We start from the raw sequence: 72089 nt of genomic DNA, 5'->3' as shown, positions 1-72089 counted from the left end.
CCGCTTTCGGATTCTTAATATAGACGTGAATATGCGTATTTTGATACCTCACTCGAAAAAAAGGCCCAAATTTCGGTGGGTACCATAAACTGCACAATTACCTAAGTAAGTAAAATTTGTTTCTGTTTCCAGGGTGAACTTAACTTTGTCGTGGTACTTGTTGAATGTATCTAGAATAGTGTATAGGTCTTTTCTTTTCACTATGGCGAAGATGTCGTCAACGTATTTCACCATGAACTTTATACCTAAGTTAAGCCTCACAGCAGGCGAGGCGATAAAAAATTAAAGTTGCAGTGAACTGTCCGTTCACCGAATTAAATTAAACACGAGAAATATGTTAACGTTATAAAATTTATTCTCTGCTCTTGCACGATCCAAATTGAACTAACTCGAACAAAGTAATTTACTTAGCAGCTAAGTTCTTGTGTTAAAGTAATTATGCTATGCTAACCAATTATTGTATAAAAAATAGTTTAGTTAACTAAAACTAGATTATGCTGTTCAATCACAATTTCTGCAACTACACCAATTGTTGTCCCAATTAACTTCCGCTTATTCTGCGCGTGTGCTGCGTCAGCAAAACTTCAACACGCAACATAGCGCGGTCACATGCTCAGCAACGTGAGTAAATGGGTCAACCGCTGGATACTGCTGTTATAACCCCTCCCCCTTTAAAGATCTGCGTCCCGCATATCGAAGCATGAAAAATGTGAAGTGGATATATTTTGTATAGAGTCGATCTGGTTACTTGGCCTAATGTTGATTCTGACTGGCTTGACTGGTGCGCTATCGTCCAGGTTACGGATTTAATGGGCAGAAAGGTGGAATATCTAGCTTCCTAGTGTACCATTTCCATAGCATGGTGACGATGAGGGCTATTGCGAATATCGAGTCAGCTTCCGTGACTAACGAGAAGTTAGTTTTCCCGTTTACGTACCCTAGATATCTAACGTTTTCCATCGTGATATCATGAGCGTACTCCAGATTGATCTTTGTAGTGTGGTTTTTGACGTTTGCTAGTACGGCTGGCAAGGCTTGAGCTGTGATTGCTTCGTTGCCGGAGAACACTTGGTTGCCAATTTTTATTGTTTCGTTACTTAACTGGATAACGTAGGTGCCATTTATATTGCTAGTATCGTTATTACTTTCCACTACACCTTGGTAGTTTGTGATAAAAATTGTGTTATCGTTTATCAATTCGATTATCGTTCCATTGCGCCTGATGAATTGGCAGATAGCGTCACCTCCTTTCAGCAACCGAGGTAGGCAGGTATTCTCTTCCAATTTGCTCAAGGACTCTGATTCACATACCGTAGATGAACTGATTGTCAAGCAATTTTCCTTGAGTCCATATGTTTCTCTCTGGTTGACGAGCATTTTATCGAATGGAAGGTCCAGTAGTTTGCCTTCGTAGATACCGGCGCGAGTAATTAAAAGGTTATACTTCTTCTCTGTTACTTTGGGTATTGATAGAACGTATAGGAGCATAGTCCCATTTGTATATATTGATGGTTTTCCATATTCAATTGCCTCAATTATATTTTGGTAAGGTAGTGTTTCTATTTCTGACAGGATCTGCTTAACTTCATCCATGTCGATTAGGTTAGTGTTAATAATTCCACGTTTAGCTAGTTGACATGCCCGTACTACTTCATTGACCTCTTCTCGGACGAGCACGATGTTATGAAGGGCGCTGTGTTCGAATTGTTCTGCCTCAGCTTGCTTCATTACCGAATTGGTGCGGCTTACAATTTCATTAATTTTTTTGGAAATTTCTAAAATTGCCGTGAATATATCTTTGTTTACTTTGTATTGGTGATTATTGTTTTCTATGATTTCACCCTGGCTCGCAGAGCCTATCCAGTCAATAGATCGGGAGGGTCTGATTCTTTTCGTGTTCCCCGTCAGCTCTTCGAGGCGCTGCATAGTTTGGTTGATATAGACTTGTGCTAGGAGCTGGTCGTCAGTTCGTTTTAGTAGTTGGTAAGCCCGTTTTTCCATCTTCGATATGATAGTAGCGTACTGCTGGAGGTTGACAGCATGTATAAGTTTGAAGGATCCGCTCTGGATACTAACGATTGGTGCCTTATAGTGGAAAATGTGGAGGCCGTTGATGGCCGACGCCAACAGTGGGAGTCTGCAATTGGAAAGACCATACCTACCATTATTGGTGTTAGGTGGTTAGTGGTTGTTGGAAGTTATTTATGTGATTGTGAGGTTAGTAGATTAGTGGGAGTGAAAAAATTGTTAGAAAAGGGACGTTTTTTCATTAAATTTTTTTTTTTTTGCTTGTACATATTGTAACGAATTTACTTGCAAATCCTCTTATTTGCAATCCTCTGCTAAGTTCGAATTACTAAGCTGTTGAATAAATAACTCCAATATTGAATAATGGAAAAATGGCCTTTATTAAAGTACCTCGCAATAACACTTATACTTTGCTACTCGCTGGCTTAATAACCAAACTGATTGATAACTCAAATTAAACTCTACTATTGGCCGCCAGATCGCGTGCTTAATCAATAACTGATTGATTGCTCAACTCAAACTGAATTACTTCTTACTCGCCTGCCCCGCTTTTATAGTTTACGCTGCATACTTCTAGGCTCTTCGATTTCCAGAAGTTACTAGTTAGTTCGGCTACAAAATCGCCAGCCACAACTACGTGCACAAATTATTGCTCTCTCTTGTGACAACTCAAATAAGATATATGCATGTGTTTGTGCATTGCCGCTCCGCTGCTCGTATACGTACATATGTGTAGACGCAATTATTTATTCGTTTATGTAGATACATAATGATTGAATTATTGATGTGCATTCACGTCACTGGTTAGCATCGGCTTAGAGACGATAGCATCGCTCAGTGCTGCTAACATTCGTTACAATATCATTTGGGTTTCTTGTATATTTGTTTTTTGTTGGTTTTGTTTTTGCGCTACATGGTAGTATCTGATAATTTCAATGTTCTACTATTTAAGTTTGTATTTTTTTGGTTTTTTTTTGTTGTAGCAGGTAATAACGGAATTCAGAAATAAATTTCTTTGGTGATTTTTTTGTTTTTTGTCCTTCTTTTGTTTTTTTATGTGCATTGCCGCGTTTCTTTAAATTTTTTATGTGCAATTTATGGATTTTTTTACCACTAAGTGTGGTTACTGTGACTTTGTTGTCTTTGGCAACTATTTCTTTTTTGAAAGATGGTTTCTGTTTTCCCTTAATCTGTTTATCCTTCACGTATATGACATCGTTTTCGTCATAACGCTCCGGTAGCGATCTTTTCCTGTTATCCGTTCGATCTGTGCAATTTGCTTTTGGGTTAGCAGTGTTTTCAGATATTTATTTATTTTCCTACTTTTGTCTAGGAGTTCCTGGTAATTAGAGGCTTTTGAGCGATTGAAAAATATCTCACTTGGCTTTCGGTATGTTACCGAGTGAATGGTATTGTTATAGCGATCTACTGCTATATTTACCAGCTCTTTTGTCTTGAAAGTGGGATTGTCTAATTTTAAACAAATAAATATTTCGATAAGTGTGGAATGGAGCCTTTCTACTTGGCCATTCACCTCACTACTCTGGGATGGCGTACGATAAAGGCTGATTCCTAACGATTCGAGTAAATTTTGTATTATCGGGCTTATCAATCCTCGTTCATTGTAGGTAACAAAAATTGTAGGGGTCGTAAAATAGTGTAGTAGATTTACCACTTTCTCTTTAAGGTGCAGAGTGGATTTGTTTCTAATGTGGAAAAGTTTAGCAAATTTTGAGAATTTGTCTATGCAGCTTAAAACTTTTCCCCTTGAATTTCGAATATGTCTATGTGAATGATTTCACAAGGACGTGATGGGATTGGTGTCCTTTGTAGTTCTGGCGTATTTGGGTGCCTATCATACTTGCTAAGTTTACATGTTTCGCACGATGAAACACATGTTCTAATCTTATTGCTCATTCCCGGAAAGTAGTATCGCTCTAGGATTTGCTTTCTATTCTCAGTGGGGTTTCGATGCGCTTTTCTATGCTCCTCCCATATGACTTCAAGGACTCTATCTGGGTTTCGTAGGTCTTCTACAAGAATTTGAGCTACCCGTATTTTATAGTGTAAAAAGTTTTCTAAATATACCTTCTGGAGCAACCCTAAGTGACTTTCTGGCATTTTGATGCCGTTGATTACATTCGGTCTAAGCTTTTCCTTAAGCACATTAACGAGTTCTTGTTCGCCTATACCCTCTATTCCTACATAGTGTCGCAGGTAACCAGGATGAGGTTCCTCGCATATTTCTAACCTACCCCCAAACAGAATTTGATTCCTGAACACGTTCAGAGGTACCTCGACGAATGGAATTAAATCTGAGTTATCCCGATCTGCGCTATGAACGGTGTCGCAAGTTGAGCTGCCGTCGTTTGCCGAGTACGACGTTGAGTCCATGGTTACGTTTTCGCTGGCATATTCGGATTCGGACGTCGTTGTTAGTTGATTTACCTGAGTTTTTAGCCGAGAGAGAGCGTCAGCTACGACGTTCGATTTTCCTGGCTTATAGATGAGTTCTTAATTATACTCCTCTATTCTAGATTTCCATCGCTTGAGCTTGGCGTTATAATTACGGTTGCTTAAAGAGAAGCTTAGCGGTTGATGAACGGTAAAAATTCGAATCTTCTTTGTCTAAGGCCCAGACGATGGCTAGCATTTCTTTTTCATTCGTTGCGTACCCCTCCTCTGTGGTGGTCAAGCTTCGTGACATAAACGCTATAGGCTTGTCTTTGCCATCATGGTCTTGTGAGAGCATCGCACCGATCGCAAAATCGGACGCATCAGTCGTTAGATTGAAGGCCTTCTCAAAGTTGGGGAATGTCAGGACTTCCGCGGTCGTCAGTATTTCCTTAAGATTACTGAATGCCTTTTGTGCTTCTTCATCCATTATTATTGCTACTTTTCTTGATTGTGTTGCTCTTACTTGTGCGTGTTCGCCCCATGTTAGGTTGGTTAGTGGTTTGGCGATTTTTGCATAATCGCGGATGAATTTCCTGTAGTAGGAAGTTAATACTAAAAAACTTTTGAGTTCTTTTAAATTGGAGGGAGGGAGCATGTTTCTTATTGAGACTACTTTTTTTGGGTCTGGTAGTATACCCTCGGATGTCACAATATGTCCCAGAAACTCCACGCTTGTTCTTAAGAATTGTGTTTTTTTCTAAGTTGACTTAAAACCAGCTGTTAAGAGTCTAGCAAGAATTGTTTTGATATCTTTTAAATGAGTGGCCTCATCTTTGCTAAAGATGATGATATCATCAATGTATACGAAGCAAATGCGGCCTATAAATTCTTTGAGCACGTCGTCTATCATGCGTTGGAAGATAGAGAGGGTGCATTTTTGAGGCCGAAAGGGAGTCGCAAAAATTCGTATTTTCCATTCATGGTGGAAAATGCGGTTTTTGAAATGTCGCTCTCCTTCATAGGAATTTGGTGGAACCCGGAGGTTAAGTCTAAGGTAGTAAAGTATTTTGCATTTCCCAGGCTTGCGATGGTGCCATTAATGTCTGGTATAGGGTATGTGTCAGGAATGGTTACGGCATTTAGACGTTTAAAATCTATAACCATTCTGTATTTTTTCTCACCATCAGGCTGCGATTTCTTTGGCACAATCCATATGGGCGAGTTGTAGGGGCTTTTCGAAGGACGAGTGATGCCTTCTGATAGTAGATCCTTAATTTGTTTTTCTACTTCGCTACGCATGTTGACTGGGTAGGGGTAGTTTTTAGTGTAGATGGGGTTTTCCGTTTCGGTTATTATCTCTGCCCGGACGTTGGTTTCGATCTCCATTCTACGATCGACTGGACCGAACACGTTTTCATATTTGTTGAGTATCTTTCTCAGTCCTTTCCTAATAGAGTCAGAAATACTGGGGTCAAAGGGAATGTCTACGTTGATACTATTGACTTCTTGTACCTTTTGTCGCTTAAGGGGCAGACAAATATCTGGTTTTAGTATGAGAAGATTTAATTCCCTATCTAACACTGCTTTATTCTCTGTTAGTGTATCGTCACCTATGATACCATCGAAGGATTTGAGTCCTGGAAGAACAAAGAATGTGGTATGTAGATCTTTACCAACGAATTTAATAAAATTTCCGCACACTTTTCTGTCTATTCTTATTTCTCCCCCGCAGAGAATACATGGAAAGGCTTCTCCACCGGTATGGTATTTTGAGCTATGCGCTCGCTAATATAGTTCTTGTTTGCCCCCGTATCCACTAAAAGCTTGAGTGTTCCCTGACCTTGCGTGGTGTATTCTAAATACGGTACGCCGGACACGAGGCCCCTACCGTAAAATTTACCTGGTCCCCGGTGGGTTGTTCCTTATTGCTTTCTATAGTGCCTTCTACGCCCTCCTCTTAATCTATTGGCACCAATTGGAACAATTTTTGTTGTTTGTTTGCTGAAAACCCTGAAGAACTAGGTCCCCTTTTTAGACTATCGTTTCTTCGGAAATTGGAGCTATTGGATTGCCGGCTTTGGGAAGATTGATCAGCATCCATTCTTGTGACGCCTGAGGGCTGTTGTTGTTGCGCTAGCTCTGCGAATATTGATTACTAACGCGAGATTGTCCTGACCCTGGGTGGTATGGGTTTGGTCCTAACTGGCTTGGGACTCTATTTATAAGACTTTTGTTTGTTGGGGCTGTGTACCTATATCTAGATTGGTACTGAGGTGGGTAATCCCTGTTGCCTTGCTGCAAATGACGCGATTGATATACATCAGTGAACATTCTGTTATTTCTGTTGAATGTTTGTGGGCTCTATAAATGGCATTTCTGATATCCACGTTCATAAATGCGAGGCATGATGAGTATGCCTCTGGTAAGGATTTTGGTTTCTGTATGAGGAGCAGCGTCGGCAAGTCCCCATTTAGACCTCTTATAAAGACGTCGAGTGCCCTTCTTCGGTGCGTCTCCGCCAAAGCCTTAACTGTTTCCTTATGCTCGTATTTTTCCGTATTGATAGTATTTATCATTAGGGATAATTGCTTGTTAATTTGAGCGTAAATTCGGAGACTTCTTGGCGTCCTTGAGTCATGTGGGTTAGTTGTTGATCAAGCGTTTCAATGTCTCTGGCATCGGCATAGTGCAGGGAAAGGATTTCCTTAATACTTTTCCAATCAGCATCCAGGATATTGTGGGATACCAGTGCAGCGTCTGCTGCCCCCCTAATCTTATACCTAATATGCCTTAATATGGCCCTATAGATCGGCTTGTGCCGAACAACCTGATAATCCCTAACGATTTGTTCTGCGCTGTGGATCCAAGAGGAATAGTGTTCTCGTGATCCGTCAAATATTTGGAGTTCCTTGACAGAATCTGGGAGTTTTGAAATTTCGTTCAGTTCGCCCTCAGTCCGAGGGCTTACGAGTGGCTCCTCTACTGGTTGTGGGTCGGTGTCTGCAGATTGTCTGCGCACATCCTCTAGCTGTTCTTCTAGTCTTACCAGATTTTGGCTGAGTCCCTGTATGGACTCTACATTGCTCTTTGTTTCGACACTTTTTAGGGCGTTCCTCGAAGCGGTTTAGTTGCGAGAGAATGGCGTTTACTGCGCCATTCATTTCCAAAAGGAATTTTTGCATTTCCTCAGTGTTCATGTTTCTAAGAACTGTATGTTAATTTGGTGATAACCCATAAAAACAAAAAGGAACGGGATTTCACCTGCTTTGGACTATAAGGGTCGATTCAAGGAATGGAATAAAAGAAGGCGAGATGTGTGATATTGGCACAAGTTCAATATGTAATTCAATTGAGTTCATATATTAATATTAACACGTAAAATTTCTTATATTTTATCTTAGAGTTCAGTATGAGAGTTTTGACTTTACGTTAATTTCACTTTTAACTTAAGTATACTTGAAAGTTATTTAAATGAACAGGTCAAAATGGAATTATGTAACTTTGAACAATGAATTTATTTGAACGCACTACAACTATCGGTGGCACAAACACTGCGACGATCGGAATACTTTGGTGCCGATACAGTTTACCTGCGTTGATTGATGAAAGTTGTAGAAACAAAAGAGAGTGAATTTAGGAGCGCTTTTGTAGCATTTCCAACACTGTTGGAAGTTCGAAATAAAACAGGGATGCTTCGCTATGGAATGACACGCAGGGATGCGTGATGGGCTTTGGGATCGCAGGGTTGTGTTTCCTTTAAGTGACGTAAGACACTTAAACATGGCGCCCCCGTTGCACTGGTGCAAGGGATGCTCTCAGTTTCTCGAGTGCACGAATGGCCATATCGAGTTGCTTGTGCTGTTCTTTGAGTCGCTTCACCTGTTTGCGGGTTCCTCTACTTTCGGGTTCTCTTTCTCCGAACTCTCGTTTGTGTAATAGGGTATGGCGCAGTTCATTACATACCTTGCAAGTTTCTGGACTTGAGCATTGCCTTGTGTTGTCGTGCGAGCGAGCCAAACAATTTGGGCAGTGTTTGGACTGCCGCACTATCTCCTTACGCTCGTTGACCGTCATTGTCCGGAACTCCTTACAAAACCGAAGAGGATGGTATCTGAGGCAGACCGTACATTTGTGAATGGCTGGATCTCGGGTGCCTTCTGTTGGTGGCCACAACCTGTAAATGTATGAATAAATAAGAAATTCTTTGCAAACTTTATACTAATATATGTGATTGTGATCATTAAATATCCGGTGTAGAGTTGGCCTGTGGGGTATCAGATGCAATAGGGAGTGGATAGAGCTTAACAATCGGTCGTGTGCAAATTCCATTTTGTGTCTTGACATCCGCCACTCGCACACGATTATCCGATCCATGATACACCTTCTCTACACGTCCTAATCTCCATTCGTTGGGGGGTGTTAGCTCGTTTTTAATGACGACGAAGTCGCCAATGGAAAGGTGTGTTTTAGGTAGCTTCCATTTGTATCTCTGATGTAGCTCTTTGAGATACTCTTCTTTCCTGCGCAGGCTGAACTGTTGATGTAAGACTTTGAGTTTTTCCCATCTATTCTGAAGGGATAGATTGTCGAATCGGGGTTCTGGTATACCTAGGAGTCGCCCTCCACGCAAAAAATGTCCCGGAGTTAATGCTAGTCATTCCTGGGGGTTATCGGACATGGGAGAGAGAGGTCGGGAGTTCAGGACTGCTTCGATTCGAGCAAGCAGAGTGGCTAATTCTTCAAAGATAAGGGTATGGCTTCCAACTGTCCGTTTGAAATGATTTTTAAAACTCTTTACGGCTGCCTCCCACAGGCCTCCCATGTGGGGGCAATAGGTGGCAAGAAATGCCATTCAAATCCATGCAGGCTATACTTCGCACGTATGTCATCAGAGGTATCTTTCAAAAATTTACGGAAATCTTGTTGAAAAGCGTGATTGGCGCCAACAACGTTCTTTCCATTGTCTGAGAAGACTTGCTGTGGGAGTCCTCGTCTACCAACGAAACGAGCGAATGCTGCCTGAAATGCTTTGGTTGACAAGTCTGAACAGGGCTCAAGGTGAATAGCTTTGGTGGAGAAGCAGCTGAAAACGCAGACATATCCCTTAAGTAGTGGGGACTTCCGGAGCGTTGAAGATTTAATATCCAGTGGGACTGCAAAATCTAAACCTGTGTAGGTGAATGGTAGGGAGAAAGTAGCACGCTCAGGTGGTAGAGCTGCCATAATTTGGGAACGGGTGTTTTGTTTAAAAATGGTGCAGGTTTTGCAGCAACGTATACAATTTCTTACTTTAGATTTCAATCTAGGAATGTAATATTCTTGCCTTGTTATTCGAATCATCAGTTGGTGTTCAGCGTGCATGAGGAGGTTATGTAGGAAGTCAAGAAAAAGATAGCATAATCTCGACGATTCCGGAATTATGACTGGGTATCTCTCATTGTATGGTAGGTCGGCGTTGGCCAAGCGGCCGTCAACACGAAGAAGTCCATTTTCGTCTAGTAGGGGGTTTAACGTTAAAAGAGAGCTCTTTTTGGAAATTGGTTGCCTGTGGGTTAATTGGGAAAATTCTTTTGGGTAATGTCTTTCTTATGCAAGTTTAATAAGGCGTGTTTTGACCCAGTGAATTTCCTTTTGTGTGATAAAGACGGACTCGTAACGGGTAGGAGCAGTGGACTGTATTGGTCTGAATCGGTGGACAAATCTGAACATGTACGCTATCACACGTAAGGCTTTGAACAATGAAGAGAAGCGATCTAATATGTCGGGCTGGTTGTCTAAAATGTGAAGAGCTTCCACTTTACGTTCCTCGTGAGGGGGGACATTTTGGCGAAGTGATAATGGCCAATGGTCGGGGGGTTTTAGTAACCACTCTGGTCCGTGCCACCAAAGTGTTCTTAATATTAGGTCTTGTGGCCTGCAACCTCGGGTTCCTAGATCTGCAGGGTTATGGTTAGTGGCTACCTGTCTCCATTTGACATTTCCTATATTTTTTATGATTCCTGATGTGCGGTTTGCTACATACACCTTCCAAGTACATGGCGGTTTTTCCAGCCACGAGAGGACGAATGAAGAATCGGACCACAGGAAATTGGCTGCGGGTTTGAGGGATAGTTGGCTGATAACATTCTTGATGCATTTAGATAATAAGACCGCACCACACAATTCAAATCGCGGAAGGCTTACTGTTTGCAGTGGCGCCACCTTTGTCTTTGAAAACAGTAGATGTGATGAAACTGTCGTATTTGATTGGGATCGTATGTACACTGATGCACAATAGGCCTTTCTGAGGCCTCACAAAACCCGTGTATTTGAATAATTCGATTGGGGGAAAACTCCGTCCATCTGGGAATTTGAATTTGTTCAATGCTAGGTAAATCTGATATAAATTGTTGCCACCTTTGAAACGATACAGGTTTGACACACTCGTCCCATTCAGTACCCTCTAGCCATATCTGTTGTAATAATATTTTTGCCTGGATGAGGATAGGCGCTAGCCATCCTGGGGGTCAAATAGTTTCGAGACTGAAGATAAAATGTGTCTTTTTGTGGCACCGGAAGGGGGTTCCAGAGATTCTATCGAATATGAGAAAGAATCGGCCAATGCGTTTCATTGGATGCCCAGCGTTTTGGTAGAACTTGAGCAATAGAACTTCAAAAAATCGGAGTCTAACAGATGTTCGGCGGGAATGTGGCTTAGAAGTTGCGGATGGTTTGCCGTTATTTTCCTAAGTGGGAACCCGGCTGAAAGCAAACATTGAGGAAGTTCAGTTTGAGCTTTTAAGCATGATGAGATATCGTGTCCTCCCGATAATACATCGTCGACATATGTTTCTTTCTTCAAAATCTTTCCAGCTAAAGGATGGGAATCTTTTGTATCGTTTGCCAATTGATGCAAATTGCGAATGGCCAAATACGGCGCGCAATTGTCACAGTCTTTAGAGCGAAGTCCGAGAATTGGCTATCGTTATTTCTACGAAACACAATACGTTGGTAGGGCTGATCATCTTCCTGAAGAAGAATTTGTCGGTACAACTTTTGTATGTCCCCATTAAAAACATACTGGTACAAGCGCCAATTCAATATTACAAATAGAAGATCTGTTTGTAAGGTAGGACCGATATGGAGTATATCATTGAGTGAAATACCAGACGCCGTTGCTTTAGAAGCATTAAAAACGACGCGAAGTTTTGTGGATTTACTTTCTGGTTTGAGAACCGAGTGATGCGGGAGATAATACGATAGATATGTTCCATTTTTCTGTATTTCATCAGGAGTGATTTTAATCATATGATCCAGAACTAAGTACTCTTCTAGTACACTATTGTATTCTTCCTTTAGATTGGGATTTCTTCTCAGCGTATGTTCTATTCTGATTGCTTGTGGCAAAGCTTGGGTACGAGAAGGTCCTAAAGTCATATTTGATGGAAATCCGGATTTAAATGGTAACCGAACTACATATCGACCATCGCTGCGCCTAACAGTGGTATCTTGGTAAAATTTTTCGCAAAATGCATCTTCTTCGGAGGGCACGTGGGCTTCGGGGAGTTCCTCGAGTTCCCAGAAGCGCTTCAGCTGGGAGTTGAGGTTTTCATTGGATACTTCCACAGCGTGTGTGTGGACAGTGGTGCAGCGCGTGGATTGGATGGGTCCACTCAAAAACCACCCAAAAATGGCGTTTTGAGCGAGGAGACTTCCTAGTATTTGATGCTTAACTCCTGGAGTATGGATTTGGGGTATTAGGTCGCTTCCGATCACCATATCGATCGGACCAGGAGTGAAGAGGTGTGGATCGGCGAGATCTAGGTCTTTTAGTTCTAGAAGACTGTGTTCTGGTAGGGAGGTTGTTGGTAAGAAGCTGGTCAACTTGTGAAGTACTATCGCTTTTGTATTAATTCTGGTGTGACATCTCTTGGAGACGAGGGTAAATTGGCAGACTCTATCGGCGTTTTCTACAATAATTCCTCCCATTCCGGTGACTGAAAAATCCGCGCGATAAGTAGGGAGGTTTAAACATTTTTAGACCTTTTCTGATATGAAGGTTTTCTGCGAGCCTTGGTCAATTAAGGCTCTTAAGGTGAAAAGTGTGCTCAAATGCTCGATTTTCACACGGGCGGTGGGAAGTAGCGTCTTCTCGTGGTTCGCGGAGAAGTTCGCTTGGATGTAAGAGTCCCCGTTAGCAGATGTGGTTGGTGATTCCTCATACTGGTCTTCGGTTAGGTTGAAGATCGGGTGCCGAGAGGGATTTGATGATGCGGTAGATTGGATGTGTAACAGGGGTGTTGATTTTGTTTCTGGATTTTTGACGGTTGGCTTGCCACCCGCTCTGGTTGTTGAACTAGGATGAAGCATGGAGTGATGAGATTGTCTACAATGCAGACATCGGAACAAACTTTTACAGTGAGTGAGTGTGTGATTATACGCAAAGCAATTGGTACAATACCCATTTTTCTTGGCGAACTCGATACGGTCAGGGACTGTCAGGCTTCGCAATTCGGGACAGGACCTTAAAGTGTGATTGTTATTGCAAAGTTTGCAGGTGACAGCAAACTGTTCTTGGGAATGATAAGATTGTATCCTGGGTGGAGTTTTCGCAGGGAGAGAATGGCGCGATTTAGAGGCCTTGTAGTTATTTAATCGTTCCACCACTTCGTAACGACTAGTAAGGAATGCGTCCATTTGGGCCCAGTCGGGGAGTTCTTTCCTAGACTTCAGGGACTGTTCCCAGAGAGAAAGGGTTTCTTCAGGGAGTTTTGTGGAGCATAGATAAATTAAGATAGGATCCCATTCGGCGACCGAAACTCCTTGAAATTGTAGGCACGAAAGGCAGTCATTGATTGTACTATGAAACTGTTGAATACCCTCACTATTTTCTGTCGTGACAGGGGCAATGTTGAAAAGGGTCTTCAATTGGTTGTCGATTAATATTCGTTTATTTTCAAAGCGGGCTCTAAGTGCCTCCCAGGCAAGAGAAAAATTTTCGTCGCAGAGACTGTACTGTTTAACATTTGTTCCTGCCTTTCCCCTGGTTTTATTCCGTAAATGAAACAGTTTTTGTGCGGGAGTTAGCTTTGGGTGAATAAGATATACCGCTGTGAACATTTCGCGGAAGCTTGGCCATTCCTCATAACTGCCATAAAAAACTTGGGTATCGCATGGTGGAACTTTGATGCAGGGAGTAGAGTTATCTACCAAAGAAGTGGACGGTCTAGTGGTGACATTTTTATCGGAACTGCTTCCATGGAAAAGCTTTAACTGATCAAGCATTTGAGATTTGCATATATAGAAGCTGTCAGTACACACTTGGAATTTGTTGGTGGCTTCTTCCTTAAAGTCGGTGGGCACTTCATTCTCGTCGGTAAGACAAAGATGTTTGTAACATCTCCCAACGCGTATCTAAATCCGGAAGTTTAACTTCCAGCAATGTATCGGTATTTTCCTCGGGGTCTTCTTTTTCATAACGGGAACAGAAGTTCATTAAATCATTCGAACCGAATATGAACTCTGCCGTGGTGACTGAACCAGTAGCCATGGTTATCGGGAGTGAAAACTTTGAAGACTAAAACGGTTATTAAATTCCGGGCTGACGTGTGTAGTTTACTATAACTGGTGAGGGATGTATAACCATGGAATGTGATTTCGAAAGATTATTTGGATAATAAGTTTTTGATTGTAGACCCCCCTAATGAGAACTTGATTTTATCACCTTGTATAATGTTCGGATTGGTGATTTGGTGAAAACACCGAGTCAACTCAAAACGATGTTTCGATGCTAGCGTAAGCAGCGGATAAGCCTTTAAAATGCCCAGCAGAGATTTTGTCATGTATGTATGTTTTTGATATATTTTTTAAGGTATTTATTTTTATGTATACAGGTCTAGTTATGTATAACTATTAGAGAGTGTAAATTATTGTCACCACGGACTGTGCCAATATGATGTTAATATGGTGACATTAAATTGTCCAAGCCTTAAAGTACCGATGTTTGTACTATATCAATTCTCTGCCACGCTTGCTTTTGTAACTGATGCAAACCAGCGCTGTTTGCTTGAACTATTTTATGTCGATTAAAATGTGTGTTTTAGATGTGTATTGGGTTATGTATGCATCTGCAGAAAGGGGATTATTTACTTTTTGACTGAAAATGTACTTTATGTAGGTACGGTGAAGTATGCATAAGGAAATATAAAACTTTTTCCCGTTAGTTGCATTCGTTTTTGGTAGTAATGTCCAAAGGCGATATGTGCATATCAAATGTAAACCACTATGAAGAACCTCAAGAAATAGCAGAGAAGTGGGTGGCCGACGCAAGCGACAACAATGAAAAATATGATGACGAAAGGAATTCGTTCACAAGTTCACGAGTGAAACAACCATGCACATTTGAAACTGGACTTCTAATTTCCATGCAATTGAAGAAGTAAAGAGAGGGACAAGTAGTAAGTAGCCGGCGTAAGCGGCAATAAAGAAGAATTGAAGAATAAATATGACTGGAAAACGGGTGTTTTACCGCTTAGCTGTAGAAACACTGAACCACTAGAAATGTGTATTTATCTACATGTGTATGTATGAATGTATATACGTGCATACGCTATACGTTGGAAGAGAACGACTGCTTCCAATTTTTTCTCACTGCTGACCACTTTTATGGGAATAGCGGATCGTATGCATATATGTACATGTACATATATATGGCGTTAATTCCGTTAGAGTAACGGTTTGAAAGAAATTTTATGTGGAAAATAACTGACTTACTTGATGCTTTTGAGACTACTCATTTTTTTCGGTGATCGGAATCCGCAAGAGTTTACTATGTGGCGGTTATAGGTGACTCCACCGCCTGTATGAAGTGGCAAATCTAAGATTTGGTAGCCAAAGGTGTCAGTACCGGTCGGCCCTTTTTCGTATTAGGCTCCCTCGTTGGGAAGCGGCAGCTCACTGTGCAAATTTTATTTTTTTTATTATCGCGACACTCCCGACTATAACTTTTTTACTTTTCGACGCTTTTCACTATTACTTACTTTATTTTTAGTTCTTTAAGAAATGTTTTCTTTTTGTGTTTTTGCACTTACGCTTCACTGCCACAGCTGCCGTTCAGTTTGACGATGAAAAATTTATGAGATGCTGCTTCTTGTTTTTCTTGCATGTACCATAAAATGCAAAGCAGTGTTGCCTTGCGCGTTGATTTTCGAAGTTGAACTACTCGCGTTGCCAATATCACTTTTTTATTAGGTGCGTTTCGGTGCCGTCAAATCCGCCTCGAAGGACCATGTTAATTTTGGTGATAACCAATAAGGACAAAAGGGAACGGGGATTTCACCTGCTTTGGACTATAAGGGTCGATCCAAGGAATGAAATAAAAGGAGGCGAGATGTGTGATATTGGCATAAGTTCAATATTTAATTCAATTGAGTTCGTATATTAATATTAACACGTAAAATTTCTTATATTTTATATTAGAGTTCAGTATGAGAGTTTTTACTTTACGTTAATTTCACATTTAACTTAAGTATACTTGAAAGTTATTTAAATGAACAAGTCAAAATGCAATTATGTAACTTTGAACAATGATTTTAATTGAACGCACTACAACTATCGGTGGCACAAACACTGCGACGATCGGAATGCTTTGGTGCTGATACAGTTTACCTGCGTTGATTAATGAAAGTTGTAGAAACAAAAGAGAGTGAATTCAGGAGCGCGCGGCGCTTTTATAGCATTTCCAACACTGTTGGAAGTTCGAAATAAAACAGGGATGCTTCGCTATGGAACGACACGCAGGGATGCGTGATGACTTTGGGATCGCAGGGTTGCGTTTCCTTTAAGTGACGTAAGTCATTTAAACATACAGAAAAGAAAAAAAGGTGTTAACAGTTGCGCTATCTACTCACAAATAGCAAAATTTCATTCGGCCGCTGTTGGTGTTTTGGTTCTTGACACTCTGGTACTTGTTTTTTATGATTTCGCTCTCACTCTGTTTTTCTTGCGTGCTCGATTTACTAATTTATGTTTTCCTTAGTACTTATTATTTTGTTTCACTTTACTTTATTTTTGTGTCTGTTTTAAATACTTATTTCCTTAGTGCGTAATCTTTTGTTTCGCTTTACTTTCCGTTCACTTTTTTGTGTTCGATTTAAGTACTCTTTTTGCTAATTGGTACTTTTTTTACCAAATTTTATTTCATTTTACTTTCACTTTACTTTTTTTTGTTTTCGATTTAAATACTTTTATTAATTGGTCCTTTTTTATCAAATTTTATACACTCTGCACCGAGAACTGCTCGGGAGCCAGTTAAGCCTCACAGCAGGCGAAGCGATAAAAGATTAAAGTTGCGGTGAACTGTCCCTTCACCGAATTAAAATAAACACGAGAAATGTTACGTTATAAAATTTATTCTGTGCTCTTGCACGATCCAAATTGAACTAACTCGATCAAAGTAATTTACCTAGCAGCTAAGTTCTTGTGTTAAAGTAATTATGCTATGCTAACCAATTATTGTATAAAAAATAGTTTACTTAACTAAAACTAGATTATGCTGTTAAATCACAATTTCTGCAACTACACCAATCGTTGTCCCAATTAATTTCCGCTTATTGTGCGCGTGTGCTGCGTCAACGAAACTTCAACCCGCAACATAGCGCGGTCACATGCTCAGCAACGTGAGTAAATGGGTCAACCGCTGGATACTGCTGTTATAACTTCTATGTTATGTTGTGTTTTAAGTTTGGATATGGCGTCGTTTAGTAAGTAATCTAAGACTATATCTGCAAAGGTTGGCGAAAGAGGGTTGCCCATAGGCATACCAAATGTTTGAGCATACAATTTTTCACCCCACAGGAAATAATTGTTTTCTTTTAGACAGAAATCCAACATTTGTTGGAAAATTCGCCTCGGTATTTTTGTGGTTTTTTGTATTTCCTCCCCCTTTTTATACTCAGTTGAGCAGAGCTCACAGAGTATATTAACTTTGATTGGATAACGGTTGGTTGTACAGGTATAAAAGAATCGAGATAGATATAGGCTTCCATATATCAAAATCATCAGTATCGAAAAAAAATTTGATTAAGCCATGTCCGTCCGTCTGTCCGTTAACACGATAACTTGAGTAAATTTTGAATATCTTGACGAAATTTGGTATGTAGATTCCTGGGCGCTCATCTCAGATCGCTATTTAAAATGAACGATATCGGACTATAACCACGCCCTCTTTTTCGATATCGAAAATTTCGAAAAATCGAAAAATTGCGATAATTCATTACCAAAGAGGGATAGAGCGATGAAACTTGGTAGGTGCATTGAGCTTATAACGCAGAATAGAAAATAAGTAAAACTTTGGACAATGGGAGTGGCACCGCCCAATTTTAAAGGAAGGTAATTTAGAAGTTTTGCAAGCTGTAATTTGGCAGTCGTTGAAGATATCATGATGAAATTTGGCAGGAACGTTACTCCTATTACTATATGTATGCTTAAAAAAAATTAGCAAAATCGGAGAAAGACCACGCCCACTTTAAAACAATTTTTTTTTTAAGTGAAATTTGTACAAAAAATTTAATATCTTTACAGTATATAAGTAAATTATGTCAACATTAAACTCCAGTAATAATATGGTGCAACAAAATACAAAAATAAAAGAAAATTTCAAAATGGGCGTGGCTCCGCCCTTTTTCATTTGATTTGTCTAGGATACATTTAATGCCATAAGTCGAACAAAAATTTACCAATCCTTGTGAAATTTGGTAGCGGCTTAGATTCTAGGACGATAACTGTTTTCTGTGAAAAAGGGCGAAATCGGTTGAAGCCACGCCCAGTTTTTATACGCAGTCGACCGTCTGTCCTTCCGCTCTGCCATTAACACGATAACTTGAGCAAAAATCGATATGTCTTTACTAAACTCAGTTCAAATAATTACCTAAACTCACTTTCTATTGTTATAAAAAATGGCCGAAATCTGACTATGACCACGCCCACTTTTTCGATATCGAAAATTACGAAAAATGAAAAAAGTGCCATAATTCTATACCAAATACGAAGAAAGGGTTGAAACATGGTAATTGGATTGGCTTATTGAGGCAAAATATAACTTTAGAAAAAAACTTTGTAAAATAGGTGTGACACCTACCATATTAAGTAAAAAAAAATGAAAAAGTTCTGCAGGGCGAAATCAAAAGCCCTTGGAATCATGGCAGGATTACTGTTCGTGGTATTACATATATAAATAAATTAGCGGTACCCGACAGATGATGTTCTGGGTCACCCTGGTCCACATTTTGCTCGATATCTCGAAAACGCCTTCACATATACAACTACCACCACTCCGTTTTAAAATTCTTATTAATACCTTTAATTTGACACCCATATTGTACAAACACATTATAGAGTCACCCTTGGTCCACCTTTATGGCGATATATCGAAAAAGCGTCCACCTATAGAACTAAGGCCCACTCCCTTTTAAAATACTCATTATCACCTTTCGTTTGATACTCATAATGTACAAACGCATTCTAGAGTAAACCCTGTTCCACCTTTATAACGATATCCCGAAAAAGCGTCCACCTAAAGAATTAAGGCCCACTCCCTTTTAAAATACTCGTTAACACCTTTCATTTGATACCCATATCGTACAAAAATTCTGAAGTCACCCCTGGTCCACCTTTATGGCGATATCTCGAAAAGGCGTCCACCTATAGAACTAAGGCCGACTCCCTTTTAAAATACCCATTAACACCTTTCATTTGATACCCATATCGTACAAGCAAATTCTAGAGCCATCCCTGGTCCACCTTTATGGCGATATCTCGAAAAGGCGTCCACCCATAGAACTAAGGCCCACCCAGTTTTAAAATACTCATTAATACCTTTCATTTGATAACCATATCGTACAAATTAGTTCTAGAGTCACCCCTGGTCCACCTTTATGGCTATATCTCGAAAAGGCGTCCACCTATAGAACTAAGGCCCACTCCCTTTTAAAATAATCATTAACACCTTTTGTTGAAACCCATATTGTACAAACGCATTCTAGAGTCATCCCTGGTCCACCTTTATGCCGATATCTCGAAAAGGCCTCCACCCATAGAACTAAGGGCCACCCACTTTTAAAAAACTCATTAGCACCTTTCATGTGATACCCATATCGTACAAATTAATTCTAGAGTCACCCCTGGTCCACCTTTATAACGATATCCCGAAAAGGCGTCCACCTAAAGAATTAAGGCCCACTCCCTTTTAAAATACTCGTTAACACCTTTCATTTGATACCCATATCGTAAAAAAATTCTAAAGTCACCCCTGGTCCACCTTTATGGCGATATCTCGAAAAGGCGTCCACCCATAGAACTAAGGCCCACCCAGTTTTAAAATACTCATTAACACCTTTCATTTGATACCCATATCGTACAAACAAATTCTAAAGTCACCCCTGGTCGACCTTTATGGCAATATCTCGAAAAGGCGTCAACCCATAGAACTACGGCCCACTACCTTTTAAAACACTCATTAACACCTTTCGTTTGATACCCTTATTGTACAAACGCATTCTAGAGTCACCCCTGGTCCACCTTTATAACGATATACCGAAAAGGCGTCCACCTATAGAACTAGGGCCCACTCCGTTTTAAAATACTCATTAACACCTTTCATTTGATACCCAAACAAATTCTAGAGTCAGCCCTGGTCCACCTTTATGGCGATATCTCGAAAAGGTGTCCACCTATAGAAGTATGGCCCACTCCCTCTTAAAATACTCTTTAATACCTGCCATTTGATACGCATGTCATACAAACACATTCCAGGGTTACCCGAGGTTCATTTTCCTACATGGTGATTTTCCCTTATTTTGTCTCCATAGCTCTCAACTTAGTATGTAATGTTCGATTACACCCGAACTTAGCCTTCCTTACTTGTTATATATATAGACTAGCTATACCCGGCGTACGTTGTAACGCCCGTGATCGAATGAATGTTGCGTTATTATACTAAGTTGAGCTGAGCTCACAGATTATATTAACTTTGATTGGATAACGGTTGGTTGTACAGGTATAAAGGAATCGAGATAGATATAGACTTCCATATATCAAAATCATCAGTATCGAAAAAAAAATTTGATTGAGCCATGTCCGTCCGTCTGTCCGTTAACACGATAACTTGAGTAAATTTTGAGGTATCTTGATGAAATTTGGTATGTGCACTCATCTCAGATTGTTATTTAAAATGAACGATATCGGACTATAACCACGCTCACTTTTTCGATATCGAAAATTTCGAAAAACAGATAAAATGCGATAATTCATCGCCAAAGGCAGACAAGGCGATGAAACTTGGTAGGTGTGTCGACCTTATGACGCAGAAAAAATTAGTAAAATTTTGGACAATGGGCGTGGCACCGCCCACTTTTAAAAGACGGTAATTTAAAAGTTTTGCAAGCTGTAATTTGGCAGTCGTTGAAGATATCATGATTAAATTTGACAGGAACGTTTCTCCTATTACTATATGTATGCTTAATAAAAATTAGCAAATCGCAGAACGACCACGCCCACTTTAAAAAAAAAATTTTTAAGTCAAATTTTAACAAAAAATTCAATATCTTTACAGTATATAAGTAAATTATGTCAACATTCGACTCCAGTAATGATATTGTGCAATAAAATACAAAAATAAAATAAAATTTCAAAATGGGCGTGGCTCCGCCCTTTTTCATTTAATTTGTCTAGGATACTTTTAATGCCATAAGTCGAACAAAAATTTACCAATCCTTGTGAAAGTTGGTAGGGGCTTAGATTCTAGGACGATAAATGTTTTCTGTCAAAAAGGGCGAAATCGGTTGAAGCCACGCCCAGTTTTTTTACACAGTCGTCCGTCTGTCCTTCCGCTCGGCCGTTAATACGATAACTTGAGCAAAAATCGATATATCTTTACTAAACTCAGTTCTCGTATTTATCTGAGCTCACTTTGTATTGGTGTAAAAAATGGACGAAATCCGACTATGGCCACGCCCACTTTTTCGATATCGAAAGTTACGAAAAATTAAAAAAATGCCATAATTCTATACCAAATACGAAAATAGGGATGAAACATGGTAATTGGATTGGTTTATTGACGCAAAATATAACTTTAGAAAAAAACTTTGTAAAATGGGTGTGACACCTACCATATTAAGTAGAAGAATATGAAAAAGTTCTGCAGGGCGAAATCTAAAGCCCTTGGAATCATGGCAGGAATACTGTTCGTGGTAATACATATATAAATAAATTAGCGGTAGCCGACAGATGATGTTCTGGGTCACCCTGGTCCACATTTTGGTCGAAATATCGAAAACGCCTTCACATATACAACTACCACAATTCCCTTTTAAAACCCTCATTAATACCTTTAATTTGATACCCATATCGTACAAACACATTATAGAGTCAGCCCTGGTAAACCTTTATGGCGATATCTCGAAAAGGCGTCCTCCACCTATAGAACTTAGGCCTACTCTCTTTACAAATACTAACTATCACCTTTCGTTTGATACCCATATCGTACAAACAAATTCTAGGGTCACCCCTGGTCCACCTTTATGGCGATATCTCCAAAAGGCGTCCAACAATAGAACTAAGGCCCACTCCCTTTTAAAGTACTCATTAAAACCTTTCATTTGATACCCATATCGTATAAACAAATTCTAGGGTGGGCCCTGGTCCACCTTTATGGCGATATCCCTAAATGGCGTTCACCTATAGAACTATTACCCACTTCCTCTTAAAATACTCTTTAATACCTTCCATTTGATACACATGTCATACAAACACATTCCAGGGTTACCCTAGGTTCATTTTCCTACATGGTGATTTTCCCTTATTTTGTCTCCATAGCTCTCACCTGAGTATGTAATATTCGGTTACACCCGAACTTAGCCTTCCTTACTTGTTTTAAATTATTTTTGTGGCGAGAAGAATGGGAATATTTGTGAAAAATGACAAAACATCAAAGGAAACCAATATGTCTTCGTCTTTAACACTTACGTTTTCCAGCTTTTCTTTAAACTAGAACGAATTTTTTATATTATGTTCTTCCGACACAAGATTTCTTAGTATATTTCCTACGTACTTAGACAGATTGTAGCATGGTACATTAACTGATGATATAATTGGACGAAGGGGAATATCAGGCTTATGAGTTTAAGGAAGCCCATATATTCTTGGGGCGATTGCCGTGGACCATGCCAATAGTTGCTTCTCTTTATAATCGATTATTTTATTTTTGTACAGCTCGTCCACTATTTTGTTATTTTTCTTTGCAGATTATTAGAGGGGTCGTTTCTCATAGCTCTATACGTACTCTTGTCTTCTAATATTTTTTCATCTTTCTCATGTAATGTTCTTTATACAGTGCCACTGTTTTATTTCCTTTGTCCGCGTCTTTTTGTAAAGTAAGAAAGGATTTCGTTTTACTAAAAGCTTGCAAAATAAATTTTTCTTTTGCACTGTGTCTGGAATTTCGTTTGAAATGCAATATTCGATTCCTCAATTTATTTGTCGCCACATCTTTAACTTTATCGTCTCCTATGTTTTGTATAAACTGTTCCATTTCTGCAATAATATTTATTGGTGTGAAGTTTGTTTTTGTTGTGGGTATTGTAAACTTCTTGCCAAGAGAAAGTAACCACTTGACTTCGTCTAGAAAGTCAATATCGGTTTTGTTTACAAAAAAGTCGTTGTTCATTTGAATACCCATAACGCAAATTTGTTGGTACTTTAGTTTATTTAATTTTGACTTATGTATTTCTTCTCTTTCTTTTGTTACTCTTTGGCTCAAGAAGTTTTGTTTCTCGGTAAAGTCGCAAAAATCTGTCTCATTTAACTCTCGCTTTAATCTGTGTTCTGCATGATATATGTTGTTACTTGTGGTTTTTATTTTTATGTTTGTTTGTGTGATTTGAGTGTTTAATATTTTATTTAGAAATAGTTGTTTGGTTTTTTCTAGTTGTTTTTTACCTTTTGGGAAGTGGTGTTAATTGTGATGTTTTTTATGGCATTACTTAGATGGGTTGGGGTTAGGTTATATTTTTTGCATTCCAACAAAAATTTTAGTTGACTCTTTAGGTTGGCCAGCTTTCGTTTTTGCTTGCTAAAATGTTTTAAAGTGATGCAAGTATTATCCCGTATTTGTATTTCATATGTAGGTAGTAATTCTTCATTTTTGTTGTTTTTGGTTTTTTGAGAGGAAAATTTTGTTTAATTGTGCGGTATTCTATCGGCAGGCCTTACCTGATTGAAATTTTCAATGATAGACGGTCAATAATTTTTTGTATTAAATTTTATATGAGAATAGGCTTTTCTTGACCATATGGTTGCTATTTTTAGTGCAAGTAAAACTTCACTATTGCGACCCAACGTTTCGCTAAGCACCTTCGCTTCCTCAGGGGCGAAACTGCATTTATTTAACATTATGTTCATCAAAAAATATTGAAGAATTAGATGACATTATAAAAAGCTTGAATTTTGTTAAGATACCGAAACAATAAAATTTTAGTGTAAGGCCATTTACAAATATATGTACGTAAAATATCACAATTCGCATAACTACAACAAACACATCGATACTATCTGTGCGTGGTACATTTGTCAACTACAATTAAAAATTATATGCAAAGCAAATAAGCCGCTGCAATACAATCAGTGTCCTCTTTTATGTTTACTGTTTTGTCCCTTTTCTGCATTATTCTTAAGCTCTCTATGGTGCATCTGATCTTTATCCGTTTTTCTTTATCTAATATTTTGGCATTTTGTTAATCAGCTGTGTGGCCACTCGCTGTGGTGTGCTGTGTTTGTTTTTTTCTTTCTAATGCCCGCTTCATGTTCATTCAGGCGAACGCCAAAGCTTCGATTAGTTGCTTTCGTTCTCTGTCCCTTTGCATGGTATTTCGTATACAATATTATTATGTTGCGAAGTTTGATGTGGTGTTTTTGTTTTTTTAAAAATGCTTCCTAATATTTTGTTGGATTTATATGCCAAGCGTATGTTACTTTTGTTGGAAGTGATGGTTTTGTCGAAGTTCTCTGTCAGTCTCTGTATATACATATGTAACACTATAATACTGTTTGGGCTGAACTGCTGTATCTTTTGTTGCTCTCTTATTGCGATTGTTTTCAATATTTGCTATTTTGTCCCTTATTAGGCTGTGTATAAGTGTTTGTGGGTAGTTCTTGCTAGTGAGAATTTCAAAAACAAAAAAATTATGTTAAACTTCACTAATTTACTTATAAAGTATCAAAACAAATATTGCAACAAATTTCTGTCGAAGTGAAACCACATGAAAGTGAACAGTGTTGCCAGCTCAGCAGGTAATAAAACAAGGTTTTGTTTGATATATAAAACATCTATATTTAGAAGAAATTTCTATAATAAAATTATTTTTTTATGGGAAAATGATTGCTAACTTATCATAAATTGAATAATAAGTCGAAAAAGTGTTAATGACAAAATACTTAAATTTTATTTTTTTTCAAAAAAGGCTTAACTAAACATGTACAGTAATTCTGCGTAGAACACCCTTAGCAGATCCAACACCGGCTGCGCCATGCACAGTGATTCTGCGTAGAACACCTTTCTGCATAGGCGGCCTTCGGCCGCGCTTATAAAAAATAACCCTGGGCTAAGCCATGCCAAGTCCGGGTGTGTGGTATAACCGTGGCTACCGCCACGGTGATGTGTTTCTGCGTAGTACACCCTTCCGCGTATGCGCGAAAACCTGGTTCGTCTTGTACATATTGTTCCCGCACATTTACAATCTTTTAAGCGCACAAATCACATCCTGTTTTGTTTTCCGATAGATTAATACAATTTGATATTCACGAATTAGAGAAAAAAATTTGTCTAATTTCTCTAATTAATATGCACTTAGGTAATAAAAATACAGAAAATACACTCTAATAACTTGATTCGTTGTTGAAGAAAAACACCTGATGGTGAAGAGTACTGCCAGATGAGCAATAATAGAAATTAACTGAGCAAGAAATTACTATTGGTTTTCTCAAGTCATCTGCGTAGAACACCCTTAGCCGATCCAACACCGGCTGCGCCATGCACAGTAATTCTTCGTAGAACACCTTTCTGCATAGGCGGCTTTCGGCCGCGCTTATAAAAAAAAACGGTGGGCTACGCCATGCCAAGTCCGGCTGTGTGGTATAATGATGTCCTTCTACGCAGAAGGGTTTACTACGCAGATGACTTGAGAAAAGCAATAGTAATTTCTTGTTCAGTTAATTTCTATTATTGCTCATCTGGCAGCACTCTTCACCATCAGGTATTTTTCTTCAACAACGAATCAAGTGATTAGAGTGTGTTTTCTGTATTTTTATTACCTAATTGCATATTAATTAGAGAAATTAGACACATTTTTTTCACCAATTCGTGAATATCAAATTATATTAATCTATCGAAAAACAAAACAGGTTGTGATTGGTGCACTTAAAAGATTGTAAATGTGCGGGAACAATATGTACAAGACGAACCAGTTTTTCGCGCTTAACTTTTAAATGGTTAAAACGGGCTTTCGGATTCTTAATCTAGACGTGAATACGCCTCTTTTGATACCTCACTCGAAAAAAAGGCCCAAATTTCGGTGGGTACCATAAACTGCACAATTACCTAAGTATGTTGTTCTTTCTATGAACGCGCGTATCTAAGAAGGGGATGCTGAAATTTGTTTCTGTTTACAGGGTGAACTTATGTTTGTCGTGGTACTTGTTGAATGTATCTAGAATAGTGTCTAGGTCTTTTCTTTTCACTATGGCGAAGATGTCGTCAACGTATTTCACCATGAACTTTATATCTATGTTATTGTGAAGACCCCAAAATTACAGGCTTTCGGGGCCTCCACAAATTTTGATTTTTCATTGTAGATAATACAATTTCATATTAAAATTTTAAACGGAATTATAATAATTTATATATATATGGCATGAAATGAATTCACTTATATATATATGTAAATACATTTTGAAATAAGTATACTTTGTACAATCATACATACATCTTAAAACATATATAATTTTAATACATATTAAATTATATATAGGATATGAAAACTTTTATCGCAAAGTGTAAGAACTCACATAATACATACTCACGCATAAGAACAAGGAGAAATGGAATTATCAAACGATAGCGAACAAACATACGTACAAACATACATTTAGGATGCTTAGCTTAGTTTTAAGAACTTTTACTGTAAATCAACGAAAGCCGACTCAAACATGGTATAAAAGGAGCGGCAAATTCATAAGAAGGGCACTCTTGGCTTAGAAGTCGTAGAGTGAGCTATATAGTGGGCTGTGTTAAAAATCCACTACGGAGCAGCTGTTGGTGTCAAACTTCAGCTGTTTATGCTAGGTATACTGCCGAGTCGTGTAAAACGTTCGACGACTACGTATTTTACTACGGATCCGGTGAGTTGTGTAAAACGCTCACCGATTACGTATTTTTTAGGGATCCGGTGAGTTGTGTGAAACGCTCACCGATTACGTGTTTTACTAGGGATCCGGTGAGTTGTGTGAAACGCTCACCGATTACGTATTTTACTAGGGATCCGGTGAGTTGTGTGAAACGCTCATCGATTACGTATAATCACATACATATATATATGTATATAGATTTTATTACTGATTGAAATAAATCATCATTTTATAACGTTAACTAACATATTTTATTGTATACGCGAACCCAGTTGCTGAGTTATACCCCAGCTATAAACCCGACTAACGGGGTTCGTTACATTATGTTGTGTTTCAAGTTTGGATATGGCGCCGTTTAGTAAGTCATCTAAGACTATGTCTGCAATGGTTGGCGAAAGAGGGTTGCCCATAGGCATACCAAATGTTTGAGCATACAATTTTTCACCCCATAGGAAATAATTATTGTCTTTTAGACAGAAATCCAACATTTGTTGGAAAATTCGCCTCGGTATTTTTGTGGTTTTTTTGTATTTCCTCCCCCTTTTAAAATTATTTTTGTGGCGAGAAGAATTGGAATATTGGTAAACAATGACACAACGTCAAACGAAACCAATATGTCTTCGTCTTTAACACCTATGTTTTCCAGCTTTTCTTTAAACTCTAACGCATTTTATATATTATATTCTTCCGACACAAGATTTTTTAGTATATTTCCTACGAACTTAGACAGATTGTAGCATGGTACATTAACTGATGATATAATTGGACGAAGGGGAATATCAGGCTTATGAGTTTTAGGAAGCCCATATATTCTTGGGGCGATTGCCGTGGAACATGCCAATCGTTACTTCTCCTTATAATCGATTGTTTTATTTTTGTACAGCTTGTCCATTATTTTGTTATTTTTCTTTTGCAGATCATTAGTGGGGTCGTTTCTCATAGCTCTATACGTACTCTTGTCTTCTAATATTTTATTCATCTTTCTCATGTAATCTTCTTTATACAGTGCCACTGTTTTATTTCCTTTGTACGCGTCTATTATGATGATGTTTTTATGTAAAGTAAGAAAGGATTTCGTTTTATTAAAAGTTTGCAGAATAAATTTTTCTTTTGCACAGTGTCTGGAATTTCGTTTGAAATGCAATATCCGATTGCTCAATTTATTTCTCGCCACACTTTAGCTTTATCGTCTCCTATGTTTTGTATAAACTGTTCCATTTCTGCAATAATAATTATTGGTGTGAAGTTTGTTTTTGTTGTGGCTATTGTAAATTTCTTGCCAAGAGAAAATAACCACTTGACTTCGTCTGGAAAGTCAATATCGGGTTTGTTTACAAAAAAGTCGTTGTTCAGTTTAGTTTATTGAATTTTGACTTATGTGTTTCTTCTCTTTCTTTTGCTACTATTTGACTCAAGAAGTTTTGTTTCTCGTTAAAGTCGCAAAAATCTGTCTCATTTAACTCTCGCTTTGATCTGTGTTCTGCATGATATATGTTGTTACTTGTGGTTTTTATGTTTATGTTTGTTTGTGTGATTTCAATGTTTAATATTTTGTATAGAAATAGTTGTTGGTTTTTTCTAGTTGTTTTTTTACCTTTTTGAAGTGGTGTTAATTTTGATGTTTTTTATGGCATTACTTAGATGGGTTGGGGTTAGGTTATATTTTTTGCATTCCAACAAAAACTTTAGTTGACTCTTTAGGTTGGCCAGCTTTCGTTTTTGCTTGCTAAAATGTTTTAAAGTGATGCAAGTATTATCCCCGTATTTTTATTTCATATGTAGGTAGTAATTCTTCATTTTTGTTGTTTTTGGTTTTTTGAGAGGAAAATTTTGTAAAATTTCCGTGATTGAAATTTTCAATGATAACCGATCAAAAAAATTTTTTTTTTAATTTTATATGAGAATAAGCTTTTCTTGACCATATGTTTGCTATTTTTAGTGCAAGTAAAACTTCACTATTGCGACCCAACGTTTCGCTAAGCACCTTAGCTTCCTCAGGGGCGAAACTGCATTTATTTAACACTATTTTCATCGAAAAACATTGAAGAATTGCATGACATTATAAAAAATTTGAATTTCGTTAATATACCGAAACAATAAAATTTTTGTATAAGGTCATTTACAAATATATGTACGTAAAATATCACAATTTGCATAACTACAACTAACACATCGATACTATCTGTGCGTGGTACATTTGTCAACTAAAATTAAAAATTATATGCAAAGCAAATAAGCCGCTGCAATACAATCAGTGTCCGCTTTTATGTTTTCTGTTTTGTCCCTTTTCTACATTATTCTTAAGCTCTCTATGGTGTATCTGATCTTTATCCGTTTTTCTTTATCTAATATTTTGGCATTTTGTAAATGAGCTGTGTGGCCACTCGCTGTGGTGTGCTCTGAAAGAGCTGTGTTTGTTTTCTTCTTTCTAATGTCCGCTTCATGTTCATTTAGGCGAACGCCAAAGCTTGGTTTGGTTGGGCCTATGTATATATTATCACAGCTTTCGTTCTCTGTCCCTTTGCATGGTATTTCGTATACAATATTATTATGTTGTTTTTTTTTAAAATGCTTCCTAATGTTTTGTTGGATTTATGTGCCAAGCGTATGTTACTTTTGTTGGATGTGATGGTTTTGTCGAAGTTCTCTGTCAGTCTATGTATATATGTAACACTATAATACTGTTTTGGGCTGATCTGTTGTATCTTTTGTTGCTCTCTTATTGCGATTGTTTTCAATATTTGCTATTTTTTCCCTTATTAGGCTGTGTATAAGTGTTTGTGGGTAGTTCTTGCTAGTGAGAGTTTCTTTAATTTTTCTAATGTTTGCTTCCCAGAACTGTTGATGGCTGATATCTAAAGCTTTGCTGATTAGGTTTTTTGCGGTGTTCTTTTGTACTTGAATGGTTTGGCTGATAAGAAATTTGTCAACCGGCCAGAAGAGGTAGGTTTTGTGTACCAGTCTAGCATGTTTATGGTACCCACCGAAATTTGGGCCATCATTTTCGAGTGAGGTATCAAAAGACGCGTATTCACGTCTATATTAAGAATACGAAAGCTGAAGTTAAGTTTTTTTTACCCGTTTAAAACTTATCTGCGAAAAACAGGTTTGTGTGATACATATTGTTACCGCACGTTTACAATCTTTTAAGCGCACACATCACTTTACTTTTTATATTTAGTATATTAACATAATCCAACTTGCACGAATTAACGAAAAAATTATGTTAAACTTCACTAATTTACTTATAAAGTATCAAAACAAATATTGCAACAAATTTCTGTCGAAATGAAACCACATGAAAGTGAAGAGTGTTGCCAGCTCAACAGGTAATAAAACAAGGTTTTGTTTGATATATAAAACATCTATATTTAGAAGAAATTTCTATAATAAAATTATGTTTTTATGGGAAAATGATTGCTAACTTATCATAAATCGAATAATAATTCGAAAAAATGTGTTAATGACAAAATACTTAAATTTTATTTTTTTCAAAAAAGGCTTAACTAAACATGCACAGTAATTCTGCGTAGAATACCCTTAGCCGATCCAACACCGGCTGCGCCATGCACAGTGATTCTGCGTAGAACACATTTCTGCATAGGCGGCCTTCGGCCGCGCTTTTAAAAAATAACCCTGGGCTAAGCCATGCCAAGTCCGGTTGTGTGGTATAACCGTGGCTACCGCCACGGTGATGTGCTTCTGCGTAGTACACCCTTCTGCGTATGCGCGAAAACCTGGTTCGTCTTGTACATATTGTTCCCGCACATTTACAATCTTTTAAGCGCACAAATCACATCCTGTTTTGTTTTTCGATAGATTAAAACAATTTGATATTCACGAATTAGTGAAAAAAATTTGTCTAATTTCTCTAATTAATATGCAATTAGGTAATAAAAATACAGAAAATACACTATAATCACTTGATTCGTTGTTGAAGAAAAACACCTGATGGTGAAGAGTGCTGCCAGATGAGCAATAATAGAAATTAACTGAACAAGAAATTACTATCGCCCTTTTTCATTTAATTTGTCTTTACTTTTAACGCCATAAGTCGAACAAAAATTAACCAATCCTTTTGAAATTTGGTAGGGGCATAGATTTTATGGCGTTAACTGTTTTCTGTAAAAATGGGCGAAATCGGTTGATGCCACGCCCAGTTTTTATACACAGTCGTCCGTCTGTCCTTCCGCATGGCCGTTAACACGATAACTTGAGCAAAAATGGACATATCTTTAATGAACTTAGTTCACGTGCTTACTTGAACACACTTTATCTTGGTATGAAAAATGAACGAAATCCGACTATGACCACGCCCACTTTTTCGATATCGAAAATTATGAAAAATGAAAAAAATGCCATAATTCTATACCAAATACGAAAAAAGGGATGAAACATGGTAAGGTAATTGGATTGTTTTATTGACGCGAAATATAACTTTAGAAAAAACTTTATAAAATGGTTGTGACACCCACCATATTAAGTAGAAGAAAATGAAAAAGTTCTGCAGGGCGAAATAAAAAACCCTTAAAATCTTGGCAGGTATTACATATATAAATAAATTAGCGGTATCCAACAGATGATGTTCTGGGTCACCCTGGTCAACATTTTGGTCGATATCTGGAAAACGCTTTCACATATACAACTAAGGGCCACTCCCTTTTAAAACTCTCATTAATACCTTTAATTTGATACCCATATCGTACAAACTCATTCTAGAGTCACCCCTGGTCCACCTTTATGGCGATATCTCGAAAAGGCGAACACCTATAGAACGAAGGCCCACTCCCTTTTAAAAATACTCATTAAAATCTTTCGTTTGATAACCATATTGCACAGACGAATTCTAGAGTCACCCCTGGCCCACTTTATGGCGATATCTCGAAACGGCGTCCACCTATAGAACTAAGGATTACTCCCTTTTAAAAAACTCATTAACACCTTTCTTTTGATACCCATATTGTACAAACAAATTCTAGGGTCACCCCTGGTCCACCTTTATGGCGATATCTAGAAACGGCGTCCACCTATGGAACTGAGGATTACTCCCTTTTAAAATACTCATTAACACCTTTCCTTTGATACCCATATCGTACAAACGCATTCTAGAGTCAACCCTGATCCACCTTTAGGCTATATCCCTAAATGGCGTCCGCCTATAGAACTATGGTCCACTCCCTCATAAAATACTCTTTAATGCCTTTCATTTGATACGCATGTCATACAAACACATTCCAGGGTTTCCCTCGGTTCATTTTCCTACATGGTTATTTTCCCTTATGTTGTCACCATAGCTCTCAACTGAGTATGTAATGTTCGGTTACACCCGAACTTAACCTTCCTTACTTGTTTTATTTTTCTTTTGCAGATCATAAGTGGGGTCGTTTCAAATAGCTCTATACGTACTCTTGTCTTCTAATATTTTATTCATCTATCCCATGTAATCTTCTTTATACAGTGCCACTGTTTTATTTCCTTTGTACGCGTCTATTATGATGATGTTTTTATGTAAAGTAAGAAAGGATTTCGTTTTATTAAAAGCTTGCAGAATAAATTTTTCTTTTGCACTGTGTCTGGAATTTCGTTTGAAATGCAATATCCGATTGCTCACTTTATTTCTCGCTACATCTTTAGCTTTATCGTCTCCTATGTTTTGTATAAACTGTTCCATTTCTGCAATAATAATTATTGGTGTGAAGTTTGTTTTTGTTGTGGCTATTGTAAATTTCTTGCCAAGAGAAAATAACCACTTGACTTCGTCTGGAAAGTCAATATCGGTTTTTTTACAAAAAAGTCGTTACTCATTTGAATACCCATAACGCAAATTTGTTGGTAGTTTAGTTTATTTAATTTTGACTTATGTGTTTCTTTTGTTACTCTTTGGCTCAAGAAGTTTTGTTTCTCGTTAAAGTCGCAAAAATCTGTCTCATTTAACTCTCGCTTTAATCTGTGTTCTGCATGATATATGTTGTTACTTGTGGTTTTTATGTTTATGTTTGTTTGTGTGATTTCAATGTTTAATATTTTGTTTAGAAATAGTTGTTTGGTTTTTTCTAGTTGTTTTTTACCTTTTGGGAAGTGGTGTTAATTTTGATGTTTTTTATGGCATTACTTAGATGGGTTGGGGTTAGGTTATATTTTTTGCATTCCAACAAAAACTTTAGTTGACTCTTTAGGTTGGCCAGCTTTCGTTTTTGCTTGCTAAAATGTTTTAAAGTGATGCAAGTATTTTCCCCGTATTTGTATTTCAAATGTAGGTAGTAATTCTTCATTTTTGTTGTTTTTGGTTTTTTGAGAGGAAAATTTTGTTTAATTGTGCGGTATTCTATCGACAGGCCTTCCGTGATTGTAATTTTCAATGATAACCGGTCAAAAATTTTTTGTATTAAATTTTATATGAGAATAGGCTTTTCTTGACCATATGGTTGCTATTTTTAGTGCAAGTAAAACTTCACTGTTGCGACCCAACGTTTCGCTAAGCACCTTAGCTTCCTCAGGGGCGAAACTGCATTTATTTAATATTATTTTCATCAAAAAGCATTGAAGAATTACATGACATTATAAAAAATTTTAATTTCGTTAATATACCGAAACAATAAAATTTTTGTATAAGATCATTTACAAATATATGTACGTAAAATATCACAATTTGCATAACTACAACTAACACATCGATACCATCTGTGCGTGGTACATTTGTCAACTACAATTAAAACTTATATGTAAAGCAAATAAGCCGCTGCAATACAATCAGTGTCCTCTTTTATGTTTACTGTTTTGTCCCTTTTCTACATTATTCTTAAGCTCTCTATGGTGTATCTGATCTTTATCCGTTTTTCTTTATCTAATATTTTGGAATTTTATAAATCAGCTGTGTGGCCACTCGCTGTGGTGTGCTGTGAAAGAGCTGTGTTTGTTTTCTTCTTTCTAATGTCCGCTTCATATTCATTTAGGCGAACGCCAAAGCTTCGTTTGGTTGGGCCTATGTATATATTATCACAGCTTTCGTTCTCTGTCCCTTTGCATGGTATTTCGTATACAACATTATTATGTTGTGAATTTTGAAGTGGTGTTTTTGTTTTTTTAAAAATGCTTCCTAATGTTTTGTTGGATTTATATGCCAAGCGTATGTTACTTTTGTTGGATGTGATGGTTTTGTCGAAGTTCTCTGTCAGTCTATGTATATATGTAACACTATAATACTGTTTGGGCTGATCTGCTGTATCTTTTGTTGCTCTCTTATTGCGATTGTTTTCAATATTTGCTATTTTTCCCTTATTAGGCTGTGTATAAGTGTTTGTGGGTAGTTGTTGCTAGTGAGAATTTCTTTAATTTTTCTAATGTTTGCATCCCAGAACTGTTGATGGCTGATATCTAAAGCTTTGTTTATCAGGTTCTTTGCGGTGTTCATTTTGTACTTGAATGGTTGGGCTGATAAGAAATTTATCAACCGGCCAGAAGAGGTAGGTTTTGTGTACCAGTCTAGCATGTTTATGGTACCCACCGAAATTTGGACCATCATTTTCGAGTGAGGTATCAAAAGATGCGTATTCACGTCTTGATTAAGAAAGCGGAAGTTAACTTTTTTTACCCGTTTAAAAGTTATCTGCGAAAAACAGGTTTGTGTGATACATATTGTTAAAGTCTGCATTATCAACTACAAACCTCACCTGAAGGGGTCGCTGGTAGAAGACTCGCTGCAAGCACTCGTTGCGTTTTTTTTCCTTTCTTGGACTTTGTTCCATCATACGGATCCGTTAAATGGCATCAGTTCCTTAGAGCCTATAAAAGGGAAGAACAGCGATAGACTCGCCCTTATTCTTTTACCAGCGATCCATCAGGTGAGTGTTTGCCAATACATTTGTACATTTTCGTCCTTTTACATTTTTAATAAAGGCCTGTGCGACAGGCTATTATATATATATACATATATACTTCATATCTTTGGATATTTAACTTATCTGTTTGTTGTTGGACAGCGAGGCACAGCTGGTAAGTTTTCCGTTTCGCATTATCCCGAGTTTCAAGAACCGGCTCCCCATAGGTTCCTCGTTTCCGGAATTCACAAGGAATTCCGGCTCCATTTATCCCCGCTCGAACATGGTCCTTCGAGCCAGATCTTGAAACATTTTTCATTTTTTTTGGTAAGAAAACCAGCTGCAATTAGTTTGTCTTTTTTGCCTATACGCTTCCAACAACAAAATTCATATCTTTTGTCTTTTCCAACAATGTTGCTTTTTTAAAACCTGTCCACCAACAATTGCCAAGTCCCATTGGAAACCAAACAAACACACCATACCAAAATCCATTGTGAATAAGCAGTGCAAGTAAGAAGCTGCTTGTTTACATTTGGTTTTTGACATTTAGAAGTTAGCCATTGGGACCACCGATTTTGGTAAGTTTTCTGGAGAAAAACCACAGTAAATTCGTGGTTTTTTATTGGAAATTCGGCGGCCGCGAGCACCAGCACATCTCCAGGACGGCCCAGGAAAAGGAAAACCACCGGAGCTACAGCGAAGTGTTGGAGGAAAGCACCCAAAAGAAGGTAACATTTTTACTTGGAAAAAGGTAACGTAGGTATTGTACTTTTACATGTACATATTTTTTCTTGTGAGTTTGTATTAGCATTACAGCCTTCCGTAAACGGCATATCCTAAGTGTGATTCACCGGGAAGGAGTCCAGTGAAAGACAAGAAAAGCGTAAACTAATTGAGCGTTGACTAGTTTGCGTTCCGATACAACAAAAGAGTGTGGCCGCGACCACAATTAGAATACCGGTGCGATAAGGCTGTTAAGCGAACAGTCCCCACCTGTGGCCACGGCATAATAAACCTTAGAAGACCAGATTAAAAGTCCCTGAGTAGCAGGGCAATAAAGTGGAAGTGTGTGTGTGCAAAAGTCCCTGAAAAGCAGGGCAGTGAATTGAAAAAGGTGCTTCAAAAGAGGGTTAAAATACCCCCAAAAAAAACATCGCTGCGCATACTAGGCCAGTTGCGAGTGAAAGTGATTCAAAGTCCCTGAGTAGCAGGGCAGTGAGTGAAAAAAGGTGCCTTAAAAGAGGTTAATATACCACCCAAAGAAAACGCTGATCATACTAGGCCAGTCGCTAGTGAAGTGGAAAATTCCCTGAAAGGCAGGGCAGTGAAGCGATATAAAGGTGCCTAAAAAGAGGGTGAATATACCCCAAAAAAGCAGAGCATACTAGGCCAGTTGTGTGTGTGTGCAAAAGTTCCTGAAAAGCAGGGCAGTGAGTGAAAAAAGATGCATTAAAAGAGGTTTAATATACCCCCCAAAAAAATCGCTGAGCATACTAGGCCAGTTGCGAGTGAAAGTGATTCAAAGTCCCTGAGTAGCAGGGCAGTGAGTGAAAAAAGGTGAATTAAAAGAGGTTTATATACCCCCCAAAAAATCGCTGAGCATAATAGGTCAGTTGCGAGTGAAAGTGATTCAAAGTCCCTGAGTAGCAGGGCAGCGAGTGAAAAAAGGTGCATTAAAAGAGGTTTAATATACCCCCCAAAGAAAACGCTGAGCATACTAGGCCAGTCGCGAGTGAAGTGGAAAAGTCCCTGAAGGGCAGGGCAGTGAAGCGATATAAAGGTGCCTAAAAAGAGGGTGAATATACCCCAAAAAAGCAGAGCATACTAGGCCAATTGTGTGTATGTGCAAAAGTCCCTGAAAAGCAGGGCAGTGAATTGAAAAAGGTGCTTCAAAAAAGGGTGACAGCCACTGAAAACGCTCAAGAGCATATTTGACCGAGTGTAGCATTTTTTTTTGATAATCCAGTTTTTAAGAATTGAAATTTGTTGGGTTAAAAATTGAAGCTAGGGCAACTCGGCGGCAAACGAGGCTGTCAGGCAACATCAACCCTCCTACTGCATCCAGTAAAACTATACGGAGTCATCAAGAGACAGAAGGTCAGCCACGGTCCAAGAACTCAGACGGTCAGCTCTAAAACGGGCATAGATAGAAGGAAGACGTGTGGCAGTTACAGGCCAGGTAAGTAACTTATCCTGAACTCACCTCCCCACGTCTGTCTGTGTAGGTATCGGCCCATACGAACGGCCCACCACTTTTGGAATCGGGTAAGCAATAGTGTAGCGCAACATTTTCAAGGCCCAGACGAGCGACCCATCGCTTTGGATAACAAGCAACACATCCTAAAAGGCCCACACGAACGGCCCACCGCTTTGGGAATCTGCAAGCGCGGCCCAAGCAGTAAGTTGACAAAACGTTAGGCACTAAACGGGTGAGTTTTTTTTTATATACTTTTCCTATTTTAAACAGTTTATTGGTACTTAGTTTTAGTAACCCCTCAAGTTGCGGCGCAGTACTCCTCTCTAGCTATCCACCCCCTCAGCAGCGCTAAAGGCAACTTTCACACCCCCCCCCCCCCCCCCCCCCTCCTTACGTACCCACAAGCGGAATAGTGATACATAGGTTGACCAAACCCCCTTAAGTTGCGACGAACACCGTCCCCCTGCGCAGGACCCCTATCTCACCAGTTTGTAAATAGCTATTTATCAGGGTCCCTGAACATGGCCAACGCACAGGATTTCTCTCGCGCTTGTGATGCACTTCTGGAGTTTGAAAATCGGTTCAACGAATCTCCAGGGGCGCATCACACGGTATTTTCCTTAGAAATTCAAAAGGAGGAACTTAAGGCCCTTTGGGACACAGTGAAAAAGTCTTTCTGCAGCTATTCCCGAGACCTTAACGACGACGATGACGGGGCCGCGGCCTTGCGAGAAGCGAAGGTTAAATACCAAAACTGCTACACAGCATATCTGACGTGCGCAGCCCTGATGGGTGAGACCATCCATAACCTCACCCTCATCCGTCAACCCTCTTCCACGGTAAATCACCTCACACACGAGCCTGATTTGACGGTGCGCTCCAGCGTTAAACTTCCACCGTGCGACACCGAAATATTCTATGGTGACTACACTGCATGGCCGTCCTTTCGGGATCTGTTTACGGCCATATATATAAATAATACGCGGTTAAGTGAAGTGGAAAAGTTATACCATCTAAATCACAAAATTCGGGGGGAGGCCAGGGATATTGTGAAGAAAACCCCACTCACGAATGAGGGTTTTGCCATTGCGTGGCAGAACCTTTCCAATAGGTTCGAAAATAAGAGAATTATGATCAATTCTCAGCTGAAAATATTATTTAATCTGCCATCTGTGACAGGAGAGCGGGGAACTGAAATAAAAAATTTACAGCGATCTGTAAATAACTGCATCTCAATACTGCAGATGCATGGCATTGATAACGACAACTGGGATGCAATCTTTATTTATCTGGTATCCAGCAAGCTGCCGGACGCAACACTAGCCTTATGGGAGCAGGGAATTACCAACAAAAGCGAGATTCCGGCGTGGCAGAATCTGGACAATTTCCTGACGAGAAGGTTCCAAACCTTGGAGACAGTGTCGGACATTCAAGGAGTTCGAGTTTCCCGCGGAGCAATCAGTCGGCCCTCGACATCCACTCACGAAAAAAGGAAGGTATCTGCCAATCACGGTAATGTTTCGCAGGCAGGCTGCAGGCTGTGCCCCGATGTTCCCCATACTCTGAAGTCGTGCCCCAAGTTTTTAGCAATGAAGGTAGAGGAGCGCTGTAGGGTAGTAAGGAAGTACAATTTATGTATGAATTGCCTCGCGCATTCACACGTTGCACGTAATTGTACTAGCACCTTTAATTGCATGGCTTGCCATCAGCGTCATCATTCCCTCCTGCATCGCAACCCAAACGGAAACAGGCAAATTCCATCAAATGCCAGACCCTCCCCCAAACTAATACGACTCAATCATCTCAGGACCCAACGACCACAGGGAATGTAAACGCGTTATACGCGGCGAATTTTGAGAATATTATTTTAGGAACCGCCATGGTACACGTATGTCATAGTGGAGTAGCATATGAAGCCATAGCTCTTCTGGACTCGGGTTCAGAAGGGACCTTTATCACGGAGCGCCTCCAGAGACGCATCAAACTTCCAACACTCGCTGCAAACACCAAGGTAAGCGGCATCAATGCCACGTCCGCTGCAAACGTGCGTAAAGTAGCACTGTTCATTTTAGGATCACCTGTCGACCCCCAGCTCCAAATCGAGGCAAGAGGCCTCATTCTCCCCCAACTGACAGGTAGTCTTCCCCAGTTTTCTGTCGACGAAGCCTATCTTGGTCAACTCCCCCCGATGCAGTTGGCCGACGTCAACTTTCACAAAAGTCAGCAGGTCGACATGAATATCGGTGCTGTCTTGTACCCCGCGGTAATAAAAGGGTGTGTAAAGAAGGATGTCTTAGGCTCCTTGTTAGCTCAAGAAACAGTGTTTGGCTGGATCCTAACTGGTCCAGCCCCGCTCCCCCTCCAAACGAGTTCATAGTCTTGCGTCTCCCTCTATACGGAATTTTCCAGCGACCAGTTAACGCGGTTTTGGGAATTAGAGCAAGTTCCGAACAAAAAGTCCGTTACCCCCGAAGAACAATTTTGCGAAAACCACTATGTAAGGACAACGATCAGGAATGATGAAGGACGGTACATGGTAGCGTTACCATTTCGAGGTGAATTCCCTGACGACATCAATATTGGACATTCGCGAAGCAGCGCAGTGCAACAGTTCATCCGGAACTAAAGCGCTATGTGTCGAAAACCGGACTTAAAGGAAGAGTACCATAGGGTGCTGCGGGAGTACATCATGCTGGGGCATATGAGTCCAGTGAAGCCCACGGAGGGCAAAAACTCCTCAATTCCCTATTACCTACCTCACCACGCAGTCATCAAACCGGACAGTACAACCACGAAGGTGCGCGCGGTCTTCAACGCTTCCAGTCCCACGTCGAATGTGGTTAGTCTGAATGATGTTCTCTACCCTGGCCCAGTTCTACAAACCGACCTTACTGCCCTATTATTAAAATGGCGCTTTTTTAAGTATGTGTTCAATGCAGACATCGACAAGATGTATAGGCAGATCCTGTTACACTCCAAAGACACCCAGTTTCACAGGATAATTTTTCGGGAGTCCCAGAACGATGAGCTGGTAGACTACGAACTCCGCACAGTGACTTTTGGAGTAAACTGTGCCCCGTACTTAGCTATCAGGACTCTCCTCCAGTTAGCTGACGATATCAGGGGTCGTTTCCCTTTGGCTTCCAGGATATTGAAGCAGCATATGTAGGTCGACGACGTTCTCGCAGGTGCCCATGACCGCGAGACAGCACTACAAGCTCGTGACGAGCTCATAGAAGCGCTCAAAGGAGCTGGATTCCCCCTTCGGAAATGGACGTCAAACTCGAAAGAGACCTTGGCAGCGTTACCAAAGGAGCACCTGCTAAAGGAGGAGTTCCTGGAAATTGATGACCTCAGTGAAGCCAGGATGTTAGGTATACGGTGGAATGCGGTACACGATATGTTCCATTTTAGCGTCCAGGAAATCCCTACAAAACCAAATTACACCAAACTTGAGGTTTGTCTTATGTTGCCAAATTATTTGACCCCGCAGGATGGTTAGGACCCATAGTAGTAGAAGCCAAAATCTTGATGCAAGACATATGGCTTACGAAGATTGATTGGGATGATAGCCTCCCTCCAGACCCTCACCGGCGATGGGAAACATTTCTAAAAAATTATACCCACATCTCAGAAATTAAAATTCCACGGTGGATTCATTTCACACCGTGGCATGAAATCGAGTTCCACGGTTTTTGCGATGCCTCGGAAAAGGCATATGCAGCCGCCCTGTATGTTAGAGTGTACGACCGCACAACAAACAGGTCTCCTCATGTCAGTTTACTGGTAGGTAAAACCAAAGTGGCTCCAGTTAAAACCGTCTCTTTACCACGGTTGGAATTATGTGGAGCATTGCTTCTGGCCGAACTTATCCACGCTTTGCTCCCCCAATTCGACGTTACGCAGCCGACCATCTACAAATGGACGGACTCGACCATCGTGCTCTCCTGGATGAAGAAGCCACCGTGCTGCTGGACAACCTTCGTGGCGAATCGGGTTGCAAAAATTGATGAGCTCGTCGGAGTGGAGGGATGGAATCATGTGGAATCTAGCGATAATCCAGCGGACCTGGGCAGTCGCGGTGTGACTCCGCAAGAGTTGGCGGACAGCATGCTCTGGTGGCAAGGCCCTAGATGGCTGAAGGCGCCCCCATCGGAGTGGCTAAGCAAAACAGATGCCTTGCTTATGGAAACGGACCTAGAACAACGAGCGGTCCGAGCTTATACCACCAGCGCTCAAGAACTTCCGGATCTTCTGGAGCGATTTTCGAACTTTTCGAGAGCCCTCAGAGTCATCGCCCGAATCATCCAGTTCTACCGCAACACGCATCCTGTGCATAAGTTAACCCCCCGCAAGGGCACCCCAGATATCTCACCAGAAGAAATTAAGATGGTAAAAGCCCGGCTTGTTAGTTTAACGCAGAAACGATGCTACGCTGAAGAGTATCGGATGCTAGCTTCAACTGATGCCGTGAGCTCAAAGAGTTCCATCCGCACCCTCAACCCCTTCCTCGATGCGGACGGAATAATGCGCGTGGGAGGAAGATTGGAGCTGTCGACGATACCCTGCAACGAACGTTGTCCAATTATTCTCCCATACGACTGCGCTTTTTCGCGGCTTGTAGTAAAATTTTCCCATTTGATTTCCCTACACGGGGGAAATCAACTAATGCTACGACTAGGAAAAGGACACGTGAGCAGTTGATGGCAGCACTACCGCCAGAACGAACGGAGCTCTCGCGACCCTTCACTTATACCGGAATCGATTTCACTGGTCCGTTCGACATCAAAAATTATACGGGCAGGGCATGCCTATTAACGAAGGGTTATGTCTGCGTGTTTGTTTGTTTTGCTACGAAAGCAATACACTTAGAGGCAACAAGCGTTCTATCGACAGCCACATTCCTGGCTGCATTTGCGCGGTTCATATCTCGGCGAGGCTGCCCCCACCAGGTGTATTCGGACAATGGGACGAACTTTGTAGGAGAAAACAAAGCATTAAGGCAAGACTTTCGGAATTTCATGACTGAAGCTGCTCGGCATACCACTATGTCATATGCCCATCAAGAAATCCACTGGCATTTTATCCCACCAGGAGCACCCCACATGGGAGGACTATGGGAAGAAGAGGTGAAGAGTTTCAAAACCCATTTCCGCAAAATTTCAACTACCATGCGATTCACAAGGGAGGAATTATACACTCTACTGGCTAAATTAGAAGCCTGTCTGAAATCGAGACCGATCAGTCCGATGTCTGACAACCCCGACTGCATTGAACCCCTCACCCCTGGACACTTTCTGATTGGAAGCCCCATACTCGCGAATGCAGAACCAGAGGTTCAAGGAACACCGATGTCAATCGTCAACCGATGGCAAAAGCTCAAAGCTAATCATCAAGGATTCTGCCAACGATGGAAGGGAGAGTACTTGAAGGAGCTACATAAGAGGGTTAAGTGGCAACACCCCCAACGAAATCTTGAGGTTAACGATCTAGTAATTATCAAAGAGGATAATTTACCCGCTAATGAATGGCGACTTGGTAGAGTGGTGAAGGTTTTCCCAGGCCAAGATAATCGAGTACGGGTGGTAGAAATACGCACAGCCCGTGGTGTGATTACCCGGGCAATAGTTAAATTAGTCCTACTACCTACCGAAATCCCTAAGTAATCAATTCTCTCTTTTCAGCTTTCTTTTTTCTTCTTTCTTTTTTCTTCTCTTAGATAAAAGTCGTTCAAACCAAAATGGTCCGAGCCAATACTAAAAACACCCATCGATGCCCCTTATGTCAGCACAACCACCGACTTCTGTTTTGTCGCCAGCTGCGCCGTATGGAACCAGAGGAGAGACTACGCGCCGTCCTCCTCCACCGCCATTGTGCCAATTGCCTGTCACCGCGCCATGTAACGCGCAATTGTCCGTCAACCGGGCGATGTGAAAGATGCCATGAGAAGCATCACAGCCTTCTCCACCTATGGGAGACACCACGACGAGAGGATGACGTGCCACAGGGCCTTGACGAGGTTGAAAATCGGCCAAGTCAGCGACCGCGATCATACCGTGCTCGAGAGCTGTCGGAGTCAAGTGAAGAAATACTGGAGATTGATGCCAGCGATGAAGACCTCCAGCAGATAAATGCTCTTGTGCCAGTCACCGCCGAAATACCGGTACTCAGACCACCCCTGTCGGGTATCCGGTCCATAGTTTTTCGGCCGCCTCCTTCGCCCCACCAGCGTCGAGCACAGCGACACCAACGAAGGCGCGTCGCACAACAAGGTCCACCCCGAGGGCTAAGAGACGCTCGAGAGCGAATTCAACGGGCTTCCAGAAATGCTACGGGTTTTTCTGTCCTTATGCCTACCGTGGTGACCAAAGTAATGACAATGGGACGAACTCATGCAGTCCGCGCGATCCTCGACCTTGGACAACCCATATCCAACATATCTCGGGGCCTTGCACAACGACTCCATCTGCTGTCACGGAATGAAAGGGAACACTGCAGCCTTACCTTGAAGGGTCTGAATGAGAGGGTGTCAATCCAGGCAAAGGTCCTTGGGCGCCTCGTGAGGAGCCCCCTGAGCGTACTATTGATGCGCATGTCGCCGATGATTTCGACAACCTACGCCTGGCAGACCCCTCATTCTACCGCTCAAGCGCAGTGTCTCTGATTCTGGGAGTAGACGCGTGTGGAGCCATACTCCGTCCTGGACTTAGGCCTGCAACCCCGACGCGACCGGCTGCTCAAAACACCGTTTTTGGATGGGTCATATTCGGAGTAACCCCATACTGAGCTGGCAAGCAAAACCTTTAGCGTTAAGAAAAAATGAAGTTTATACGTAATTGAATTTATAATGAAGTTTATACGTAATTGAATTTATAATGAAGTTTATACATTAATATTGAATTTATATTGCAGTGATGCTGCAAGGCGGGCGGCATGTTAAAGTCTGCATTATCAACTACAAACCTCACCTGAAGGGGTCGCTGGTAGAAGACTCGCTGCAAGCACTCGTTGCATTTTTTTTTCCTTTCTTGGACTTTGTTCCATCATACGTATCCGTTAAATGGCATCAGTTCCTTAGAGCCTATAAAAGGACGAACGACGATAGACTCGCCCTTATTCTTTTACCAGCGATCCATCAGGTGAGTGTTTGCCAATACATTTGTACATTTTCGTCCTTTTACATTTTTAATAAAGGCCTGTGCGACAGGCTATTATATATATATACATATATACTTCATATCTTTGGATATTTAACTTATCTGTTCGTTGTTGGACAGCGAGGCACAGCTGGTAAGTTTTCCGTTTCGCATTATCCCGAGTTTCAAGAACCGGCTCCCCATAGGTTCCCCGTTTCCGGAATTCACAAGGAATTCCGGCTCCATTTATCCCCGCTCGAACACATATTGTTCCCGCACGTTTACAATCTTTTAAGCGCACACATCACTTTACTTTTTATATTTAGTATATTAACATAATCTAACTTGCACGAGTTAACGAAAAAATTATGTTAAACTTCACTAATTTACTTATAAAGTATCAAAACAAATATTGCAACAAATTTCTGTCGAAATGAAACCACATGAAAGTGAACAGTGTTGCCAGCTCAGCAGGTAATAAAGCAAGGTTTTGTTTTATATATAAAACATCTATATTTAGAAGAAATTTCTATAATAAAATTATGTTTTAAGGGAAAATGATTGCTAACTTATCATAAATCGAATAATAAGTCGAAAAAATATGTTAATGACAAAATACTTCAATTTTATTTTTTTTTAAAAAGGCTTAACTAAACATGCACAGTAATTCTGCGTAGAACACTCTTAGCCGATCCAACACCGGCTGCGCCATGCACAGTGATTCTGCGTAGAACACCTTTCTGCATAGGCGGCCTTCGGCCGCGCTTATAAAAAATAACCCTGGGCTAAGCCATGCCAAGTCCGGGTGTGTGGTATAACCGTGGCTACCGTCACGGTGATGTGCTTCTGCGTAGTACACCCTTCTGCGTATGCGCGAAAACCTGGTTCGTCTTGTATATATTGTTCCCGCACATTTACAATCTTTTAAGCGCACAAATCACATCCTATTTTGTTTTTCGATAGATTAATACAATTTGATATTCACGAATTAGTGAAAAAAATTTGTCTAATTTCTCTAATTAATATGCAATTAGGTAATAAAAATACAGAAAATACACTCTAATCACTTGATTCGTTGTTGAAGAAAAACACCTGATGGTGAAGAGTGCTGCCAGATGAGCAGTAATAGAAATTAACTGAACAAGAAATTACTATTGCTTTTCTCAAGTCATCTGCGTAGAACATCCTTAGCCGATCCAACACCGGCTGCGCCATGCACAGTAATTCTGCGTAGAACACCTTTCTGCATAGGCGGCTTTCGGCCGCGCTTATAAAAAAAAACCGTGGGCTACGCCATGCAAAGTCCGGCTGTGTGGTATAACCGTGGCTACCGCCACGGTGATGTCCTTCTACGCAGAAGGGTTTACTACGCAGATGACTTGAGAAAAGCAATAGTAATTTCTTGTTCAGTTAATTTCTATTTCTGCTCATCTGGCAGCACTCTTCACCATCAGGCGTTTTTCTTCAATAACGAATCAAGTGATTAGAGTGTATTTTCTGTATTTTTATTACCTAATTGCATATTAATTAGAGAAATTAGACAAATTTTTTTCACTAATTCGTGAATATCAAATTGTATTAATCAATCGAAAAAAAAACGGGATGTGATTTGTGCGCTTAAACGATTGTAAATGTGCGGGAACAATATGTACAAGACGAAACAGTTTTTCGCGCATAACTTTTGAACGGTTAAAACGGGCTTTCGGATTCTTAATCTAGACGTGAATACGCCTCTTTTGATACCTCACTCGAAAAAAGGCCCAAATTTCGGTGGGTACCATAAACTGCACAATTACCTAAGTATGTTGTTCTTTCTATGAACGCGCGTATCTAAGAAGGGGATGCTGAAATTTGTTTATGTTTCCAGGGTGAACTTATGTTTGTCGTGGCACTTGTTGAATGTATCTAGAATAGTGTCTAGGTCTTTTCTTTTCACTATGGCGAAGATGTCGTCAATGTATTTCACCATGAACTTTATATCTATGTTATTGTGAAAACCCCAAAATTACAGGCTTTCGGGGCCTCCACAAATTTTGATTTTTCATTGTAGATAATACAATTTCATATTAAAATTGTAAACGGAATTATAAAAATTTATATATATATGGCATGAAATTAATTCACTTATACATATATGTAAATACATTTTGAATAAAATATACTTTGTACAATCATACATACATCTTAAAACATATACATATAATTATAATACATATTAAATTATATATAGGACATGAAAACTTTTATCGCAGAGCGTAAGAACTCACATAATACATACTCACGCATAAGAACAAGGAGAAATGGAATTATCAAACGATAGCGAACACATACGTACAAACATACATTTAGGATGCTTAGCTTAGTTTTATGAACTTTTACTGTAAATCAACGGAAGCCGACGCAAAAATGGTATAAAAGGAGCGGCAAATTCATAAGAAGGGTACTCTTGGCTTAGAAGTCGTAGAGTGAGCTATATAGTGAGCTGTGTTAAGCATCCACTACGGAGCAGCTGGTGGTGTTAAACTTCAGCTGTTTATGCTAGGTATACCGCCGAGTCGTGTAAAACGTTCGACGACTACGTATTTTAATAGGGCTCCGGTGAGTTGTGTAAAACGCTCACCGATTACGTATTTTATTAGGGATCCATTGAGTTGTGTGAAACGCTCACCGATTACGTATAATCACATACATATATATATGTATATAGATTTTATTACTGATTGAAATAAATCATCATTTTATAACGTTAACTAACATCTTTTATTGTGTATAGGCGAACCCACTCGCTGAGTTATACCCCAGCTATAAACCCGACTAACGGGGTTCGTTAAATTATGTTGTCTTTCAAGTTTGGATATGGCGTCGTTTAGTAAGTCATCCAAGACTATGTCTTCAATGGTTGGCGAAAGAGGGTTGCCCATAGGCATACCAAATGTTTGAGCATACAATTTTTCACCCCATAGGAAATAATTATTGTCTTTTAGACAGAAATCCAACATTTGTTGGAAAATTCGGCTCGGTATTTTTGTGGTTTTTTTGTATTTCATCCCCCTTTTTAAAATTATTTTTGTGGCGAGAAGAATTGGAATATTGGTGAACAATGACACAACGTCAAAGGAAACCAATATGTCTTCGTCTTTAACACCTATGTTTTCCAGCTTTTCTTGAAACTCGAACGCATTTTATATATTATATTCTTCCGACACAAGATTTTGTAGTATATTTCCTACGTACTTAGACAGATTGTAGCATGGTACATTAACTGATAATATAATTGGACGAAGGGGAATATCAGGCTTATGAGTTTTAGGAAACCCATATATTCTTGGGGCAAATGCCGTGGAACATGCCAATCGTTACTTCTCCTTATAATCGATTGTTTTATTTTTGTACAGCTTGTCCATTATTTTGTTATTTTTCTTTTGCAGATCATTAGTGGGGTCGTTTCTCATAGCTCTATACGTACTCTTGTCTTCTAATATTTTATTCATCTTCCTCATGTAATCTTCTTTATACAGTGCCACTGTTTTATTTCCTTTGTACGCGTCTGTTATGATGATGTTTTTATGTAAAGTAAGAAAGGATTTCGTTTTATTAAAAGCTTGCAGAATAAATTTTTCTTTTGCACTGTGTCTGGAATATCGTTTGAAATGCAATATCCGATTGCTCAATTTATTTCTCGCCACATCTTTAGCTTTATCGTCTCCTATGTTTTGTATAAACCGTTCCATTTCTGCAATAATAATTATTAGTGTGAAGTTTGTTTTTGTTGTGGCTATTGTAAATTTCTTGCCAAGAGAAAATAACCACTTGACTTCGTCTGGAAAGTCAATATAACGCAAATTTGTTGGTACTTTAGTTTATTTAATTTTGACTTATGTGTTTCTTCTCTTTCTTTTGTTACTCTTTGGCTCAAGAAGTTTTGTTTCTCGTTAAAGTCCCAAAAATCTGTCTCATTTAACTCTCGCTTTAATCTGTGTTCTGCATGATATATTTACTTGTGGTTTTTATGTTTATGTTTGTTTGTGTGATTTCAATGTTTAATATTTTGTTTAGAAATAGTTGTTTGGTTTTTTCTAGTTGTTTTTTACCTTTTGGGAAGTGGTGTTAATTTTAATGTTTTTTATGGCATTACTTAGATGGGTTGTGGTTAGGTTATATTTTTGCATTCCAACAAAAACTTTAGTTGACTCTTTATGATGTCCAGCTTTCGTTTTTGCTTGCTAAAATATTTTAAAATGATGCAAGTATTTTCCCCGTATTTGTATTTCATATGTAGGTAGTAATTTTTCAGTTTTGTTGTTTTTGGTTTTTTGAGAGGAAAATTTTTTTTAAGTGTGCGGTATTCTATCGACAGGCCTTCCGTGATTGTAATTTTCAATGATAACCGGTCAAAAAATGTTTGTATTAAATTTTGTATGAGAATAGGGTTTTCTTGACCATATGGTTGCTATTTTGAGTGCAAGTAAAACTTCACTATTGCGACCCAAGGTTTCGCTAAGCACCTTAGCTTCCTCAGGGGCGAAACTGCATTTATTTAACATTATTTTCATCAAAAAACATTGAAGAATTACATGACATTATAAAAAATTTGAATTTTGTTAATATACCAAAACAATAAAATTTTTGTATAAGGTCATTTACAAATATATGTACGTAAAATATCACAATTTGCATAACTACAACTAACACATCGATACCATCTGTGCGTGGTACATTTGTCAACTAAAATTAAAAATTATATGCAAAGCAAATAAGCCGCTGCAATGCAATCAGTGTCCTCTTTTATGTTTACTGTTTTGTCCCTTTTCTGCATTATTCTTAAGTTCTCTATGGTGTATCTGATCTTTATCCGTTTTTCTTTATCTAATAATTTGGCATTTTGTAAATCAGCTGTGTGGCCACTCGCTTTGGTGTGCTGTGCGAGAGCTGTGTTTGTTTTCTTCTTTCAAATGTCCGCTTCATGTTCATTTAGGCGAACTCCAAAGCTTCGTTTGGTTGTGCCTATGTATGTATTACCACAGCTTTCGTTCTCTGTCCCTTTGCATGGTATTTCGTATAAAATATTATTATGTTGTGAAGTTTGAAGTGGTGTTTTTGTTTTTGTAAAAATTGTTCCTAATGTTTTGTTGGATTTATATGCCAAGCGTATGTTATTTTTGTTGGATGTGATGGTTTTGTCGAAGTTCTCTGTCAGTCTACGTATATATGTAACACTATAATACTGTTTGGGCTGATCTGTTGTATCTTTTGTTGCTCTCTTATTGCGATTGTTTTCAATATTTGCTATTTTTCCCCTTATTAGGCTGTGTATAAGTGTATGTGTGTAGTTGTTGGTAGTGAGAATTTCTTTAATTTTTCTAATGTTTGCATCCCAGAACTGTTGATGGCTGATATCTAAAGCTTTGTTGATTAGGTTCTTTGCGATATTCATTTTGTACTTGAATGGTTGGGCTGATAAGAAATTTATCAACCGGCCAGAAGAGGTAGGTTTTGTGTACCAGTCTAGCATGTTTATGGTACCCACCGAAATTTGGGCCATTATTTGCGAGTGAGGTATCAAAAGACGCGTATTCACGTCTAGATTAAGAATCCGAAAGCGGAAGTTAACTTTTTTATACCCGTTTAAAAGTTATCTGCGAAAAACAGGTTTGTGTGATACATATTGTTCCCGCACGTTTACAATCTTTTAAGAGCACTCATCACTTTACTTTTTATATTTGGTATATTAACATAATCTAACTTGCACGAATTAACGAAAAAATTATGTTAAACTTCACTAATTTACTTATTAAGTATCAAAACAAATATTGCAACAAATTTCTGTCGAAATGAAACCACATGAAAGTGAGCAGTGTTGCCAGCTCAGCAGGTAATAAAACAAGGTTTTGTTTGATATATAAAACATCTATATTTAAAAGAAATTTCTATAATAAAATTATGTTTTTATGGGAAAATGATTGCTAACTTATCATGAATCGAATAATAAGTCGAAAAATGTGTTAATGACAAAATACTTACTGCGCCATGCACAGTGATTCTTCGTAGAACACCTTTCTGCATAGGCGGCCTTCGGCCGCGCTTATAAAAAATAACCCTGGGCTAAGCCATGCCAAGTCCGGGTGTGTGGTATAACCGTGGCTACCGCCACGGTGATGTGCTTCTGCGTAGTACACCCTTCTGCGTATGCGCGAAAACCTGGTTCGTCTTGTACATATTGTTCCCCTGCACATTTACAATCTTTTAAGCGCAAATCAGCTTTCTGCATAGGCGGCTTTCGGCCGCGCTTATAAAAAAACCGTGGGCTATTCCATGCCAAGTCCGGCTGTGTGGTATAACCGTGGCTACCGCCACGGTGATGTCCTTCTACGCAGAAGGGTTTACTACGCAGATGACTTGAGAAAAGCAATAGTAATTTCTTGTTCATTTAATTTCTATTATTGCTCATCTGGCAGCACTCTTCACCATCAGGTGTTTTTCTTCAACAACGAATCAAGTGATTAGAGTGTATTTTCTGTATTTTTATTACCTAATTGCATATTAATTAGAGATATTAGACAAATTTTTTTCACCAATTCGTGAATATCAAATTGTATTAATCTATCGAAAAACAAAATAGGATGTGATTTGTGCGCTTAAAAGATTGTAAATGTGCGGGAACAATATGTACAAGACGAACCAGTTTTTCGCGCATAACTTTTATACGGTTAAAACGCGCTTTCGGATTCTTAATCTAGACGTGAATACACCTCTTTTGATACCTCACTCGAAAAAAAGGCCCAAATTTCGGTGGGTACCATAAACTGCACAATTACCTAAGTATGTTGTTCTTTCTATGAACGCGCGTATCTAAGAAGGGGATGCTGAAATTTGTTTCTGTTTCCAGGGTGAACTTATGTTTGTCGTGGTACTTGTTGAATGTATCTAGAATAGTGTCTAGGTCTTTTCTTTTCACTATGGCGAAGATGTCGTCAACGTATTTCACCATGAACTTTATATCTATGTTATTGTGAAGACCCCAAAATTACAGGCTTTCGGGGCCTCCACAAATTTTGATTTTTCATCGTAGATAATACAATTTCATATTAAAATTGTAAACGGAATTATAATAATTTATATATATATGGCATGAAATGAATTCACTTATACATATATGTAAATACATTTTGAATTAAATATAATTTGTACAATCATACATACATCTTAAAACATATACATATAATTATAATACATATTAAATTATATATAGGATATGAAAACTTTTATCGCAGAGTGTAAGAACTCACATAATACATACTAACGCATAAGAACAAGGAGAAATGGAATTATGAAACGATAGCGAACACACATACGTACAAACATACATTTAGGATGCTTAGCTTAGTTTAAAGAACTTTTACTGTAAATCAACGGAAGCCGACTCAAAAATGGTATAAAAGGAGCGGCAAACTCATAAGAAGGGCATTCTTGGCTTAGAAGTTGTAGAGTGAGCTATATAGTGGGCTGTGTTAAACATCCACTACGGAGCAGCTGGTGGTGTCAAACTTCAGCTGTTTATGCTAGGTATACCGCCGAGTCGTGTAAAACGTTCGACGACTACGTATTTTACTACGGATCCGGTGAGTTGTGTAAAACGCTCACCGATTACGTATTTTTTAGGGATCGGGTGAGTTGTGTGAAACGCTCACCGATTGCGTATTTTACTAGGGATCCGGTGAGTTGTGTCTAATCCCGTATAATCACATACATATATATATGTATATAGATTTTATTACTGATTGAAATACATCATCATTTTATAACGTTAAATAACATCTTTTATTGTATAGGCGAGCCCAGGTCTTTGTGTGTTTTATCTCAAAAGCTGTCCATTTACAACTTGTATCTGCTTTAAGCTCTGATAAATTTATTCTCGCCCTTAAAAGGTTCGTTGGATGCCGGGGAACACCAGCAGGAAAATGAAATGTAAATAAAATGAAATATAATTACATAAATAATGAAGTTAAATAGAAATAATTTGTACTTACCTAAATACTTAAAATAGAGTTACCTTATATTTGCCTTATATTTTTCTATTACTTACCTTATAATTAATTTACACTTACCTTATTTTCCCTTTCATTGATTTTAATTACTTACTAATTAACTTACATTAACTTTTTAGCACCACCCTAATGTAAGTAAATGATTGATTACAATCTGTCTTCTAATGTACCTATGTGCATGCGGTGGTGTATACCTACTAACAAGCGCGGCTTATCCACGCTCTCTTGTACATAATAATAATAATAAACCCTACGGATAAATACCCTACAAAGCCCGCCCAACCGACATCCGCATGACGCACGGATTTTGTTTTTGCCGAGTTGTTGATAGGCGGAACTTTGTTAAGCGTTGAGATGTAAACCTACTCATACATAACAGCTTATACCTAACAGTTAGAAATAATACATACATATACTACATTGTTTAATAAGTGAACATTTTATACATACATATAAAGATAAAGTTTTTTATTTTTTTATTTTTTTTATTAAGTTAGTTAGGAGTTAAGATAGGATAGGACAGTTTTATACTAAAAAGTGAATATATTATATCAAACGAGCACTGTAGTATTATGCATGGTACCTCCTTATGTCAATACGTTTGTAGTATTATGCAGCATACTGTAGTTGTTGCGATAAGGGGAGTGTTATCGATGTGATGGTCCTTTGCCGGATACAAATCCGGTACGCTCCGGTACCATAGCACCATTAAGGTGCTAGCCCGACCATCTCGGGAACGATTTATGTGGCCACATTAAACCTTCAGGCCATTCCCTCCCTCCCTACCCCCAAGTTCCATGAGGAGCTCGGGGTCGCCAGAGCCTCGTCTGTTAGTGAAACAGGATTCGCCGCGGATAGGTGAGGTTGACAATTGGGTTTGGAGAAGCTATATATTGCGCTGGCAACCTGAAGGGTTGCGCTACACAGCCCCTTGAATCTGGTATTTTAGTCGCCTCTGACGACAGGCATACCTACCGCGGGTATATTCTGATCCCCTAACCCGCTGGGGTATATGCAGCATACTCTAATATGCCAATGTACTTTCTATGCAGACCACCCATATTGCATTCACATTACAATATCGAATACATTTCGTTTACCCCAACGCAGCGGGAGTTCAAAATCACTTACTAATACCGACAGCAAGACCTGTATATGGTTACATTTCTAGTGGCGCATTGAAGAGTTCGTTAATAGCGTGACCGCGTCAATGCGCCTCCCAAAATATTTCTACAGTTAAAATTTGTTAAACTAGGTCAAACTAATATGCTGACTCAGTATGTAAATGTTAAGAATGTAATGTATTGTTAGTGTAAATACGTATGTGTAGAATAGATAATTTTGTAAAAAAGGAAAGAAAATTCCAAAATAAATTCAAACGCATTTTAACGCTACGCATCAGCGTTCAAAAACATTTTCGTTTTTTCGTTCCAATTTATTACATGGCGATCCTGCCAGCCTGACTTCAATTAGCTGAAAATTTGCTCATAAGCAAAATTCGCTAGATTTTACTGAACAGAGATCCTGCCAAGTTTTTTAGTCAACTATTAAAATATTAAATTAAATATATTAGTCAAAAGTTAATGGCCATACATTAGTGCCAAAGAAGACTAAGAGAGAAAAGTCCTAGCAAAATATTTTTTAACACCACTGAAGAGCAATGGCGAATATTGGATGAGGAACACTGGCGAATATTTTACTTGGACGAGGAGCATAAACGGATATTACATTTTTTAAAACATATCAACTGGACGCAGCTGATTGTTCATGGAAGAAGTGGTATAACATTTCAACTAAACTGGCGACATACCAATTTGGATGCAGTTAGGATGCGCATAGAAGAAGTGGAATAACTTTTCAACCAAACTGGCGACATATCAATTTGAATGCAGTTAGGATGCGCATAGAAGAAGTGGAATAATATTTCAACCCGACTGACGGCAGACAACTTTGCACTACGATTTACACTGGCAGCATGACTGGCGGAGAGCAAGTTTTATAAGTATATTTAGAATCAATTAAACGCCCTTAGGGACGCTAAACTATGAGCAAAAACTTTGTTTTTGCTCTGGAATTTTTTTATCTGCATTTTAAGTTAGAATCAATATTTAACATAGGACTAGTGTAATGGAAAAATGTTGTCAAAAAAAAGGGAGAAGGATCTAGTTAAATAAATTAAACATTAAAAATCAATTAAAAAATTAAAGTTGCAGCTATTTCCCTACTATGCAAGAGATTACAACAGAAGAAGATTTTCATAAAATTTTTAAAAATTATTGTGAAGACACAATTAGGGAATTTTTAAAAATCTCCGAAGAAGTCGAAAAAAATAGTAAAGCATCTAAGCAAGGTCCGACACCGATTACAATAGACGAGTATCGGCGACGGAGCAAGCTTTACAAGGAGAAGGAAATTCCTATAATACCTTCCCCGATAATAAAAAGAAGAAGAAAACCGGGAGGTAAACAATTTAAAAAGAAAAAGGAAATAGCTGAAACTTTTAAACTATTAAATATTACAACCAATAAAGAAGATAGATTAAAATTAAAAAAAAAAAATTAGAGACTTGAGAAATAAAAAATAAATAAATAAAATTCTCATTACAAATGAGAAAAAAAAAATGTCAGTAAATTGGAATGCTCAGGTCATCCTTATAAAAACCCTTTAAATTTGGAATTTTTTTATTCACTGATGTTTCCCCATGATAGAAATGAACAAATGGGAACAAATTTATGAGGCGTTATCTGAAGAAAAAATTAAAGCAGAAAAAGCATACAAATGCATAAATAAAAATACCACAATAAAACCAGAAACAATAGTAAAACATTTGAACACGATCGTAGAAGCTCTAAATAATATAGAACAGGTGATCAATAAGGCAAATAATATACTCACCAAAGAGCACCAAACAGGAGCTTACCAATTCTTTTCCTAAGTACGAGATAAATTAGTATCTTCTCTAGCCAGATACAACATAGAAATAACTATACCAACTATAGTAGAAGAAAAACTCCAGGTTGATTTTAGCTCAGTCCTAACAGAACTTGCCCGGAATCGGACCCATCACCATTTTTGAGTCAGACTTCATCGGTGGAAGAAAATAAACAATTCAATATCCCAGTCATTAATATCACAATGGCACAAACCGTAGTAGAATTCATGAAAATCGCCTCATCAGTGCTACCAAAGTTCAATGGTAAGCCTGAAAATTTGCATAGTTTCCTACACGCCCTTGATATCCTCGACCAAATTAAAGATAATCACGAAACTTTAGCAATAACGCTGATAAAAACAAAATTAAAAGGCACAGCAAGAAATTTTATTAGCAACGAGACTACAATTGCACAAATAAAATTAAAATGAGAACTGTAATAAAAGGCGAATCAGTGGAAGTTTTGACAGTAAAACTCCCGAATATCCAACAGCGCAGTAAAACAGCAAACCAATACACTGCGGAGATAGAAAAGATAACTAGGTCAACTAATATGCTGACTCAGTATGTAAATGTTAAGAATGTAATGTATTAGTGTTAGTGTAAATACGTATGTGTAGAATAGATAATTTTGTAAAAAAGGAAAGACAATTCCAAAATAAATGCAATCGCATTTTAACGCTACGCGTCAGCGTTCAAAAACATTTTCGTTTTTTCGTTCCAATTTATTGCAGTTCGAATGAGAGTTAAAATCATGATCCAAACACCGAAAAGGTTCATTTAGTTCGAAATTGGTGCTGCACTGCCTCAAAAGAAGAGGTTTGTAATGTCTTGACTCGTGATGGGACATTGAAGTTTACTTCGTTCAGAAGAAAGGGGCTAGAAATCATTCCATTCAGTAGTTTAGCCATGAGTAATACGCCTAGCAATTCTCTACGACTTGCGAGAGTTGGAAGATTGATAAGCTTTAACCAACTAGTATAAGGTGGAAGATTATACCCAGAGTCCCAATGAAAATTCCTTTAAAAAAAAGTAAAAATTGCTTATGTATTGACTCTAGTCTATCTGCATGAACTTTATATCGCGGATTCCGGACTATTGATCCGTATTCTAGTATCGGTCTAACTAATATGGTAAAAAGGGCTTTAGTTACATAAGGGTCACTTACATAAGGCTCTTTAGACCATCGTTTCACGAATGATAGAACACTTCTAGCCTTATTGACAGTAGCCATAATTTGAAGGTTGAAACTAAGTTTAGCATCCATCGTAACTCCCAAGTCAGCAAAATAATTTACTGATGCAAGACAAACATTATTAATTACGTAAGAGGCTGATGGCAAAGATCTTCGAGAGAGGCACATGAATTTATATTTATTGAGGTTCAGCGGCATTCAGTTTGCGTTGCACCAAGCCACTTGAAGCAAGGGACGTTCATCAATAGACGCATAGGACCTAAAAAGTTTTACACCATGAGCATACATTAAAATTTTGGAATATTTTATTGTGGTACAGATATCATTAATAAATAGCAAGAACAGAATTGGACCGAGATGACTGCCCTGTGGTACGCCAGAGGGAACAGTAATAACATTTGAAAGAGTATTTTTAAAAATTACTTTTTGCGTTCTACCGCAGAGATACGAAGAGATCCACTGGGTGAGAGCAGGATGGAAGCCAAATCCATCCAGCTTGTGGATAAGCAAGGAGTGGGAAACTTTATCAAATGCTTTACTGAAATCGGTGTATATAACATCGGTGTGAAGATTTTCTCTAAATCCATTAGAAACATGAGTTGTGAATTCAAGTAGGTTGGTAATGGTAGATTTGCTTTTACAGAATCCGTGCTGTGAATCTGTAATTAGCTGATTAGTAACAATGGCTTCAAATACCTTTGGGATGGCATACAATTTTGCAATTCCTTGATAATTTTCTACACATGACCTACTGCCGTTTTTATGAAGGTGTATAAGAAAAGATTCCTTCCAAGCAGCAGGAAAAACTCCATCTTTTAGGGACATATTGAATATGTCAGTTAGGGGCTGACAAATAAGTTCAGCGCATTTTTTAAGAAAACATGTGGGAATAAGGTCAGGACCGTATTTGTAAGATTCCTTCAAAGACGTTAAATGTGAAAAAACCTCCTCAGCAGATATTGCTGGAATATTAATTGCGTTAACTGATTTAAGTTGATACGGGTATTCATTAGACAAGGAAATTAGTTCAGCGGAATAGTTGGAATTGAAAAATTGTGCAAGGAAGTTGGCAATATCTTGATCGTCGCTGGAGAAATCATCACAGTATTTCATACCAGAAGGAAACCCTTTAACCCTACGTTTAGAGTTTACGAAATCATAGAAAGCCCTCGGATTGCAAGTTATTTTCTTTTTCATCCTACAGAGATAGTTATTATAACACTTTTTGTTTAATTCAAAATATTTATGACGAAATATAGAGTACTTCAAGTAGTCAGAGTGTGAACAGGTCTTCTTGTACAGCTTGAAGAAACGCGATTTTTTTATTTTTTAAAGATTTCAGCTCTTTGGTAAACCATATTTGCACTTATTCAGTGGAAACACGTTTACGCGTAGGTACGTGTCTTTCCAGAATAGCGTGAATGATGGTATTGAAGTCCGAAAAGTTTTTGTCAATATCTGCATCGTATTTGGCCCAAACTACTGTATATAAAATTTGGTTAAGTTTATTAAAATTAGCCTTCGCGAATTCAAATCTAAAACTAGAGTCGTATACAGTGGTAATGCAACTCCGAGAACTTGTTTTCAATTCGTAAACTATTTCCAGGGAAGGATGGTAAGGGTCTTCAGGTACAGTAAGAGGTTCACTCCTTCTAAGAGTGAATTTTGATGCATCATCAACAAATACCAAATCAAGGATCCTCCCGGACATGTTTGGAACTATATTTATCTGTCTAAAGAAATGTTCAGTTATTTCGGCTAAAAAGTCGTTGCTGGACAATTTGGAGGAAACGGGTACAATATAATTTTCAGATGTGGTCCACGAAACATGCGGAAGATTAAAGTCATGCAAGACAATTATAGAATCAATGGGTTTCAACATTGAATTGATAGCTTTCAGCAACGAAATATGATTCATGTACACCGAGGCATTATACGATGGTGGGATATAGCAGATGGCAATACAGGTGAAACCTATTCCCAGCTGGATTCTAATGCACTTAAATTCCGTCGCTTCTATAACAAGTAGATTAACCTCAGCAGAAGTTATAGAAGAATGTACCGCGAGCAATACTCCACCTCCAACTCTGTTCAAGCGGTCATTTCTATATATTTGGTAATCATTGCAAAGAACCTCCGAATTAAATATATGAGGCTTTAGCCAAGTTTCAGTAAAAGATATGATATTATAAGTACTGTTAAATGATTTCAAGTATAGATCAGTTAGTTTAGTGTTTAGACCTCTTACATTTTGATAAAATATATGAAGGTAAGATTTAATATTTAGTTTTTTGCTGCAGTATTGTTATGCGGAACAGTAGCAAGATAAGGAATATTAACGTTACGTCTATGTTCAAATTTACGTACAAAAGCACCGGTCGGCCAAAATGAATTATTTAAAATGGTTTCAAAGTGTTGCGCGGATACGTAAATCCTAAATGATGAAATATCTCTAGGATAATTAAAATTAAATTTACGAATAGTCACATTTTCGGATTTAAGTTTATTTATGATGTACGACTTCAGGTCCTCTTCTGTAGTGTCTCTCTCGAATCTATTAGCCGGCGGTTCCGATTCCGTAGAGGGGTTGTGGGAAATCTGGATCCTTTTTATGGAGGGCACAGTTGAGCAGCCATCGATGTCGATGGTTGGCCTGCTGAGGGACTCGGTGAGGACAGATTTATTAATTCCACAGTTGGGACTGAAAGAACTGGGGGTGGAGGAACTTTGGCAATGGCATCCATAGTCGGACCGGAAACAACGATAGACCTATGACTATAATCTTGAATGTTGACATTTGAGTGTTTGAAAGACTTAAATAAGCTTTCATAATGCATAAATTTCTCGGACAAAGCGGACATCTCTCTGCCTATTTCAGTGAACCCGTCTCGGGCCTGCTTGAAAACCTTGAAAAGATCAATTTCGGTAGGCCTACATTTCAAACAAGCCCAACGCACTCCCTTATCGTTATCATTAAGTGCGTCAACCATTCTTGCTGACAAACCGGCGCACTTCATATGGGCAAGCCAATCGCAAAGCCAGCATGCCACGAAGGGATGAGATTCGCTTTTTACTACGCAGTTTGGATATAGACAAGACATTTTTATACAAAATTTATTTTATATAAAAGCTACAGAATACCGAGAATTAATAAAATAGGTAAAGTATGGTTATTAATTGAAAGATAACACAACGGGTTATACAGAAAAAATAAAATAGTTTGAAGGTAGCTGAAAAAAGGGATACGCTGTATGAGCAGTTTGAGATGCACTGTAATAACATTGAACAAACCGCGCAAAACGCTGTGACAATGAAGGAAGAATGCGAACGCAAAAAATCAAAAATAAAAACAAATACACTACTAAAAACTGAAGCCTATCAACAGCAACAACACAATGCAAAAACACCCGGCAATTCAAATACAAGTAAAAATGTGTGTACGTGTATATGCAAATTTATGAAAATTAAATTTTCTTTATGAAAAATTTAGCAAAAACAATTGAAATTTATTTCAATTTCTCAATTCAGCGAACACGATTATTGCACTTCAGTAATAATAACAACAATAAAACTATATTTAGTAATAACTAAAATTTGATTGTAGCGACCTTTTTACTTTGACTTTATCAAACTGTGATTTTTGCCGGCTCAAGATCTAATGTAATAAAACACTTTTTTAAATATTTCCCAATATATTTCAATCCCCTTCGGAGATCGTCTTCAGGGGCTATAACAATAACAAACAAATATTCACATATAAAACTGAATACAATTGGGATACAATTTTTCCATACATACATACATTAATTACCTTGTCCGATACACGACACTTGTTAGTTCGCCATGCAGTTCAGAACTAATTTTTTGTTCTTTTGTGAGTCAAGTAAGTGTCTATAAATATGTGAGCAATTTTTTGTGTCCGTTTTGTAGTTTAGTCTCTTGCTTGGTGATGTATTTGCTATGTGTAGCATTTCTAACGTAAACCTTTTGCTATAATTTGTCTCCTGCTCTAGTATGCTCACCGCTTCAAAATCTGGTTGGTGTCCGTTCTCTATACAGTGGGCCGCAAGTGCTGTTTTATGAATGTTGCCAGATGATCTACATTTAATATCCGATCTGTGTCCTGCTATTCTTGTTTTTAATTTGTTCTTTGTTGTACCCACATATTCTTTTCCACAGTTATTATTTTCATTTCCCGCACATGTAATCTTATATATTACATTATGTTTGTCTGAATGTGTTATTTTGCTTTTCATGTTATTAAAAAATATGTTTGTTGTGTACAATGGTTTGTGTGCAATTCTTATATTCTCCTTGTCATAGATGTCTGAGCCCTGCAATCTTTCTGAAAAACATGGTATATATACTACAAATCTATATTTTGTAGTCGTGTTCTCTCTGTTCTTCCGGCATTTATCTTTCGGGTATTCTTTTATTAACCTCTGTATTGCGTTAGGAGGGAAGTCATTCATCTTTAGAATGTGTGTTATACGTTTTTTATTCTCGGAGTGAAAAACCGTGTCACTCGTATCTAATACTCGTCTAATGAAGTTTTTCGCCGTATTTATAATCATACCCCTTGGGTGTTTTGATTTAAAATTTATTATTCTTCCTGATGATGTGGGCTTTTGATACCAGTCAAGTTTTATTTTATTGTCTATTTTACATACTAATGTGTCTAGAAACGGCAGTCTACTAGCCGACACCATCTCCATCGTAAACTTTATGTCCCTGTAGAATGAATTTAGCACCTCCAAGGTTTTTTCCAGCTCGTCCTCCTTAACAATGGCAAACACATCATCTACGTATTTGCTAAGTAGTCTCGCGTTTGTCACTGTTTCCAAAATCTCTTCCATGATGATGTCGGCAACAATCGGTGATGCTGGGGATCCCATCGGAAGTCCTTTGAGTTGCGTATAAATTATTTCTTCATACTTGAAATATCTATTTTCCGATATGCAAAACTTCACAATTTCCATAAAAAAGTGTTTTGGAATATCCGTGTGTTCCTTTATGTCTTTCCACTTTGTCAGTATAGTTTGTATAGCCAGGTCTGTTATTATACTTGGGAATAGTGACACAACATCAAACGATACGAGGCGTTCATCATCATAAATGTAGGAGTCGTTGACCTTGTCTTTGAATTCTATTGCACTTTTACATTAAACTTAGATTTCGTCGTCAGATTTTTTAAAATATTAGTCAGGTATTTACATAAATTATAGGACGGAGCATTTAACATGGAACAGATTGGTCTTAAGGGCATATTCTCTTTATGGACCTTTGGTAATCCTTATATACGGGGTGGGAGAGCTGTGTGTGTAGACATTTTGAGTTTTTCGTTGTTCGTTATAAGACCTAATTTGTGCAATTTATCTACCAACTGATTATTTTTCGTTTGTAACTTCAATGTCGGATCCTGGCGTAATCTTCGGTATGACGACAAATCTTCCAGCAAACTTTGCATTTTTGACCTATAGTCGCTTTTTTTTTTTTGTTAAGGAGGACGAGCTGGAAAAAACCTTGGAGGTGCTAAACTCATTCCACAGGGACATAAAGTTTACGATGGAGCTGGAGTCGGCTAGTAGACTGCCGTTTCTAGACACATTAGTATGTAAAATAGACAATAAAATAAAACTTGACTGTTATCAAAAGCCCACATCATCAGGAAGAATAATAAATTTTAAATCAAAACACCCAAGGGGTATGATTATAAATACTGCGAAAAACTTGATTAGACGAGTATTAGATACGAGTGACACGGTTTTTCACTCCGAGAATAAAAAACGTATAACACACATTCTAAAGATGAAGGACTTCCCTCCTAACGCAATACAGAGGTTAATAAAAGAATACCCGAAAGATAAATGCCGGAAGAACAGAGAGAACACGACTACAAAATATAGATCTGTAGTATATATACCAGGTTTTTCAGAAAGATTGCAGGGCTCAGACATCTATGACAAGGAGAATATAAGAATTGCACACAAACCATCGTACACAACAAACATATTTTTTAATAACATGAAAAGCAAAATAACAAATTCAGACAAACATAATGTAATATATAAGATTACATGTGCGGGAAATGAAAATAATAACTGTGGAAAAGAATATGTGGGTACAACAAAGAACAAATTAAAAACAAGAATAGCAGGACACAGAACGGATATTAAATGTAGATCATCTGGCAACATTCATAAAACAGCACTTGCGGCCCACTGTACAGAGAACGGACACCAACCAGATTTTGAAGCGGTGAGCATACTAGAGCAGGAGACAAATTATAGCAAAAGGTTTACGTTAGAAATGCTACACATAGCAAACACATCACCAAGCAAGAGACTAAACTACAAAACGGACACAGAAAATTGCTCACATATTTATAGACACTTACTTGTCTCACAAAAGAACAAAAAATTAGTTCTGAACTGCATGGCGAACTAACAAGTGTCGTGTATCGGACAAGATAATTAATGTATGTATGTATGGAAAAATTGTATCCCAATTGTATTCAGTTTTATATGTGAATATTTGTTTGTTATTGTTATAGCCCCTGAGGACGATCTCCGAAGGAGATTGAAATATATTGGGAAATATTTAAAAAAGTGTTTTATTACATTGGACGTTGAGCCGGCAAAAATCACAGTTTGATAAAGTCAAAGTAAAAAGGTCGCTACAATCAAATTTTAGTCTTAACTACGGAAGGCACGCCGTAAAAAACAGCAGCAAGAAGATGGTTTATGCGAAGCTGAAAAACAAATATGACAAAAAAACGAAGAAATCGATTAACAGATATAAGACTGAATCCAACCAGATGGCAAGACTGCAGAGTAGCATAAGGTTTTTGTTAAATGCAGGAAAACTAAAATTATACCTAAGTTTATACAAAATACAACGAACCCAGATTACATATTTACCATTGACAAACACATACCTAAACATATAAAACACAAAATGGACAGACACACTTTATTTTTCCACATCAAAATACTCAGCGCCTTAATAAAATTTAAACACGATATTTTAAAGACAAAAACAAAAGAGGTAGCATATACAAAAGAAAAGCTAAGCCAAATAATGGAGAACAAGGATGCAAAAGCTTTATTTGAGAGTGATCAGCAGCTCACACTGAAAAGGGCTACACAATGGAATGAGCAACAAAAAGCAAAGTTTGAAAGATTACGAAGCGCGCGAAATAAACAAATACTAGGCAACAACAGTAACAACAAACAGTGGTTGGTAAATAAAACAAACACAGATTTTCCACCTGAAGTTGAAGCACTGCTTGAAAAAGGTCCAAAGTTCGCTTTACCAATGTCAACAAATACATTCCCTCTTTTCAAATGCATAGCTGATGGGGACGAATTGGTAAGGAGCATAAAAAACAAAGAGAACCAGGAATCTGCGAGAACCAAGTTATCAATTTTAATTAAAGACACTTTGACGAAAAACAGAGCGAGCACAACAGACGTAGCCATTAATGACACAGTGGGACAAACACGGGAATTTTTGAACAAAAATAAAAATATTATGATTGTGAATGCAGACAAAGGTAATGTGACGGTAGCAATGGAAAAAAGCGACTATAGGTCAAAAATGCAAAGTTTGCTGGAAGATTTGTCGTCATACCGAAGATTACGTCAGGATCCGACATTGAAGTTACAAACGAAAAATAATCAGTTGGTAAAAAAATTGCACAAATTAGGTCTTATAACGAACAACGAAAAACTCAAAATGTCTACACACACAGCTCTCCCACCCCATATATATGGATTACCAAAGGTCCATAAAGAGAATATGCCCTTAGATGAATGACTTCCCTCCTAACGCAATACAGAGGTTAATAAAAGAATACCCGAAAGATAAATGCCGGAAGAACAGAGAGAACACGACTACAAAATATAGATCTGTAGTATATATACCAGGTTTTTCAGAAAGATTGCAGGGCTCAGACATCTATGACAAGGAGAATATAAGAATTGCACACAAACCATCGTACACAACAAACATATTTTTTAATAACATGAAAAGCAAAATAACAAATTCAGACAAACATAATGTAATATATAAGATTACATGTGCGGGAAATGAAAATAATAACTGTGGAAAAGAATATGTGGGTACAACAAAGAACAAATTAAAACAAGAATAGCAGGACACAGATCGGATATTAAATGTAGATCATCTGGCAACATTCATAAAACAGCACTTGCGGCCCACTGTACAGAGAACGGACACCAACCAGATTTTGAAGCGGCGAGCATACTAGAGCAGGAGACAAATTATAGCAAAAGGTTTACGTTAGAAATGCTACACATAGCAAATACATCACCAAACAAGAGACTAAACTACGAAACGGACACAGAAAATTGCTCACATATTTATAGACACTTACTTGACTCACAAAAGAACAAAAAATTAGTTCTGAGCTGCATGGCGAACTAACAAGTGTCGTGTATCGGACAAGATAATTAATGTATGTATGTATGGAAAAATTGTATACCAATTGTATTCAGTTTTATATGTGAATATTTGTTTGTTATTGTTATAGCCCCTGAAGACGATCTCCGAAGGAGATTGAAATATATTGGGGAATATTTAAAAAAGTGTTTTATTACATTGGACCTTGAGCCGGAAAAAATCACAGTTTGATATATTTAGTAATACTAAACAATATATTTATTGAAATGACAAGAGCACACATAAAAATCAACTACACAGCTTGACGTTTGCGACACATACGTAGGCTCATAGGTACAGGCGAAAACTTACCGCTTATTGGAATTGGAAGTTGACAAACTGTAATCTAGATTTAATAAAATATTATAAAAATTGGAAAATGAATTATTAAAGTGGCAGTCAATTAGTATTCGACAACGGCGGTGTTTTTCTTTGTGCGGATTTAATGCGACAGGCAATATTATCAAATTTAATTTGTGCTCCCCTAAAATTAATATACTTTTTGTACTTACCCAGTGAATATAAAATACTTACTTGACGAAAGTAAAGTTTTCTTACTAAAAAATATTAGTAAATTTTCAACATTTTTGTCTGCCTTGCGTCTTCTATGAGACTCGAGAATATCGTTTAGCTTCTGTTCCTTCTCCTATTGAGCGTAACCCTTGAAGATATACATTAGAGATATGTTCAAATCCATATTCATTAAGTAACATTGTATTTTTTCTTCTTTTACTGGATTCTGACAAATATGGATAAGATAAGCACGGTCCCCACGTTTTCCAGAAGAAGTAGATGGTGTGGAGTCAGTTGTAACGTCTTCAGAGTTGGGTAAAGTTACTGAATATTCTGATTCTAACCAATTTCTGTTTTTCATTAAAAATGTATCCTTTTTCCGTGAGCTTCTGCCCATCGTTTATTAAAAGTAGGAATAATATGTCTTTGAAAATCACTGAGGATGAAACATAAGTTGTCTTCAGATACATGATAATTTTATTTTAAAACTGTTGATAATGCCTCCAATGATTTTCTTCCTTCGATATACGAAAGTATTATTTCACGTTTAAAACACTCGAAACACTTGACATTTTTAAGGGACATCAAAACACGTAGTTATTTGTATTCGTAACAATTACACTTCTGTTAATTATATTGGTGAATTAACAGAAGTGTTGTTCTGTTTATATACTAATATGAAATATGAGGGCAGTGCGTTAAAACAAAGGGTATTTTGGAAATTCCGTTATAATAGAGCAAGAGCACGTGACTGCCACACCTTCGTCATTTTATAAAAGTTGAAATTCCGTCAGTGCATACTTCCAACTGAAGCAGGGTCGTTGGTCTATTATAAAACTTGAGTCATAGTGGCTTTAACAGATATCGTGCAAAAATTTTGCAGAAAAATAGACTTTCCTTTCGTCATTTTATAAAGACTGATTTTCATATATGGTCTTCGTCGCGATACAGGAAGCCACTAGCCTCATTGCCAGACACTTTCCATAGTGGCTTTGATTAGCCAGACACTTTTAATACTTCTAAACTTCAAAGAACATCGAAGCAATTTTATACTGAAATTCGAATACAAAATCTTTAAAGAAAACTTTTGAAATTTTGTTTGGCGTAAAAAACTTTCATCTTTTGAAAAAGTATTTAGCTTTATGAAAAAGTACAGTTTTGCAATATGAAGTGTCTGGCTGGACAAAGCCACTATGGAAAGTGTCAGTCCACTTTAATCAGTCCATTTTTAATCAGCTGTTGTTCTACGATTTTCCATAGTGGGTCGGCATGGTATCTAGGAGGCCCACTTTCGTAGTGAAAACAAGTAAGGAAGGCTAAGTTCGGGTTTAACCGAACATTACATACTCAGCTGAGAGCTTTGGGGACAAAATAAGGGAAAATCACCATGTAGGAAAATGAACCTAGGGTAAACCTGGAATGTATTTGTATGACATTGGTATCAAATGGAAGGTATTAAAGAATATTTTAAAAGAAAGTAGGCCATAGTTCTATAGGTGGACGCCATTTCGGGATATCGCCATAAAGGTGGAACAGGGGTGACTATAGAATGTGCTTTTACGATATGGGAATCAAGTGAAAGGCGTTAATGAGTATTTTAAAAGGTAGTGGGTCTTAGTTCTATAGGTCGACGCCTTTCGAGATATCGCCATAAAGGTGGACCAGGGGTGACTCTAGAATTCGTTTCTACGATATGGTTATCAAACGAAAGGTGTTAATGAGTATTTTAAATGGGAGTGGGCCTTAGTTCTATAGGTGGACGCCTTCTCGAGATAACGCCATAAAGGTGAACCAGGGGTGACTGTATAATGTGTTTGTATGATATGGGTATCAAATTAAAGGTATTAATGAGGGTTTTAAAAGGGAGTGATCCTTAGTTGTACATGTGAAGGCGTTTTCGAGATATCGACCAAAATGTGGACCAAGGTGACCCAGAACATCATATGTCGGTTACCGCTAATTTATTTATATATGTAATACCACGAACAGTATTCCTGCCAAGATTCCAAGGGCTTTTGATTTCGCCCTGCAGAACTTTTTCATTTTATTCTACTTATTATGGGAGGTGTCACATCCATTTTACAAAGTTTTTTCTAAAGTTATATTTTGCGTCAATAAACCAATCGAATTACAATGTTTCATCCCTTTTTTCATATTTGGTATAGAATTATGGAATTTTTTTCATTTTTCGTAATTTTCGAAATCGAAAGAATGGGCTTGGTCATAGTCGGATTTCGGCCAATTTTTGTGCCAAGATAAAGTGAGTTCATATAAATACGTGAACTAAGTTTAGTAAAGATATATCGATTTTTGCTCAAGGAAGGACAGACGGTCGACTGTGTATAAAAACTGGGCGTGGCTTGAATCGATTTCGCCCATTTTCACAGAAAACTATTATCGTCATAGAATCTATGCTCCTACCAAATTTCACAAGAATTGTTTACTGGTATTTTTATTCGACTTATGGCATTAAACGTATTCTAGACAAATTAAATGAAAAAGGGTGAGCCACGCCCATTTTGAAATTTTCTTTTATTTTTGTATTTTGTTGCACCATATAAATACTGGAGTTGAATGTTGACATAATTTACTTATATACTGTAAAAATAATCAATTTTTTGTTAAAGTTTTATTTAAAAATTTTTTTGTTTAAAAAGTGGGCGTGTTCTTCATCCGATTTAGATAATTTTTATTTAGCACATATATAGTAATAGTAGTAACGTTCCTGCCAAATTTCATCATGATATCTTCAATCACTGTCAAATTCAGGCTTGCAAAACTTTCAAATTACCTTCTTTCAAAAGTGGGCGGTGCCACGCCCGTTGTCCAAAACTTTTCTAGTTTTCTATTCGACGTCATAAGGTAAACCCACCTACCAAGTTTTATCGCTTTATCCGTCTTTGGTTATGAATTATCGCACTTTTTGGATTCTTCGAAATTTTCGATATCGAAAGAGTGGGCGTGGTTATAGTCCGATTTCGTTCATTTTAAGTAGCGATCAGAGATGAGTACCCAGGAACCTACATACCAAATTTCATCAAGATACCTCAAAATTTACTCAAGTTATCGTGTTTACGGGCGGACGGATGGACGGACGGATTGACATGGCTAAATAAATTTCTTTTTTCGCCCAGATCATTTTGATATATAGAAGTCCATATCTATCTCGATTAGTTTATGCCGTTACGGATTGCCGTTATGCGAACAAAGTTAATATACTCTGTGAGCTCTGCTCAGCTGAGTATAAAAATTTACTGTAGTAATCAAAAATAATTTTGGTCATAGATAAGAACATAAACAATAATAATTTGTATGATTTAAGTTTGTTAGGTTTCCCAGATAATTAATATTAGTAGAATGGTAAACATTGAATAATGTCACTTTGAATACGCGCCTAGCTTTACGTTCAGCAAATTATTCCATTGCAGAGTCCAAATTGATCAACTTCGCTACTGATTTTTCGATGTACAGAATATAAAAATTGTTCAGTGTATCCTCAGCTAAAGAAGCTCGGCGATATTTTTTAACAATTTTCAACGAACTTGTGACCCGGATTCGAGATCCTGGAGCCAAAGCACGTCTCTGGGTACCACTCCCAGATTTTTAGCTATTGTTTTAGCAGTTGTAAGTCAACGGAAACAAATACCAACCTCACCTTCGGTTAAAATAGATTTGTGAATCAATGTACTTGAAGATGTAATTTGATTTTCAGCCTTCTTTTTTTTAAAGTTATAGCATCCGAACTAGTGGTGATGAGAAATCAATCGAGCTTAGATTGTTTTGTATCATTTCGTGCTTCTTCTAACTTTTGCATCTCTCTAATTTTTCCATTTTCATATCCACTTCTGACTTTATGCGTGTTATCCATTATCTAAATTTGAATTATAAAATTATATTCCACATAAATTTAAAGAAAAAAACAAACCAACTATACTGTTGCAATTTTTATTAAGATTCGTAACATCACTATGCAACTATCGCCAGACAACAACAAAATAAGCGCGAGGCAATCAAAATCTATACACACACATACTACCTTTTGATAAACAGACTTTTTCAATAATAGATATCGCTATTCCGCATGATATTCAAATTGTTATTTAGGGCCAAATTATGTGTCACGCTTACATAAAAATTTCATAGTAAATTACTAAGTAAGCCTAAGAGCCCTCAACGGGATGTTGAGAAAAGGTAATCTTACTATGAAATTTTTATGTATATATTAGAGCGGGTCAAATTGTGTGGATGGATTTTTTCCCATCTGGAGTATAGCAAAAATGTTATCAACAGATGATTCTAAGAACAATTGATCAAGACACCATAGCTCTAAGTCCGATTTCGAGGTCCCCACTTTTGCAAAATAGATATTTTGTATTTGAATGTAGGGTTTGGCCAAAAAATCTTCATAGCTTCTGATAGAATTATAGGAAAAGTATCATATCGGGCTTACTTTAAAGGTATTTTACGTACATTTCAGAATCTGTATTAATATCTAAAGTGTTTATGAATTTTAGTAGAGATATCAGGCTTAAATTATGAGAAATTAGCGTAAAATGAACTTTTAATTATTATATTATCATTTTTAACAAATTTTTTTTGGAATTTTTTTTCTTTACAGCTAAAATATGCTCAGAAAATTTTCAACAACTTTCGTTCAGAAAATGTTTCCTTTTTTGAATTCGTTTTAGTAGAAACAAATTTTTGCTTATTACTTGAAAATATAGGTTTTTTTTTTTGAAAATCTTTTTCTACTAAAACGAATTCGAAAATAGAAAAACTGTCTGAATGAAAGTTGTTGGAGATGTTCTGAACTTATTTTACCTGTAAAGAAAAAAATTTCCATTAGAAATTTGTTAAAAATGATAATATTTTAGTTAAAAGTTCATTTTAGGCTAACTTCTCAAAATTTAAGCCATCAGGCTCATCTCTACTAAAATTCAAAAACACTATAGATATTAATACAGATTCTGAAATGTACGTAAAATACCTTTAAAGTAAGCCCAATATGATATTTTTCCTATAATTCTGTCAAAAGCTATGAAGATTTTTTGGCCAAACCCTACATTCAAAAGCAAAATATCTATTTTGCAAAAGTGGGGAACTCGAAATCGGACTTGGAGCTATGCTGTCTTCAGCAATTTTTCTTAGAATCATCTGTAGATTACGTTTTTGCTATACTCCAGATGGGCAAAAAATTTGACCCGCTCTAGTGTATATATAACAAAAACAATTGTTAATAAACCAAGAGCACTTGGGAATGTCAAACAAAGTAATTGACAATAAACAAATAAATGCTGGAACAGATGGCGCAACGCTGAATAAATACAGTTGGTAAGAAGGGATAGAGGTAGCAATTTATCAGTCAAACAAACCACCGCTGGATAGCTAAATGGTTAGCGCAACGTGCCTAAAGCGTTCTGATGATGAACGCCCAGCACTCTTCGAAATGGATCTATCTGCGCAGCTATGGCAGGTTGTCTGAAAAATTTCCTACTTACTATTCCAAAAACAAAATACAATTTTTCAGTTATAGAAAAATTAAAAAATAACAATAATTATCATTAGAAAACCATTATTGTTCTGGCCTTGAGCTCGAATCTCGAACCTCGAATCATAGGCAAAACAAGGAAAATAATTCTAGCTCTATTGCAAAATTCTGGAAAGACGGTGATTGTAATAATTATAAGGCTAATCATATACAAATTATCCATGGAGATCAACCTCATTACATGGGGTGGTAGGGTTGAGGGCCCTTTTGGCCTATATCTGAGGAGGTCCCATTTGCCGCGGATTTCACTGCTTGCCGACCACTCAGATAATCTGCGGTCAATCAATTTTGAAAAGGGGTGAACCTTCTATTTCTGTGAGTAGTTCGCGGTGGTTAAATTTGTCAAACGTTTTCGACAGGTCAAGTGCCACGAGCACCATCTTATAATGGAATTTTGTGTGACTACTCCGGAATTTATCAGGGTGTTAATGGCGTTAAACGCGATGGTAGCTATCTGAATTTTACGGAATCCATGCTGATGGCTGGCTAACCGTAGACTCGCGTTTGAAATAAAGGAAGCAGGAAGGAAGTTTTTTGACTAAAGGAATGATAACAACTCACGATCTTTAGCTGGTTTTTTAGGTTTTGTTTGTGGGATTATTCATTCGATTCTTCGATATTCTGCAATGGAAAAGGCAAAAACGACAAGTAGAAAACATGTGTCAGGTAGCTGATGTCCTTATGTTCAAGGTGTTCTAGCATAGGCCCGTCGGGCCTATTGGTTTAGAAGTTTTCGCCTCTTTAATACCTTCATTAATTTGCAGAAGTAACGGATAAGTATTCCCAAATCCACATTCTCGATTTCTTAAGGTTCTTTTTGATAAAATCATACAATAATTATAACTATTGTTGTGATAATTATAATTACTATTATTATTAAAGTTAAATAAATTATCTATACTACTATTATTAATAGTCTTTATGATTGAAAGTCAAATATACAATTATATTATATAGATAATAAATATATATATATACAAATTAACTAATTATTAATTTCCTCATCAGTAAATTGAAATATACAATAGTAGTCATATAATATATATTCAAAAAATGTCAATATCAAACAGCTGTTTCAAATCTAAAATGATGAGTTTTTGAAAAGTGATAATTGGAAATTGCCGGCAGAAAGCGCCCTCGCATTTCCTAGAGTCCGACAGACAAATTTCCTGTCAATGAACTATTAATAACCCCACAAAATTTTAGTCAATGAACTATTCAAAAACTGACTGACTACTATGATAATCCTACAAATTCTAGTCAGTGAACTGGAATGTTTGCTGACTACTTATATTTTTCCTATAATTCTGTTAAAAGCTATGAAGATTTTTTGGCCAAACCCTACATTCAAAAGCAAAATATCTATTTTGCAAAAGTGGGGAAC

This window comes from Eurosta solidaginis, chromosome X, assembly GCF_040869045.1.
Source record: "Eurosta solidaginis isolate ZX-2024a chromosome X, ASM4086904v1, whole genome shotgun sequence".
Taxonomy (NCBI): Eukaryota; Metazoa; Arthropoda; class Insecta; order Diptera; family Tephritidae; genus Eurosta; species Eurosta solidaginis.
Note: the sequence above shows the minus strand (reverse complement) of the source record.